Genomic DNA, 69,667 nt, shown 5'->3' with positions numbered 1-69,667 from the left:
GGGAGAACATATATTTTCAGATGAACATGGGAGGGCAGAAGGCTGCCTAATACTGAAGCACCCCCAAACAACAAACCAAATGCAACAACTAGTGCAAGCATTCCTGGGGGAAGGCCTGCCGCAGATGGATTTGCATATGGTGATGTCATCCAAGCAGTGGGTCAAAGTTGGCTTCAACCCTCGTCTGCATATGAAAAGAGAAAAGGGGCGTGCAGGGCATGGTGGCCTTTTGCGGCGCTTGGCTGACCCCTAGTTTGCATTAAACACCTCCACCCTCCTTTGGTGTGGGGCTCATGTTGGCTATGCCCCAGCCCCTGAAGCATTCAAGCTGATTTCTTGCAGCAGCTGGGCACTGTAACAGCTCCAGAGCTGCTCTGTAAGGCAAGTAAAAGGGTGTGGGCCCTGCAGCACTACCTGTAGTTTGCATTGTGCATTGGAAGGCACAAAGTAAGCAGACGGGAGGAGAAGTCAGGATAGTGCACAAGGGTATAGAAGGGAGCGGCTGAAGAAAAGAGAAGTGGAAACAGACAGCAAACTAGGCTGGAGAGAGACCTGAGACAAAGAGATCTGAATTATACGAGAGCCGACGAGGGGAAACACAAATTATGCAGTCAAGTTTCCCACATTTGGGGAAATCGCAGGAGCAGCACACCCAGAGTGCAATGGTTGAGCCTTGCCCTGGGAGAAGCACCTTCATGATCATAGTATCTCACCTGGCAGGTAAGTAGGAGTTGGGCTAGAGCTGGGGAGGGTCGCTGCTCGGGTTCCCCCCTGTGAAGTGAAGGAGATCCAACTGAGGCAGCACCAGGGAACTCTCGAAAGAAGAACAAGGCTAGAGGAAGATCTGAGACAAAGAAATCTGACTTTTACCAGAGCTGACCAGAGGAAAGCACAAACACAGTCCCCCACTACCACAAATAATGCAGTCGAGTTTCCCACATTTGGGAAAATCACAGGGGTCAGCATACCCAGAATGCAATGAATGAACCTCACCCTGGGAGAACAATCTTCATGACCATGGTATCTCCTATGCAAAATAAGTATGATTTGGGATAGGGCTGGTGAGGGCAGCTGCTCAGGCACATCTCTGTCAAGTAAAGGAGATTCAACTGAGGCAGCACAAGTGAACTCTCATCTGGGGACAACAACTGCAGGGAGACCACATCTTTTCAGATGAACATGGGAGGGCGGAAGGCTGCCTAATACTGAAGCACCATCAAATATCAAACCATATGCAACAACTAGTACAAGCACTCCTGGGGGAAGGTCTGCAGCAGACGGATTTGCATACGGTGATGTTATCCAAGCAGTGGGCCAAAGTTGACTGGAACCCTCATCTGCATATGAAAAGAGAAAAGGGGCATGCAGGGCATGGCGGCCTTTTGCAGTGCTTGGATGACCCCTAGTTCGCATTAAACACCTCCCCCCTCCTTTGGTGTGGGGCTCATGTTGGCCATGCCCCATCCCCTGAAGCATTCAAGCTGATTTCTTGCAGCAGCTGGGCACTGTAACAGCTCCAGAGCTGCTCTGTAAGGCAAGTAAAAGGGTGTGGGCCCTGCAGCACTACCTGTAGTTTGCATTGTGCATTGGAAGGCACAAAGTAAGCAGACGGGAGGAGAAGTCAGGATAGTGCACAAGGGTATAGAAGGGAGCGGCTGAAGAAAAGAGAAGTGGAAACAGACAGCAAACTAGGCTGGAGAGAGACCTGAGACAAATAGATCTGAATTATACGAGAGCCGACCAGGGGAAACACAAATTATGCAGTCAAGTTTCCCACATTTGGGGAAATCGCAGGGGCAGCACACCCAGAGTGCAATGGGTGAGCCTTGCCCTGGGAGAAGCACCTTCATGATCATAGTATCTCACCTGGCAGGTAAGTAGGAGTTGGGCTAGAGCTGGGGAGGGTCGCTGCTCGGGTACCCCCCTGTCAAGTGAAGGAGATCCAACTGAGGCAGCACAATGGAACTCTCGAAAGAAGAACAAGGCTAGAGGAAAATCTGAGACAAAGAAATCTGACTTTTACCAGAGCTGACCAGAGGAAAGCACAAACACAGTCCCCCACTACCACAAATAATGCAGTCAAGTTTCCCACATTTGGGGAAATCACAGGGGTCAGCATACCCAAAATGCAATGAATGAACCTCACCCTGGGAGAACAATCTTCATGACCATGGTATCTCCTATGCAAAATAAGTATGATTTGGAATAGGGCTGGGGAGGGCCGCTGCTCATGCACATCTCTGTCAAGTAAAGGAGATTCAACTGAGGCAGCACAAGGGAACTCTCATCTGGGGACAACAACTGCAGGGAGAACACATATTTTCAGATGAACATGGGAGGGCAGAAGGCTGCCTAATACTGAAGCACCCCCAAACAACAAACCAAATGCAACAACTAGTGCAAGCATTCCTGGGGGAAGTTCTGCAGAAGACGGATTTGCATATGGTGATGTCATCCAAGCAGTGGGTCAAAGTTGGCTTCAACCCTCATCTGCATATGAAAAGAGAAAAGGGGCGTGCAGGGCATGGCGGCCTTTTGCAGTGCTTGGATGACCCCTAGTTCGCATTAAACACCCCCACCCTCCTTTGGTGTGGGGCTCATGTTGGCCATGCCCCATCCCCTGAAGCATTCAAGATGATTTCTTGCAGCAGCTGGGCACTGTAACAGCTCCAGAGCTGTTCTGTAAGGCAAGTAAAAGGGTGTGGGCCCTGCAGCACCACCTGTTGTTCGCATTGTGCGTTGGAAGGCACAAATTAAGCAGACGGGAGGAGAAGTCAGGATAGTGCGCAAGGGCATACTTTTCGCTTAGTCCGGGGGCAAGGCTTCAAAATGGGGTCTGCAACGGAGGAGACACAGGGGGCGTGGTCACAGCAGCTTTTCTCTACAGCCTGCACCAGCAGGAGCCTACACCATTTTTTATGATCACGCTGAACTGCAGTGCGACTGCAATTACAGCATGGTCAAGAAGGGAGGCGTCATGCTGGGTGGCCATGCCCTGTCACTGTGCAGGAGCCAGCACAGCTCACACACTAGTCCCCGGGTGCAGCCCCCAACCCCCGGGACACCCGGAGCAACAAAATGTAGATTCAGGCCACCAGGCCACGCCCCTACCTATGAAACCATGCCTCCTTTTTACCATTGCGCTGTTTATCTGCGCGCACTGCATTACAATCTCCCTCGCCACCTTTCTGGGTGTCACCAGTGATAGTGACACCTCTGCCATGCTTGTAGCAGCTGGTCCTAAGATCTACGCCTCAAGCCCTGAGTGTTTGCCCTTGTGACTTGTTGATCATCATAGCGAAGCAGATGCTTACAGAAAACTGCAGGGGCTTAGATTGAAAATAAAAAAATTGATGGGTATAAGGTAGAGAGGAGCGGGTTCGGTTCTCCGAGAACCGAATTCCCCACGAACTCCACGTGGTTTACACTGGTCCGAGGCAGGCTCGGTTGTTCCCGCCTGACTCGGAAAACCTGAACAAGGGAAAATGTCATCATCCCGCTGTCGGATTCTTGCGAGATTCGGATTCCATATAAAGAGCTGCGCGTTGCTGCCATTTTTACTCGTGCATTGAAGAGAGAGCGGAGAGGACGTGGCTATGTTCTCTCAGTGGAAATCTCAATATCAGTGCTCAGTATCAGTGGTTACTTATTGCTGCTCAGTAATACTAGTAGTGTGTCTCTCCTGCTCAGTGTCAGTTCTCAGTAGTATCCTCATCAGTGCTCAGTATCACTGCTCATTGTCTTGTGCTGCATTGTGGTGCTCAGCATACTACAGTACATTACTAATAGTCCAGTGCTGCATCTTGCTGCTCAGTGTCAGTTCTAGTATCCTCATCAGTGCTCACTATCACTGCTCATTGCATTGTGGTGTTCTGTATACTACAGTAACATAGTAATATAGTATATATAGAGGAGCGGGTTCGGTTCTCCGAGAACCGAATTCCCGACGAACTCCACGTGGTTTACACTGGTCCGTGGCAGGCTCGGTTGTTCCCGCCTGACTCGGAAAACCTGAACAAGGGAAAATGTCATCATCCCGCTGTCGGATTCTCGCGAGATTCGGATTCCATATAAAGAGCTGCGCGTTGCCGCCATTTTTACTCGTGCATTGAAGAGAGAGCGGAGAGGACGTGGCTATGTTCTCTCAGTGGAAATCTCAATATCAGTGCCCAGTATCAGTGGTTACTTATTGCTGCTCAGTAATACTAGTAGTGTGTCTCTCCTGCTCAGTGTCAGTTCTCAGTAGTATCCTCATCAGTGCTCAGTATCACTGCTCATTGTCTTGTGCTGCATTGTGGTGCTCAGCATACAACAGTACATTACTAATAGTCCAGTGCTGCATCTTGCTGCTCATGTTGGCTATGCCCCAGCCCCTGAAGCATTCAAGCTGATTTCTTGCAGCAGCTGGGCACTGTAACAGCTCCAGAGCTGCTCTGTAAGGCAAGTAAAAGGGTGTTGGCCCTGCAGCACTACCTGTAGTTTGCATTGTGCGTTGGAAGGCACAAAGTAAGCAGACAGGAGAAGTCAGGAGAGTGCACAAGGGCATAGAAGGCAGGGGCTCAAGAAAAGAGAAGTGGAAACAGACAGCAAACTAGGCTGGAGAGAGACCTGAGACAAAGAGATCTGAATTATAAGAGTAGCCGACCAGAGGAAACACAAATTATGCAGTCAAGTGTCCCACATTTGGGGAAATCGTAGGAGCAGCACACCCAGAGTGCAATGGGTGAGCCTTGCCCTGGTAGAAGCACCTTCCTGATCATAGTATCTCACTTGGCAGGTAAGTAGGAGTTGGGCTTGAGCTGGGGAGGGTCGCTGCTCGGGCACCCCCCTGTCAAGTGAAGGAGATCCAACTGAGGCAGCACAAGGAAACTCTCAAAAAAAGAACAAGGCTAGAGGAAGATCTGAGACAAAGAAATCTGACTTTTACCAGAGCTGACCAGAGGAAAGCACAAACACAGTCCCCCACTACCACAAATAATGCAGTCGAGTTTCCCACATTTGGGGAAATCACAGGGGTCAGCATACCCAGAATGCAATGAATGAACCTCACCCTGGGAGAACAATCTTCATGACCATGGTATCTCCTATGCAAAATAAGTATGATTTGGGATAGGGCTGGGGAGGGCCGCTGCTCAGGCACATCTCTTTCAAGTAAAGGAGATTCAACTGAGGCAGCACAAGGGAACTCTCATCTGGGGACAACAACTGCAGGGAGAACACATATTTTCAGATGAACATGGGAGAGCTGAAGGCTGCCTAATACTGAAGCACCCCAAACAACAAACCAAATGCAACAACTAGTACAAGCATTCCTGGGGGAAGGTCTGCAGAAGACGGATTTGCATACGGTGATGTCATCCAAGCAGTGGGCCAAAGTTGGCTGGAACCCTCATCTGCATATGAAAAGAGAAAAGGGGTATGCAGGGCATGGCGGCCTTTTGCGGCGCTTGGATGACCCTTAGTTCGCATTAAACACCTCCACCCTCCATCGGTGTGGGGCTCATGTTGGCTATGCCCCAGCCCCTGAAGCATTCAAGCTGATTTCTTGCAGCAGCTGGGCACTGTAACAGCTCCAGAGCTGCTCTGAAAGGCAAGTAAAAGGGTGTGGGCCCTGCAGCACTACCTGTAGTTTGCATTGTGCGTTGGAAGGCACAAAGTAAGCAGACAGGAGAAGTCAGGAGAGTGCACAAGGGCATAGAAGGCAGCGGCTCAAGAAAAGAGAAGTGGAAACAGACAGCAAACTAGGCTGGAGAGAGACCTGAGACAAAGAGATCTGAATTATACGAGTAGCCGACTAGAGGAAACACAAATTATGCAGTCAAGTGTCCCACATTTGGGGAAATCGTAGGAGCAGCACACCCAGAGTGCAATGGGTGAGCCTTGCCCTGGGAGAAGCACCTTCCTGATCATAGTATCTCACCTGGCAGGTAAGTAGGAGTTGGGCTAGAGATGGGGAGGGTCGCTGCTCGGGCACCCCCCTGTCAAGTGAAGTTCTGCAGAAGACGGATTTGCATACGGTGATGTCATCCAAGCAGTGGGTCAAAGTTGGCTTCAACCCTCATCTGCATATGAAAAGAGAAAAGGGGCGTGCAGGGCATGGCGGCCTTTTGCGGTGCTTGGATGACCCCTAGTTCGCATTAAACACCTCCACCCTCCTTTGGTGTGGGGCTCATGTTGGCCATGCCCCATCCCCTGAAGATGAACATGGGAGGGCAGAAGGCTGCCTAATACTGAAGCACCCCCAAACAACAAACCAAATGCAACAACTAGTGCAAGCATTCCTGGGGGAAGGCCTGCCGCAGATGGATTTGCATATGGTGATGTCATCCAAGCAGTGGGTCAAAGTTGGCTTCAACCCTCGTCTGCATATGAAAAGAGAAAAGGGGCGTGCAGGGCATGGTGGCCTTTTGCGGCGCTTGGCTGACCCCTAGTTTGCATTAAACACCTCCACCCTCCTTTGGTGTGGGGCTCATGTTGGCTATGCCCCAGCCCCTGAAGCATTCAACCTGATTTCTTGCAGCAGCTGGGCACTGTAACAGCTCCAGAGCTGCTCTGTAAGGCAAGTAAAAGGGTGTGGGCCCTGCAGCACTACCTGTAGTTTGCATTGTGCATTGGAATGCACAAAGTAAGCAGACGGGAGGAGAAGTCAGGATAGTGCACAAGGGTATAGAAGGGAGCGGCTGAAGAAAAGAGAAGTGGAAACAGACAGCAAACTAGGCTGGAGAGAGACCTGAGACAAAGAGATCTGAATTATACGAGAGCCGACGAGGGGAAACACAAATTATGCAGTCAAGTTTCCCACATTTGGGGAAATCGCAGGAGCAGCACACCCAGAGTGCAATGGTTGAGCCTTGCCCTGGGAGAAGCACCTTCATGATCATAGTATCTCACCTGGCAGGTAAGTAGGAGTTGGGCTAGAGCTGGGGAGGGTCGCTGCTCGGGTTCCCCCCTGTGAAGTGAAGGAGATCCAACTGAGGCAGCACCAGGGAACTCTCGAAAGAAGAACAAGGCTAGAGGAAGATCTGAGACAAAGAAATCTGACTTTTACCAGAGCTGACCAGAGGAAAGCACAAACACAGTCCCCCACTACCACAAATAATGCAGTCGAGTTTCCCACATTTGGGAAAATCACAGGGGTCAGCATACCCAGAATGCAATGAATGAACCTCACCCTGGGAGAACAATCTTCATGACCATGGTATCTCCTATGCAAAATAAGTATGATTTGGGATAGGGCTGGTGAGGGCAGCTGCTCAGGCACATCTCTGTCAAGTAAAGGAGATTCAACTGAGGCAGCACAAGTGAACTCTCATCTGGGGACAACAACTGCAGGGAGACCACATCTTTTCAGATGAACATGGGAGGGCGGAAGGCTGCCTAATACTGAAGCACCATCAAATATCAAACCATATGCAACAACTAGTACAAGCACTCCTGGGGGAAGGTCTGCAGCAGACGGATTTGCATACGGTGATGTTATCCAAGCAGTGGGCCAAAGTTGACTGGAACCCTCATCTGCATATGAAAAGAGAAAAGGGGCATGCAGGGCATGGCGGCCTTTTGCAGTGCTTGGATGACCCCTAGTTCGCATTAAACACCTCCCCCCTCCTTTGGTGTGGGGCTCATGTTGGCCATGCCCCATCCCCTGAAGCATTCAAGCTGATTTCTTGCAGCAGCTGGGCACTGTAACAGCTCCAGAGCTGCTCTGTAAGGCAAGTAAAAGGGTGTGGGCCCTGCAGCACTACATGTAGTTTGCATTCTAGTGTCTTTCGTTTGGGAGAAAAATGCAAAGGTACAATACAGCTTTTCCTTGCCGATATCTCTCTTTTGCAAAGAGCTAGGCATTGGAAAATTCAGGGCTATACCGTGTAGATGAAGCACTAACAGGAGGCTTTTAAATTTTCATTCTAGTGTCTTTCGTTTGGGAGAAAAATGCAAAGGTACAATACAGCTTTTCCTTGCCAATATCTCTCTTTTGCAAAGAGCTAGGCATTGGAAAATTCAGGGCTATAACGTGTAGATGAAGCACTAACAGGAGGCTTTAAAATTTTCATTCTAGTGTCTTTCGTTTGGGAGAAAAATGCAAAAGTACAATGCAGCTTTTCCTTGCCGATATCTCTCTTTTGCAAAGAGATAGGCATTGGAAAATTCAGGGCTATAACGTGTAGATGAAGCACTAATAGGAGGCTTTAAAATTTTCATTCTAGTGTCTTTCGTTTGGGAGAAAAAAGCAAAGGTACAATACAGCTTTTCCTTGCCGATATCTCTCTTTTGCAAAGAGATAGGCATTGGAAAATTCAGGGCTATAACGTGTAGATGAAGCACTAACAGGAGGCTTTAAAATTTTCATTCTAGTGTCTTTCGTTTGGGAGAAAAATGCAAAGGTACAATACAGCTTTTCCTTGCCGATATCTCTCTTTTGCAAAGAGCTAGGCATTGGAAAATTCAGGGCTATAACGTGTAGATGAAGCACTAACAGTAGGCTTTAAAATTTTCATTCTAGTGTCTTTCGTTTGGGAGAAAAATGCAAAGGTACAATACAGCTTTTCCTTGCCAATATCTCTCTTTTGCAAAGAGCTAGGCATTGGAAAATTCAGGGCTATAACGTGTAGATGAAGCACTAACAGGAGGCTTTAAAATTTTCATTCTAGTGTCTTTCGTTTGGGAGAAAAATGCAAAAGTACAATGCAGCTTTTCCTTGCCGATATCTCTCTTTTGCAAAGAGATAGGCATTGGAAAATGCAGGGCTATAACGTGTAGATGAAGCACTAACAGGAGGCTTTAAAATTTTCATTCTAGTGTCTTTCGTTTGGGAGAAAAATGCAAAGGTACAATACAGCATTTCCTTGCCGATATCTCTCTTTTGCAAAGAGATAGGCATTGGAAAATTCAGGGCTATAACGTGTAGATGAAGCACTAACAGGAGGCTTTAAAATTTTCATTCTAGTGTCTTTCGTTTGGGAGAAAAATGCAAAGGTACAATACAGCTTTTCCTTGCCGATATCTCTCTTTTGCAAAGAGATAGGCATTGGAAAATTCAGGGCTATAACGTGTAGATGAAGCACTAACAGGAGGCTTTAACATTTTCATTCTAGTGTACTTCGTTTGGGAGAAAAATGCAAAGGTACAATACAGCTTTTCCTTACCGATATCTCTCTTTTGCAAAGAGATAGGCATTGGAAAATTCAGGGCTATAACGTGTAGATGAAGCACTAATAGGAGGCTTTAAAATTTTCATTCTAGTGTCCTTCGTTTGGGAGAAAAATGCAAAGGTACAATACAGCTTTTCCTTGCCGATATCTCTCTTTTGCAAAGAGATAGGCATTGGAAAATTCAGGGCTATAACGTGTAGATGAAGCACTAACAGGAGGCTTTAAAATTTTCATTCTAGTGTCTTTCGTTTGGGAGAAAAATGCAAAAGTACAATGCAGCTTTTCCTTGCCGATATCTCTCTTTTGCAAAGAGATAGGCATTGGAAAATGCAGGGCTATAACGTGTAGATGAAGCACTAACAGGAGGCTTTAAAATTTTCATTCTAGTGTCTTTCGTTTGGGAGAAAAATGCAAAGGTACAATACAGCATTTCCTTGCCGATATCTCTCTTTTGCAAAGAGATAGGCATTGGAAAATTCAGGGCTATAACGTGTAGATGAAGCACTAACAGGAGGCTTTAAAATTTTCATTCTAGTGTCTTTCGTTTGGGAGAAAAATGCAAAGGTACAATACAGCTTTTCCTTGCCGATATCTCTCTTTTGCAAAGAGCTAGGCATTGGAAAATTCAGGGCTATACCGCGTACATGAAGCACTAACAGGAGGCTTTTAAATTTTCATTCTAGTGTCTTTCGTTTGGGAGAAAAATGCAAAGGTACAATACAGCTTTTCCTTGCCAATATCTCTCTTTTGCAAAGAGCTAGGCATTGGAAAATTCAGGGCTATAACGTGTAGATGAAGCACTAACAGGAGGCTTTAAAATTTTCATTCTAGTGTCTTTCGTTTGGGAGAAAAATGCAAAAGTACAATGCAGCTTTTCCTTGCCGATATCTCTCTTTTGCAAAGAGATAGGCATTGGAAAATTCAGGGCTATAACGTGTAGATGAAGCACTAATAGGAGGCTTTAAAATTTTCATTCTAGTGTCTTTCGTTTGGGAGAAAAAAGCAAAGGTACAATACAGCTTTTCCTTGCCGATATCTCTCTTTTGCAAAGAGATAGGCATTGGAAAATTCAGGGCTATAACGTGTAGATGAAGCACTAACAGGAGGCTTTAAAATTTTCATTCTAGTGTCTTTCGTTTGGGAGAAAAATGCAAAGGTACAATACAGCTTTTCCTTGCCGATATCTCTCTTTTGCAAAGAGCTAGGCATTGGAAAATTCAGGGCTATAACGTGTAGATGAAGCACTAACAGTAGGCTTTAAAATTTTCATTCTAGTGTCTTTCGTTTGGGAGAAAAATGCAAAGGTACAATACAGCTTTTCCTTGCCGATATCTCTCTTTTGCAAAGAAATAGGCATTGGAAAATTCAGGGCTATAACGTGTAGATGAAGCACTAACAGGAGGCTTTAAAATTTTCATTCTAGTGTCCTTCGTTTGGGAGAAAAATGCAAAGGTACAATACAGCTTTTCCTTGCCGATATCTCTCTTTTGCAAAGAGATAGGCATTGGAAAATTCAGGGCTATATCGTGTAGATGAAGCACTAACAGGAGGCTTTAAAATTTTCATTCTAGTGTCTTTCGTTTGGGAGAAAAATGCAAAGGTACAATACAGCTTTTCCTTGCCAATATCTCTCTTTTGCAAAGAGCTAGGCATTGGAAAACTCAGGGCTATAACGTGTAGATGAAGCACTAACAGGAGGCTTTAAAATTTTCATTCTAGTGTCTTTCGTTTGGGAGAAAAATGCAAAAGTACAATGCAGCTTTTCCTTGCCGATATCTCTCTTTTGCAAAGAGATAGGCATTGGAAAATGCAGGGCTATAACGTGTAGATGAAGCACTAACAGGAGGCTTTAAAATTTTCATTCTAGTGTCTTTCGTTTGGGAGAAAAATGCAAAGGTACAATACAGCATTTCCTTGCCGATATCTCTCTTTTGCAAAGAGATAGGCATTGGAAAATTCAGGGCTATAACGTGTAGATGAAGCACTAACAGGAGGCTTTAAAATTTTCATTCTAGTGTACTTCGTTTGGGAGAAAAATGCAAAGGTACAATACAGCTTTTCCTTGCCGATATCTCTCTTTTGCAAAGAGATAGGCATTGGAAAATTCAGGGCTATAACGTGTAGATGAAGCACTAACAGGAGGCTTTAAAATTTTCATTCTAGTGTCTTTCGTTTGGGAGAAAAATGCAAAGGTACAATACAGCTTTTCCTTGTCGATATCTCTCTTTTGCAAAGAGCTAGGCATTGGAAAATTCAGGGCTATAACGTGTAGATGAAGCACTAACAGTAGGATTTAAAATTTTCATTCTAGTGTCTTTCGTTTGGGAGAAAAATGCAAAGGTACAATACAGCTTTTCCTTGCCGATATCTCTCTTTTGCAAAGAGATAGGCATTGGAAAATTCAGGGCTATAACGTGTAGATGAAGCACTAACAGGAGGCTTTAAAATTTTCATTCTAGTGTCTTTCGTTTGGGAGAAAAATGCAAAGGTACAATACAGTTTTTCCTTGCCGATATCTCTCTTTTGCAAAGAGATAGGCATTGGAAAATTCAGGGCTATAACGTGTAGATGAAGCACTAATAGGAGGCTTTAACATTTTCATTCTAGTGTCCTTCGTTTGGGAGAAAAATGCAAAGGTACAATACAGCTTTTCCTTGCCGATATCTCTCTTTTGCAAAGAGATAGGCATTGGAAAATTCAGGGCTATAACGTGTAGATGAAGCACTAACAGGAGGCTTTAAAATTTTCATTCTAGTGTCTTTCGTTTGGGAGAAAAATGCAAAGGTACAATACAGCTTTTCCTTGCCGATATCTCTCTTTTGCAAAGAGCTAGGCATTGGAAAATTCAGGGCTATAACGTGTAGTTGAAGCACTAACAGTAGGCTTTAACATTTTCATTCTAGTGTCTTTCGTTTGGGAGAAAAATGCAAAGGCACAATACAGCTTTTCCTTGCCGATATCTCTCTTTTGCAAAGAGATAGGCATTGGAAAATTCAGGGCTATAACGTGTAGATGAAGCACTAACAGGAGGCTTTAAAATTTTCATTCTAGTGTCTTTCGTTTGGGAGAAAAATGCAAAAGTACAATGCAGCTTTTCCTTGCCGATATCTCTCTTTTGCAAAGAGATAGGCATTGGAAAATGCAGGGCTATAACGTGTAGATGAAGCACTAACAGGAGGCTTTAAAATTATCATTCTAGTGTCTTTCGTTTGGGAGAAAAATGCAAAGGTACAATACAGCTTTTCCTTGCCGATATCTCTCTTTTGCAAAGAGCTAGGCATTGGAAAATTCAGGGCTATAACGTGTAGATGAAGCACTAACAGTAGGCTTTAAAATTTTCATTCTAGTGTCTTTCGTTTGGGAGAAAAATGCAAAGGTACAATACAGCTTTTCCTTGCCGATATCTCTCTTTTGCAAAGAGCTAGGCATTGGAAAATTCAGGGCTATAACGTGCAGATGAAGCACTAACAGTAGGATTTAAAATTTTCATTCTAGTATCTTTCGTTTGGGAGAAAAATGCAAAGGTACAATACAGCTTTTCCTTGCCGATATCTCTCTTTTGCAAAGAGATAGGCATTGGAAAATTCAGGGCTATAACGTGTAGATGAAGCACTAACAGGAGGCTTTAAAATTTTCATTTTAGTGTCTTTCGTTTGGGAGAAAAATGCAAAGGTACAATACAGTTTTTCCTTGCCGATATCTCTCTTTTGCAAAGAGATAGGCATTGGAAAATTCAGGGCTATAACGTGTAGATGAAGCACTAATAGGAGGCTTTAAAATTTTCATTCTAGTGTCCTTCGTTTGGGAGAAAAATGCAAAGGTACAATACAGCTTTTCCTTGCTGATATCTCTCTTTTGCAAAGAGATAGGCATTGGAAAATTCAGGGCTATAACGTGTAGATGAAGCACTAACAGGAGGCTTTAAAATTTTCATTCTAGTGTCTTTCGTTTGGGAGAAAAATGCAAAGGTACAATACAGCTTTTCCTTGCCGATATCTCTCTTTTGCAAAGAGCTAGGCATTGGAAAATTCAGGGCTATAACGTGTAGATGAAGCACTAACAGTAGGCTTTAACATTTTCATTCTAGTGTCTTTCGTTTGGGAGAAAAATGCAAAGGTACAATACAGCATTTCCTTGCCGATATCTCTCTTTTGCAAAGAGCTAGGCATTGGAAAATTCAGGGCTATAACGTGTAGATGAAGCACTAACAGTAGGCTTTAAAATTTTCATTCTAGTGTCTTTCGTTTGGGAGAAAAATGCAAAGGTACAATACAGCTTTTCCTTGCCGATATCTCTCTTTTGCAAAGAGATAGGCATTGGAAAATTCAGGGCTATAACGTGTAGATGAAGCACTAACAGGAGGCTTTAAATTTTTCATTCTAGTGTCCTTCGTTTGGGAGAAAAATGCAAAGGTACAATACAGCTTTTCCTTGCCGATATCTCTCTTTTGCAAAGAGATAGGCATTGGAAAATTCAGGGCTATAACGTATAGATGAAGCACTAACAGGAGGCTTTAAAATTTTCATTCTAGTGTCTTTCGTTTGGGAGAAAAATGCAAAAGTACAATGCAGCTTTTCCTTGCCGATATCTCTCTTTTGCAAAGAGATAGGCATTGGAAAATGCAGGGCTATAACGTGTAGATGAAGCACTAACAGGAGGCTTTAAAATTTTCATTCTAGTGTCTTTCGTTTGGGAGAAAAATGCAAAGGTACAATACAGCTTTTCCTTGCCGATATCTCTCTTTTGCAAAGAGATAGGCATTGGAAAATTCAGGGCTATAACGTGTAGATGAAGCACTAACAGGAGGCTTTAACATTTTCATTCTAGTGTACTTCGTTTGGGAGAAAAATGCAAAGGTACAATACAGCTTTTCCTTGCCGATATCTCTCTTTTGCATAGAGATAGGCATTGGAAAATTCAGGGCTATAACGTGTAGATGAAGCACTAATAGGAGGTTTTAAAATTTTCATTCTAGTGTCCTTCGTTTGGGAGAAAAATGCAAAGGTACAATACAGCTTTTCCTTGCCGATATCTCTCTTTTGCAAAGAGATAGGCATTGGAAAATTCAGGGCTATAACGTGTAGATGAAGCACTAACAGGAGGCTTTAAAATTTTCATTCTAGTGTCTTTCGTTTGGGAGAAAAATGCAAAGGTACAATACAGCTTTTCCTTGCCGATATCTCTCTTTTGCAAAGAGCTAGGCATTGGAAAATTCAGGGCTATAACGTGTAGATGAAGCACTAACAGGAGGCTTTAAAATTTTCATTCTAGTGTCTTTCGTTTGGGAGAAAAATGCAAAGGTACAATACAGCTTTTCCTTGCCAATATCTCTCTTTTGCAAAGAGCTAGGCATTGGAAAATTCAGGGCTATAACGTGTAGATGAAGCACTAACAGGAGGCTTTAAAATTTTCATTCTAGTGTCTTTCGTTCGGGAGAAAAATGCAAAGGTACAATACAGTTTTTCCTTGCCGATATCTCTCTTTTGCAAAGAGATAGGCATTGGAAAATTCAGGGCTATAACGTGTAGATGAAGCACTAACAGGAGGCTTTAAAATTTTCATTCTAGTGTCCTTCGTTTGGGAGAAAAATGCAAAGGTACAATACAGCTTTTCCTTGCCAATATCTCTCTTTTGCAAAGAGCTAGGCATTGGAAAATTCAGGGCTATAACGTGTAGATGAAGCACTAAAAGGAGGCTTTAAAATTTTCATTCTAGTGTCTTTCGTTATGGAGAAAAATGTAAAAGTACAATGCAGCTTTTCCTTGCCGATATCTCTCTTTTGCAAAGAGATAGGCATTGGAAAATTCAGGGCTATAACGTGTAGATGAAGCACTAACAGGAGGCTTTAAAATTTTCATTCTAGTGTCTTTCGTTTGGGAGAAAAATGTAAAAGTACAATGCAGCTTTTCCTTGCCGATATCTCTCTTTTGCAAAGAGATAGGCATTGGAAAATTCAGGGCTATAACGTGTATATGAAGCACTAACAGGAGGCTTTAAAATTTTCATTCTAGTGTCTTTCGTTTGGGAGAAAAATGCAAAGGTACAATACAGCTTTTCCTTGCCGATATCTCTCTTTTGCTAAGAGATAGGCATTGGAAAATTCAGGGCTATAACGTGTAGATGAAGCACTAAAAGGAGGCTTTAAAATTTTCATTCTAGTGTCCTTCGTTTGGGAGAAAAATGCAAAGGTACAATACAGCTTTTCCTTGCCGATATCTCTCTTTTGCAAAGAGATAGGCATTGGAAAATTCAGGGCTATAACGTGTAGATGAAGCACTAATAGGAGGCTTTAAAATTTTCATTCTAGTGTCCTTCGTTTGGGAGAAAAATGCAAAGGTACAATACAGCTTTTCCTTGCCGATATCTCTCTTTTGCAAAGAGATAGGCATTGGAAAATTCAGGGCTATAACTTGTAGATGAAGCACTAACAGGAGGCTTTAAAATTTTCATTCTAGTGTCCTTCGTTTGGGAGAAAAATGCAAAGGTACAATACAGCTTTTCCTTGCCGATATCTCTCTTTTGCAAAGAGATAGGCATTGGAAAATTCAGGGCTATAACGTGTAGATGAAGCACTAACAGGAGGCTTTAAAATTTTCATTCTAGTGTCTTTCGTTTGGGAGAAAAATGCAAAAGTACAATGCAGCTTTTCCTTGCCGATATCTCTCTTTTGCAAAGAGATAGGCATTGGAAAATGCAGGGCTATAACGTGTAGATGAAGCACTAACAGGAGGCTTTAAAATTTTCATTCTAGTGTCTTTCGTTTGGGAGAAAAATGCAAAGGTACAATACAGCATTTCCTTGCCGATATCTCTCTTTTGCAAAGAGATAGGCATTGGAAAATTCAGGGCTATAACGTGTAGATGAAGCACTAACAGGAGGCTTTAAAATTTTCATTCTAGTGTCTTTCGTTTGGGAGAAAAATGCAAAGGTACAATACAGCTTTTCCTTGCCGATATCTCTCTTTTGCAAAGAGCTAGGCATTGGAAAATTCAGGGCTATACCGCGTACATGAAGCACTAACAGGAGGCTTTTAAATTTTCATTCTAGTGTCTTTCGTTTGGGAGAAAAATGCAAAGGTACAATACAGCTTTTCCTTGCCAATATCTCTCTTTTGCAAAGAGCTAGGCATTGGAAAATTCAGGGCTATAACGTGTAGATGAAGCACTAACAGGAGGCTTTAAAATTTTCATTCTAGTGTCTTTCGTTTGGGAGAAAAATGCAAAAGTACAATGCAGCTTTTCCTTGCCGATATCTCTCTTTTGCAAAGAGATAGGCATTGGAAAATTCAGGGCTATAACGTGTAGATGAAGCACTAATAGGAGGCTTTAAAATTTTCATTCTAGTGTCTTTCGTTTGGGAGAAAAAAGCAAAGGTACAATACAGCTTTTCCTTGCCGATATCTCTCTTTTGCAAAGAGATAGGCATTGGAAAATTCAGGGCTATAACGTGTAGATGAAGCACTAACAGGAGGCTTTAAAATTTTCATTCTAGTGTCTTTCGTTTGGGAGAAAAATGCAAAGGTACAATACAGCTTTTCCTTGCCGATATCTCTCTTTTGCAAAGAGCTAGGCATTGGAAAATTCAGGGCTATAACGTGTAGATGAAGCACTAACAGTAGGCTTTAAAATTTTCATTCTAGTGTCTTTCGTTTGGGAGAAAAATGCAAAGGTACAATACAGCTTTTCCTTGCCGATATCTCTCTTTTGCAAAGAAATAGGCATTGGAAAATTCAGGGCTATAACGTGTAGATGAAGCACTAACAGGAGGCTTTAAAATTTTCATTCTAGTGTCCTTCGTTTGGGAGAAAAATGCAAAGGTACAATACAGCTTTTCCTTGCCGATATCTCTCTTTTGCAAAGAGATAGGCATTGGAAAATTCAGGGCTATATCGTGTAGATGAAGCACTAACAGGAGGCTTTAAAATTTTCATTCTAGTGTCTTTCGTTTGGGAGAAAAATGCAAAGGTACAATACAGCTTTTCCTTGCCAATATCTCTCTTTTGCAAAGAGCTAGGCATTGGAAAATTCAGGGCTATAACGTGTAGATGAAGCACTAACAGGAGGCTTTAAAATTTTCATTCTAGTGTCTTTCGTTTGGGAGAAAAATGCAAAAGTACAATGCAGCTTTTCCTTGCCGATATCTCTCTTTTGCAAAGAGATAGGCATTGGAAAATGCAGGGCTATAACGTGTAGATGAAGCACTAACAGGAGGCTTTAAAATTTTCATTCTAGTGTCTTTCGTTTGGGAGAAAAATGCAAAGGTACAATACAGCATTTCCTTGCCGATATCTCTCTTTTGCAAAGAGATAGGCATTGGAAAATTCAGGGCTATAACGTGTAGATGAAGCACTAACAGGAGGCTTTAAAATTTTCATTCTAGTGTACTTCGTTTGGGAGAAAAATGCAAAGGTACAATACTGCTTTTCCTTGCCGATATCTCTCTTTTGCAAAGAGATAGGCATTGGAAAATTCAGGGCTATAACGTGTAGATGAAGCACTAACAGGAGGCTTTAAAATTTTCATTCTAGTGTCTTTCGTTTGGGAGAAAAATGCAAAGGTACAATACAGCTTTTCCTTGTCGATATCTCTCTTTTGCAAAGAGCTAGGCATTGGAAAATTCAGGGCTATAACGTGTAGATGAAGCACTAACAGTAGGATTTAAAATTTTCATTCTAGTGTCTTTCGTTTGGGAGAAAAATGCAAAGGTACAATACAGCTTTTCCTTGCCGATATCTCTCTTTTGCAAAGAGATAGGCATTGGAAAATTCAGGGCTATAACGTGTAGATGAAGCACTAACAGGAGGCTTTAAAATTTTCATTCTAGTGTCTTTCGTTTGGGAGAAAAATGCAAAGGTACAATACAGTTTTTCCTTGCCGATATCTCTCTTTTGCAAAGAGATAGGCATTGGAAAATTCAGGGCTATAACGTGTAGATGAAGCACTAATAGGAGGCTTTAACATTTTCATTCTAGTGTCCTTCGTTTGGGAGAAAAATGCAAAGGTACAATACAGCTTTTCCTTGCCGATATCTCTCTTTTGCAAAGAGATAGGCATTGGAAAATTCAGGGCTATAACGTGTAGATGAAGCACTAACAGGAGGCTTTAAAATTTTCATTCTAGTGTCTTTCGTTTGGGAGAAAAATGCAAAGGTACAATACAGCTTTTCCTTGCCGATATCTCTCTTTTGCAAAGAGCTAGGCATTGGAAAATTCAGGGCTATAACGTGTAGTTGAAGCACTAACAGTAGGCTTTAACATTTTCATTCTAGTGTCTTTCGTTTGGGAGAAAAATGCAAAGGCACAATACAGCTTTTCCTTGCCGATATCTCTCTTTTGCAAAGAGATAGGCATTGGAAAATTCAGGGCTATAACGTGTAGATGAAGCACTAACAGGAGGCTTTAAAATTTTCATTCTAGTGTCTTTCGTTTGGGAGAAAAATGCAAAAGTACAATGCAGCTTTTCCTTGCCGATATCTCTCTTTTGCAAAGAGATAGGCATTGGAAAATGCAGGGCTATAACGTGTAGATGAAGCACTAACAGGAGGCTTTAAAATTATCATTCTAGTGTCTTTCGTTTGGGAGAAAAATGCAAAGGTACAATACAGCTTTTCCTTGCCGATATCTCTCTTTTGCAAAGAGCTAGGCATTGGAAAATTCAGGGCTATAACGTGTAGATGAAGCACTAACAGTAGGCTTTAAAATTTTCATTCTAGTGTCTTTCGTTTGGGAGAAAAATGCAAAGGTACAATACAGCTTTTCCTTGCCGATATCTCTCTTTTGCAAAGAGCTAGGCATTGGAAAATTCAGGGCTATAACGTGCAGATGAAGCACTAACAGTAGGATTTAAAATTTTCATTCTAGTATCTTTCGTTTGGGAGAAAAATGCAAAGGTACAATACAGCTTTTCCTTGCCGATATCTCTCTTTTGCAAAGAGATAGGCATTGGAAAATTCAGGGCTATAACGTGTAGATGAAGCACTAACAGGAGGCTTTAAAATTTTCATTTTAGTGTCTTTCGTTTGGGAGAAAAATGCAAAGGTACAATACAGTTTTTCCTTGCCGATATCTCTCTTTTGCAAAGAGATAGGCATTGGAAAATTCAGGGCTATAACGTGTAGATGAAGCACTAATAGGAGGCTTTAAAATTTTCATTCTAGTGTCCTTCGTTTGGGAGAAAAATGCAAAGGTACAATACAGCTTTTCCTTGCTGATATCTCTCTTTTGCAAAGAGATAGGCATTGGAAAATTCAGGGCTATAACGTGTAGATGAAGCACTAACAGGAGGCTTTAAAATTTTCATTCTAGTGTCTTTCGTTTGGGAGAAAAATGCAAAGGTACAATACAGCTTTTCCTTGCCGATATCTCTCTTTTGCAAAGAGCTAGGCATTGGAAGATTCAGGGCTATAACGTGTAGATGAAGCACTAACAGTAGGCTTTAACATTTTCATTCTAGTGTCTTTCGTTTGGGAGAAAAATGCAAAGGTACAATACAGCATTTCCTTGCCGATATCTCTCTTTTGCAAAGAGCTAGGCATTGGAAAATTCAGGGCTATAACGTGTAGATGAAGCACTAACAGTAGGCTTTAAAATTTTCATTCTAGTGTCTTTCGTTTGGGAGAAAAATGCAAAGGTACAATACAGCTTTTCCTTGCCGATATCTCTCTTTTGCAAAGAGATAGGCATTGGAAAATTCAGGGCTATAACGTGTAGATGAAGCACTAACAGGAGGCTTTAAATTTTTCATTCTAGTGTCCTTCGTTTGGGAGAAAAATGCAAAGGTACAATACAGCTTTTCCTTGCCGATATCTCTCTTTTGCAAAGAGATAGGCATTGGAAAATTCAGGGCTATAACGTATAGATGAAGCACTAACAGGAGGCTTTAAAATTTTCATTCTAGTGTCTTTCGTTTGGGAGAAAAATGCAAAAGTACAATGCAGCTTTTCCTTGCCGATATCTCTCTTTTGCAAAGAGATAGGCATTGGAAAATGCAGGGCTATAACGTGTAGATGAAGCACTAACAGGAGGCTTTAAAATTTTCATTCTAGTGTCTTTCGTTTGGGAGAAAAATGCAAAGGTACAATACAGCTTTTCCTTGCCGATATCTCTCTTTTGCAAAGAGATAGGCATTGGAAAATTCAGGGCTATAACGTGTAGATGAAGCACTAACAGGAGGCTTTAACATTTTCATTCTAGTGTACTTCGTTTGGGAGAAAAATGCAAAGGTACAATACAGCTTTTCCTTGCCGATATCTCTCTTTTGCATAGAGATAGGCATTGGAAAATTCAGGGCTATAACGTGTAGATGAAGCACTAATAGGAGGTTTTAAAATTTTCATTCTAGTGTCCTTCGTTTGGGAGAAAAATGCAAAGGTACAATACAGCTTTTCCTTGCCGATATCTCTCTTTTGCAAAGAGATAGGCATTGGAAAATTCAGGGCTATAACGTGTAGATGAAGCACTAACAGGAGGCTTTAAAATTTTCATTCTAGTGTCTTTCGTTTGGGAGAAAAATGCAAAGGTACAATACAGCTTTTCCTTGCCGATATCTCTCTTTTGCAAAGAGCTAGGCATTGGAAAATTCAGGGCTATAACGTGTAGATGAAGCACTAACAGGAGGCTTTAAAATTTTCATTCTAGTGTCTTTCGTTTGGGAGAAAAATGCAAAGGTACAATACAGCTTTTCCTTGCCAATATCTCTCTTTTGCAAAGAGCTAGGCATTGGAAAATTCAGGGCTATAACGTGTAGATGAAGCACTAACAGGAGGCTTTAAAATTTTCATTCTAGTGTCTTTCGTTCGGGAGAAAAATGCAAAGGTACAATACAGTTTTTCCTTGCCGATATCTCTCTTTTGCAAAGAGATAGGCATTGGAAAATTCAGGGCTATAACGTGTAGATGAAGCACTAACAGGAGGCTTTAAAATTTTCATTCTAGTGTCCTTCGTTTGGGAGAAAAATGCAAAGGTACAATACAGCTTTTCCTTGCCAATATCTCTCTTTTGCAAAGAGCTAGGCATTGGAAAATTCAGGGCTATAACGTGTAGATGAAGCACTAAAAGGAGGCTTTAAAATTTTCATTCTAGTGTCTTTCGTTTGGGAGAAAAATGTAAAAGTACAATGCAGCTTTTCCTTGCCGATATCTCTCTTTTGCAAAGAGATAGGCATTGGAAAATTCAGGGCTATAACGTGTAGATGAAGCACTAACAGGAGGCTTTAAAATTTTCATTCTAGTGTCTTTCGTTTGGGAGAAAAATGTAAAAGTACAATGCAGCTTTTCCTTGCCGATATCTCTCTTTTGCAAAGAGATGGGCATTGGAAAATTCAGGACTATAACGTGTATATGAAGCACTAACAGGAGGCTTTAAAATTTTCATTCTAGTGTCTTTCGTTTGGGAGAAAAATGCAAAGGTACAATACAGCTTTTCCTTGCCGATATCTCTCTTTTGCTAAGAGATAGGCATTGGAAAATTCAGGGCTATAACGTGTAGATGAAGCACTAAAAGGAGGCTTTAAAATTTTCATTCTAGTGTCCTTCGTTTGGGAGAAAAATGCAAAGGTACAATACAGCTTTTCCTTGCCGATATCTCTCTTTTGCAAAGAGATAGGCATTGGAAAATTCAGGGCTATAACGTGTAGATGAAGCACTAATAGGAGGCTTTAAAATTTTCATTCTAGTGTCCTTCGTTTGGGAGAAAAATGCAAAGGTACAATACAGCTTTTCCTTGCCGATATCTCTCTTTTGCAAAGAGATAGGCATTGGAAAATTCAGGGCTATAACGTGTAGATGAAGCACTAACAGGAGGCTTTAAAATTTTCATTCTAGTGTCTTTCGTTTGGGAGAAAAATGCAAAGGTACAATACAGCTTTTCCTTGCCGATATCTCTCTTTTGCAAAGAGCTAGGCATTGGAAAATTCAGGGCTATAACGTGTAGATGAAGCACTAACAGGAGGCTTTAAAATTTTCATTCTAGTGTCTTTCGTTTGGGAGAAAAATGCAAAGGTACAATACAGCTTTTCCTTGCCGATATCTCTCTTTTGCAAAGAGCTAGGCATTGGAAAATTCAGGGCTATAACGTGTAGATGAAGCACTAACAGTAGGCTTTAACATTTTCATTCTAGTGTCTTTCGTTTGGGAGAAAAATGCAAAGGTACAATACAGCATTTCCTTGCCGATATCTCTCTTTTGCAAAGAGCTAGGCATTGGAAAATTCAGGGCTATAACGTGTAGATGAAGCACTAACAGTAGGCTTTAAAATTTTCATTCTAGTGTCTTTCGTTTGGGAGAAAAATGCAAAGGTACAATACAGCTTTTCCTTGCCGATATCTCTCTTTTGCAAAGAGATAGGCATTGGAAAATTCAGGGCTATAACGTGTAGATGAAGCACTAACAGGAGGCTTTAAATTTTTCATTCTAGTGTCCTTCGTTTGGGAGAAAAATGCAAAGGTACAATACAGCTTTTCCTTGCCGATATCTCTCTTTTGCAAAGAGATAGGCATTGGAAAATTCAGGGCTATAACGTATAGATGAAGCACTAACAGGAGGCTTTAAAATTTTCATTCTAGTGTCTTTCGTTTGGGAGAAAAATGCAAAAGTACAATGCAGCTTTTCCTTGCCGATATCTCTCTTTTGCAAAGAGATAGGCATTGGAAAATGCAGGGCTATAACGTGTAGATGAAGCACTAACAGGAGGCTTTAAAATTTTCATTCTAGTGTCTTTCGTTTGGGAGAAAAATGCAAAGGTACAATACAGCTTTTCCTTGCCGATATCTCTCTTTTGCAAAGAGATAGGCATTGGAAAATTCAGGGCTATAACGTGTAGATGAAGCACTAACAGGAGGCTTTAACATTTTCATTCTAGTGTACTTCGTTTGGGAGAAAAATGCAAAGGTACAATACAGCTTTTCCTTGCCGATATCTCTCTTTTGCATAGAGATAGGCATTGGAAAATTCAGGGCTATAACGTGTAGATGAAGCACTAATAGGAGGTTTTAAAATTTTCATTCTAGTGTCCTTCGTTTGGGAGAAAAATGCAAAGGTACAATACAGCTTTTCCTTGCCGATATCTCTCTTTTGCAAAGAGATAGGCATTGGAAAATTCAGGGCTATAACGTGTAGATGAAGCACTAACAGGAGGCTTTAAAATTTTCATTCTAGTGTCTTTCGTTTGGGAGAAAAATGCAAAGGTACAATACAGCTTTTCCTTGCCGATATCTCTCTTTTGCAAAGAGCTAGGCATTGGAAAATTCAGGGCTATAACGTGTAGATGAAGCACTAACAGGAGGCTTTAAAATTTTCATTCTAGTGTCTTTCGTTTGGGAGAAAAATGCAAAGGTACAATACAGCTTTTCCTTGCCAATATCTCTCTTTTGCAAAGAGCTAGGCATTGGAAAATTCAGGGCTATAACGTGTAGATGAAGCACTAACAGGAGGCTTTAAAATTTTCATTCTAGTGTCTTTCGTTCGGGAGAAAAATGCAAAGGTACAATACAGTTTTTCCTTGCCGATATCTCTCTTTTGCAAAGAGATAGGCATTGGAAAATTCAGGGCTATAACGTGTAGATGAAGCACTAACAGGAGGCTTTAAAATTTTCATTCTAGTGTCCTTCGTTTGGGAGAAAAATGCAAAGGTACAATACAGCTTTTCCTTGCCAATATCTCTCTTTTGCAAAGAGCTAGGCATTGGAAAATTCAGGGCTATAACGTGTAGATGAAGCACTAAAAGGAGGCTTTAAAATTTTCATTCTAGTGTCTTTCGTTTGGGAGAAAAATGTAAAAGTACAATGCAGCTTTTCCTTGCCGATATCTCTCTTTTGCAAAGAGATAGGCATTGGAAAATTCAGGGCTATAACGTGTAGATGAAGCACTAACAGGAGGCTTTAAAATTTTCATTCTAGTGTCTTTCGTTTGGGAGAAAAATGTAAAAGTACAATGCAGCTTTTCCTTGCCGATATCTCTCTTTTGCAAAGAGATAGGCATTGGAAAATTCAGGGCTATAACGTGTATATGAAGCACTAACAGGAGGCTTTAAAATTTTCATTCTAGTGTCTTTCGTTTGGGAGAAAAATGCAAAGGTACAATACAGCTTTTCCTTGCCGATATCTCTCTTTTGCTAAGAGATAGGCATTGGAAAATTCAGGGCTATAACGTGTAGATGAAGCACTAAAAGGAGGCTTTAAAATTTTCATTCTAGTGTCCTTCGTTTGGGAGAAAAATGCAAAGGTACAATACAGCTTTTCCTTGCCGATATCTCTCTTTTGCAAAGAGATAGGCATTGGAAAATTCAGGGCTATAACGTGTAGATGAAGCACTAATAGGAGGCTTTAAAATTTTCATTCTAGTGTCCTTCGTTTGGGAGAAAAATGCAAAGGTACAATACAGCTTTTCCTTGCCGATATCTCTCTTTTGCAAAGAGATAGGCATTGGAAAATTCAGGGCTATAACGTGTAGATGAAGCACTAACAGGAGGCTTTAAAATTTTCATTCTAGTGTCTTTCGTTTGGGAGAAAAATGCAAAGGTACAATACAGCTTTTCCTTGCCGATATCTCTCTTTTGCAAAGAGCTAGGCATTGGAAAATTCAGGGCTATAACGTGTAGATGAAGCACTAACAGTAGACTTTAAAATTTTCATTCTAGTGTCTTTCGTTTGGGAGAAAAATGCAAAGGTACAATACAGCTTTTCCTTGCCAATATCTCTCTTTTGCAAAGAGCTAGGCATTGGAAAATTCAGGGCTATAACGTGTAGATGAAGCACTAACAGGAGGCTTTAAAATTTTCATTCTAGTGTCTTTCGTTTGGGAGAAAAATGCAAAGGTACAATACAGTTTTTCCTTGCCGATATCTCTCTTTTGCAAAGAGATAGGCATTGGAAAATTCAGGGCTATAACGTGTAGATGAAGCACTAACAGGAGGCTTTAAAATTTTCATTCTAGTGTCTTTCGTTTGGGAGAAAAATGCAAAGGTACAATACAGCTTTTCCTTGCCGATATCTCTCTTTTGCAAAGAGATAGGCATTTGAAAATTCAGGGCTATAACGTGTAGATGAAGCACTAACAGGAGGCTTTAAAATTTTCATTCTAGTGTCCTTCGTTTGGGAGAAAAATGCAAAGGTACAATACAGCTTTTCCTTGCCGATATCTCTCTTTTGCAAAGAGATAGGCATTGGAAAATTCAGGGCTATAACGTGTAGATGAAGCACTAATAGGAGGCTTTAAAATTTTCATTCTAGTGTCCTTCGTTTGGGAGAAACATGCAAAGGTACAATACAGCTTTTCCTTGCCGATATCTCTCTTTTGCAAAGAGATAGGCATTGGAAAATTCAGGGCTATAACGTGTAGATGAAGCACTAACAGGAGGCTTTAAAATTTTCATTCTAGTGTCTTTCGTTTGGGAGAAAAATGCAAAGGTACAATACAGCTTTTCCTTGCCGATATCTCTCTTTTGCAAAGAGCTAGGCATTGGAAAATTCAGGGCTATAACGTGTAGATGAAGCACTAACAGGAGGCTTTAAAATTTTCATTCTAGTGTCCTTCGTTTGGGAGAAAAATGCAAAGGTACAATACAGCTTTTCCTTGCCGATATCTCTCTTTTGCAAAGAGATAGGCATTGGAAAATTCAGGGCTATAACGTGTAGATGAAGCACTAACAGGAGGCTTTAAAATTTTCATTCTAGTGTCTTTCGTTTGGGAGAAAAATGCAAAGGTACAATACAGCTTTTCCTTGCCGATATCTCTCTTTTGCATAGAGCTAGGCATTGGAAAATTCAGGGCTATTACGTGTAGATGAAGCACTAACAGTAGACTTTAAAATTTTCATTCTAGTGTCTTTCGTTTGGGAGAAAAATGCAAAGGTACAATACAGCTTTTCCTTGCCAATATCTCTCTTTTGCAAAGAGCTAGGCATTGGAAAATTCAGGGCTATAACGTGTAGATGAAGCACTAACAGGAGGCTTTAAAATTTTCATTCTAGTGTCTTTCGTTTGGGAGAAAAATGCAAAGGTACAATACAGTTTTTCCTTGCCGATATCTCTCTTTTGCAAAGAGATAGGCATTGGAAAATTCAGGGCTATAACGTGTAGATGAAGCACTAACAGGAGGCTTTAAAATTTTCATTCTAGTGTCTTTCGTTTGGGAGAAAAATGCAAAGGTACAATACAGCTTTTCCTTGCCGATATCTCTCTTTTGCAAAGAGATAGGCATTTGAAAATTCAGGGCTATAACGTGTAGATGAAGCACTAACAGGAGGCTTTAAAATTTTCATTCTAGTGTCCTTCGTTTGGGAGAAAAATGCAAAGGTACAATACAGCTTTTCCTTGCCGATATCTCTCTTTTGCAAAGAGATAGGCATTGGAAAATTCAGGGCTATAACGTGTAGATGAAGCACTAATAGGAGGCTTTAAAATTTTCATTCTAGTGTCCTTCGTTTGGGAGAAACATGCAAAGGTACAATACAGCTTTTCCTTGCCGATATCTCTCTTTTGCAAAGAGATAGGCATTGGAAAATTCAGGGCTATAACGTGTAGATGAAGCACTAACAGGAGGCTTTAAAATTTTCATTCTAGTGTCTTTCGTTTGGGAGAAAAATGCAAAGGTACAATACAGCTTTTCCTTGCCGATATCTCTCTTTTGCAAAGAGCTAGGCATTGGAAAATTCAGGGCTATAACGTGTAGATGAAGCACTAATAGGAGGCTTTAAAATTTTCATTCTAGTGTCTTTCGTTTGGGAGAAAAATGCAAAAGTACAATGCTGCTTTTCCTTGCCGATATCTCTCTTTTGCAAAGAGATAGGCATTGGAAAATTCAGGGCTATAACGTGTAGATGAAGCACTAACAGGAGGCTTTAAAATTTTCATTCTAGTGTCCTTCGTTTGGGAGAAAAATGCAAAGGTACATTACAGCTTTTCCTTGCCAATATCTCTCTTTTGCAAAGAGCTAGGCATTGGAAAATTCAGGGCTATAACGTGTAGATGAAGCACTAACAGGAGGCTTTAAAATTTTCATTCTAGTGTCTTTCGTTTGGGAGAAAAATGCAAAGGTACAATACAGCATTTCCTTGCCGATATCTCTCTTTTGCAAAGAGATAGGCATTGGAAAATTCAGGGCTATTACGTGTAGATGAAGCACTAAAAGGAAGCTTTAAAATTTTCATTCTAGTGTCCTTCGTTTGGGAGAAACATGCAAAGGTACAATACAGCTTTTCCTTGCCAATATCTCTCTTTTGCAAAGAGCTAGGCATTGGAAAATTCAGGGCTATAACGTGTAGATGAAGCACTAACAGGAGGCTTTAAAATTTTCATTCTAGTGTCTTTCGTTTGGGAGAAAAATGCAAAGGTACAATACAGTTTTTCCTTGCCGATATCTCTCTTTTGCAAAGAGATAGGCATTGGAAAATTCAGGGCTATAACGTGTAGATGAAGCACTAACAGGAGGCTTTAAAATTTTCATTCTAGTGTCTTTCGTTTGGGAGAAAAATGCAAAGGTACAATACAGCTTTTCCTTGCCGATATCTCTCTTTTGCAAAGAGATAGGCATTTGAAAATTCAGGGCTATAACGTGTAGATGAAGCACTAACAGAAGGCTTTAAAATTTTCATTCTAGTGTCCTTCGTTTGGGAGAAAAATGCAAAGGTACAATACAGCTTTTCCTTGCCGATATCTCTCTTTTGCAAAGAGATAGGCATTGGAAAATTCAGGGCTATAACGTGTAGATGAAGCACTAATAGGAGGCTTTAAAATTTTCATTCTAGTGTCCTTCGTTTGGGAGAAACATGCAAAGGTACAATACAGCTTTTCCTTGCCGATATCTCTCTTTTGCAAAGAGATAGGCATTGGAAAATTCAGGGCTATAACGTGTAGATGAAGCACTAACAGGAGGCTTTAACATTTTCATTCTAGTGTCTTTCGTTTGGGAGAAAAATGCAAAGGTACAATACAGCTTTTCCTTGCCGATATCTCTCTTTTGCAAAGATCTAGGCATTGGAAAATTCAGGGCTATAACGTGTAGATGAAGCACTAATAGGAGGCTTTAAAATTTTCATTCTAGTGTCTTTCGTTTGGGAGAAAAATGCAAAAGTACAATGCTGCTTTTCCTTGCCGATATCTCTCTTTTGCAAAGAGATAGGCATTGGAAAATTCAGGGCTATTACGTGTAGATGAAGCACTAACAGGAGGCTTTAAAATTTTCATTCTAGTGTCCTTCGTTTGGGAGAAAAATGCAAAGGTACAATACAGCTTTTCCTTGCCAATATCTCTCTTTTGCAAAGAGCTAGGCATTGGAAAATTCAGGGCTATTACGTGTAGATGAAGCACTAACAGGAGGCTTTAAAATTTTCATTCTAGTGTCTTTCGTTTGGGAGAAAAATGCAAAGGTACAATACAGCATTTCCTTGCCGATATCTCTCTTTTGCAAAGAGATAGGCATTGGAAAATTCAGGGCTATTACGTGTAGATGAAGCACTAAAAGGAGGCTTTAAAATTTTCATTCTAGTGTCTTTCGTTTGGGAGAAAAATGTAAAAGTACAATGCAGCTTTTCCTTGCCGATATCTCTCTTTTGCAAAGAGATAGGCATGAGAAAATTCAGGGCTATAACGTGTATATGAAGCACTAACAGGAGGCTTTAAAATTTTCATTCTAGTGTCTTTCGTTTGGGAGAAAAATGCAAAGGTACAATACAGCTTTTCCTTGCCGATATCTCTCTTTTGCTAAGAGATAGGCATTGGAAAATTCAGGGCTATAACGTGTAGATGAAGCACTAACAGGAGGCTTTAAAATTTTCATTCTAGTGTCCTTCGTTTGGGAGAAAAATGCAAAGGTACAATACAGCTTTTCCTTGCCGATATCTCTCTTTTGCAAAGAGATAGGCATTGGAAAATTCAGGGCTATAACGTGTAGATGAAGCACTAATAGGAGGCTTTAAAATTTTCATTCTAGTGTCCTTCGTTTGGGAGAAAAATGCAAAGGTACAATACAGCTTTTCCTTGCCGATATCTCTCTTTTGCAAAGAGATAGGCATTGGAAAATTCAGGGCTATAACGTGTAGATGAAGCACTAACAGGAGGCTTTAAAATTTTCATTCTAGTGTCTTTCGTTTGGGAGAAAAATGCAAAGGTACAATACAGCTTTTCCTTGCCGATATCTCTCTTTTGCAAAGAGCTAGGCATTGGAAAATTCAGGGCTATAACGTGTAGATGAAGCACTAACAGTAGACTTTAAAATTTTCATTCTAGTGTCTTTCGTTTGGGAGAAAAATGCAAAGGTACAATACAGCTTTTCCTTGCCAATATCTCTCTTTTGCAAAGAGCTAGGCATTGGAAAATTCAGGGCTATAACGTGTAGATGAAGCACTAACAGGAGGCTTTAAAATTTTCATTCTAGTGTCCTTCGTTTGGGAGAAACATGCAAAGGTACAATACAGCTTTTCCTTGCCGATATCTCTCTTTTGCAAAGAGATAGGCATTGGAAAATTCAGGGCTATAACGTGTAGATGAAGCACTAACAGGAGGCTTTAACATTTTCATTCTAGTGTCTTTCGTTTGGGAGAAAAATGCAAAGGTACAATACAGCTTTTCCTTGCCGATATCTCTCTTTTGCAAAGAGCTAGGCATTGGACAATTCAGGGCAATAACGTGTAGATGAAGCACTAATAGGAGGCTTTAAAATTTTCATTCTAGTGTCTTTCGTTTGGGAGAAAAATGCAAAAGTACAATGCTGCTTTTCCTTGCCGATATCTCTCTTTTGCAAAGAGATAGGCATTGGAAAATTCAGGGCTATTACGTGTAGATGAAGCACTAACAGGAGGCTTTAAAATTTTCATTCTAGTGTCTTTCGTTTGGGAGAAAAATGCAAAGGTACAATACAGCATTTCCTTGCCGATATCTCTCTTTTGCAAAGAGATAGGCATTGGAAAATTCAGGGCTATTACGTGTAGATGAAGCACTAAAAGGAGGCTTTAAAATTTTCATTCTAGTGTCTTTCGTTTGGGAGAAAAATGTAAAAGTACAATGCAGCTTTTCCTTGCCGATATCTCTCTTTTGCAAAGAGATAGGCATGAGAAAATTCAGGGCTATAACGTGTATATGAAGCACTAACAGGAGGCTTTAAAATTTTCATTCTAGTGTCTTTCGTTTGGGAGAAAAATGCAAAGGTACAATACAGCTTTTCCTTGCCGATATCTCTCTTTTGCTAAGAGATAGGCATTGGAAAATTCAGGGCTATAACGTGTAGATGAAGCACTAACAGGAGGCTTTAAAATTTTCATTCTAGTGTCCTTCGTTTGGGAGAAAAATGCAAAGGTACAATACAGCTTTTCCTTGCCGATATCTCTCTTTTGCAAAGAGATAGGCATTGGAAAATTCAGGGCTATAACGTGTAGATGAAGCACTAATAGGAGGCTTTAAAATTTTCATTCTAGTGTCCTTCGTTTGGGAGAAAAATGCAAAGGTACAATACAGCTTTTCCTTGCCGATATCTCTCTTTTGCAAAGAGATAGGCATTGGAAAATTCAGGGCTATAACGTGTAGATGAAGCACTAACAGGAGGCTTTAAAATTTTCATTCTAGTGTCTTTCGTTTGGGAGAAAAATGCAAAGGTACAATACAGCTTTTCCTTGCCGATATCTCTCTTTTGCAAAGAGCTAGGCATTGGAAAATTCAGGGCTATAACGTGTAGATGAAGCACTAACAGTAGACTTTAAAATTTTCATTCTAGTGTCTTTCGTTTGGGAGAAAAATGCAAAGGTACAATACAGCTTTTCCTTGCCAATATCTCTCTTTTGCAAAGAGCTAGGCATTGGAAAATTCAGGGCTATAACGTGTAGATGAAGCACTAACAGGAGGCTTTAAAATTTTCATTCTAGTGTCCTTCGTTTGGGAGAAACATGCAAAGGTACAATACAGCTTTTCCTTGCCGATATCTCTCTTTTGCAAAGAGATAGGCATTGGAAAATTCAGGGCTATAACGTGTAGATGAAGCACTAACAGGAGGCTTTAACATTTTCATTCTAGTGTCTTTCGTTTGGGAGAAAAATGCAAAGGTACAATACAGCTTTTCCTTGCCGATATCTCTCTTTTGCAAAGAGCTAGGCATTGGACAATTCAGGGCAATAACGTGTAGATGAAGCACTAATAGGAGGCTTTAAAATTTTCATTCTAGTGTCTTTCGTTTGGGAGAAAAATGCAAAAGTACAATGCTGCTTTTCCTTGCCGATATCTCTCTTTTGCAAAGAGATAGGCATTGGAAAATTCAGGGCTATTACGTGTAGATGAAGCACTAACAGGAGGCTTTAAAATTTTCATTCTAGTGTCTTTCGTTTGGGAGAAAAATGCAAAGGTACAATACAGTTTTTCCTTGCCGATATCTCTCTTTTGCAAAGAGATAGGCATTGGAAAATTCAGGGCTATAACGTTTAGATGAAGCACTAACAGGATGCTTTAAAATTTTCATTCTAGTGTCTTTCGTTTGGGAGAAAAATGCAAAGGTACAATACAGCTTTTCCTTGCCGATATCTCTCTTTTGCAAAGAGATAGGCATTTGAAAATTCAGGGCTATAACGTGTAGATGAAGCACTAACAGGAGGCTTTAAAATTTTCATTCTAGTGTCCTTCGTTTGGGAGAAAAATGCAAAGGTACATTACAGCTTTTCCTTGCCGATATCTCTCTTTTGCAAAGAGCTAGGCATTGGAAAATTCAGGGCTATAACGTGTAGATGAAGCACTAACAGGAGGCTTTAAAATTTTCATTCTAGTGTCTTTCGTTTGGGAGAAAAATGCAAAGGTACAATACAGTTTTTCCTTGCCGATATCTCTCTTTTGCAAAGAGATAGGCATTGGAAAATTCAGGGCTATTACGTGTAGATGAAGCACTAAAAGGAGGCTTTAAAATTTTCATTCTAGTGTCTTTCGTTTGGGAGAAAAATGTAAAAGTACAATGCAGCTTTTCCTTGCCGATATCTCTCTTTTGCAAAGAGATAGGCATTGGAAAATTCAGGGCTATAACGTGTAGATGAAGCACTAACAGGAGGCTTTAAAATTTTCATTCTAGTGTCTTTCGTTTGGGAGAAAAATGCAAAGGTACAATACAATTTTTCCTTGCCGATATCTCTCTTTTGCAAAGAGATAGGCATTGGAAAATTCAGGGCTATAACGTGTAGATGAAGCACTAACAGGAGGCTTTAAAATTTTCATTCTAGTGTCTTTCGTTTGGGAGAAAAATGTAAAAGTACAATGCAGCTTTTCCTTGCCGATATCTCTCTTTTGCAAAGAGATAGGCATGAGAAAATTCAGGGCTATAACGTGTATATGAAGCACTAACAGGAGGCTTTAAAATTTTCATTCTAGTGTCTTTCGTTTGGGAGAAAAATGCAAAGGTACAATACAGCTTTTCCTTGCCGATATCTCTCTTTTGCTAAGAGATAGGCATTGGAAAATTCAGGGCTATAACGTGTAGATGAAGCACTAACAGGAGGCTTTAAAATTTTCATTCTAGTGTCCTTCGTTTGGGAGAAAAATGCAAAGGTACAATACAGCTTTTCCTTGCCGATATCTCTCTTTTGCAAAGAGATAGGCATTGGAAAATTCAGGGCTATAACGTGTAGATGAAGCACTAATAGGAGGCTTTAAAATTTTCATTCTAGTGTCCTTCGTTTGGGAGAAAAATGCAAAGGTACAATACAGCTTTTCCTTGCCGATATCTCTCTTTTGCAAAGAGATAGGCATTGGAAAATTCAGGGCTATAACGTGTAGATGAAGCACTAACAGGAGGCTTTAAAATTTTCATTCTAGTGTCTTTCGTTTGGGAGAAAAATGCAAAGGTACAATACAGCTTTTCCTTGCCGATATCTCTCTTTTGCAAAGAGCTAGGCATTGGAAAATTCAGGGCTATAACGTGTAGATGAAGCACTAACAGTAGACTTTAAAATTTTCATTCTAGTGTCTTTCGTTTGGGAGAAAAATGCAAAGGTACAATACAGTTTTTCCTTGCCGATATCTCTCTTTTGCAAAGAGATAGGCATTGGAAAATTCAGGGCTATAACGTGTAGATGAAGCACTAACAGGAGGCTTTAACATTTTCATTCTAGTGTCTTTCGTTTGGGAGAAAAATGCAAAGGTACAATACAGCTTTTCCTTGCCGATATCTCTCTTTTGCAAAGATCTAGGCATTGGAAAATTCAGGGCTATAACGTGTAGATGAAGCACTAATAGGAGGCTTTAAAATTTTCATTCTAGTGTCTTTCGTTTGGGAGAAAAATGCAAAAGTACAATGCTGCTTTTCCTTGCCGATATCTCTCTTTTGCAAAGAGATAGGCATTGGAAAATTCAGGGCTATTACGTGTAGATGAAGCACTAACAGGAGGCTTTAAAATTTTCATTCTAGTGTCCTTCGTTTGGGAGAAAAATGCAAAGGTACAATACAGCTTTTCCTTGCCAATATCTCTCTTTTGCAAAGAGCTAGGCATTGGAAAATTCAGGGCTATTACGTGTAGATGAAGCACTAACAGGAGGCTTTAAAATTTTCATTCTAGTGTCTTTCGTTTGGGAGAAAAATGCAAAGGTACAATACAGCATTTCCTTGCCGATATCTCTCTTTTGCAAAGAGATAGGCATTGGAAAATTCAGGGCTATTACGTGTAGATGAAGCACTAAAAGGAGGCTTTAAAATTTTCATTCTAGTGTCTTTCGTTTGGGAGAAAAATGTAAAAGTACAATGCAGCTTTTCCTTGCCGATATCTCTCTTTTGCAAAGAGATAGGCATGAGAAAATTCAGGGCTATAACGTGTATATGAAGCACTAACAGGAGGCTTTAAAATTTTCATTCTAGTGTCTTTCGTTTGGGAGAAAAATGCAAAGGTACAATACAGCTTTTCCTTGCCGATATCTCTCTTTTGCTAAGAGATAGGCATTGGAAAATTCAGGGCTATAACGTGTAGATGAAGCACTAACAGGAGGCTTTAAAATTTTCATTCTAGTGTCCTTCGTTTGGGAGAAAAATGCAAAGGTACAATACAGCTTTTCCTTGCCGATATCTCTCTTTTGCAAAGAGATAGGCATTGGAAAATTCAGGGCTATAACGTGTAGATGAAGCACTAATAGGAGGCTTTAAAATTTTCATTCTAGTGTCCTTCGTTTGGGAGAAAAATGCAAAGGTACAATACAGCTTTTCCTTGCCGATATCTCTCTTTTGCAAAGAGATAGGCATTGGAAAATTCAGGGCTATAACGTGTAGATGAAGCACTAACAGGAGGCTTTAAAATTTTCATTCTAGTGTCTTTCGTTTGGGAGAAAAATGCAAAGGTACAATACAGCTTTTCCTTGCCGATATCTCTCTTTTGCAAAGAGCTAGGCATTGGAAAATTCAGGGCTATAACGTGTAGATGAAGCACTAACAGTAGACTTTAAAATTTTCATTCTAGTGTCTTTCGTTTGGGAGAAAAATGCAAAGGTACAATACAGCTTTTCCTTGCCAATATCTCTCTTTTGCAAAGAGCTAGGCATTGGAAAATTCAGGGCTATAACGTGTAGATGAAGCACTAACAGGAGGCTTTAAAATTTTCATTCTAGTGTCTTTCGTTTGGGAGAAAAATGCAAAGGTACAATACAGTTTTTCCTTGCCGATATCTCTCTTTTGCAAAGAGATAGGCATTGGAAAATTCAGGGCTATAACGTGTAGATGAAGCACTAACAGGAGGCTTTAACATTTTCATTCTAGTGTCTTTCGTTTGGGAGAAAAATGCAAAGGTACAATACAGCTTTTCCTTGCCGATATCTCTCTTTTGCAAAGAGATAGGCATTGGAAAATTCAGGGCTATAACGTGTAGATGAAGCACTAATAGGAGGCTTTAAAATTTTCATTCTAGTGTCCTTCGTTTGGGAGAAACATGCAAAGGTACAATACAGCTTTTCCTTGCCGATATCTCTCTTTTGCAAAGAGATAGGCATTGGAAAATTCAGGGCTATAACGTGTAGATGAAGCACTAACAGGAGGCTTTAACATTTTCATTCTAGTGTCTTTCGTTTGGGAGAAAAATGCAAAGGTACAATACAGCTTTTCCTTGCCGATATCTCTCTTTTGCAAAGAGCTAGGCATTGGACAATTCAGGACAATAACGTGTAGATGAAGCACTAATAGGAGGCTTTAAAATTTTCATTCTAGTGTCTTTCGTTTGGGAGAAAAATGCAAAAGTACAATGCTGCTTTTCCTTGCCGATATCTCTCTTTTGCAAAGAGATAGGCATTGGAAAATTCAGGGCTATTACGTGTAGATGAAGCACTAACAGGAGGCTTTAAAATTTTCATTCTAGTGTCTTTCGTTTGGGAGAAAAATGCAAAGGTACAATACAGTTTTTCCTTGCCGATATCTCTCTTTTGCAAAGAGATAGGCATTGGAAAATTCAGGGCTATAACGTTTAGATGAAGCACTAACAGGATGCTTTAAAATTTTCATTCTAGTGTCTTTCGTTTGGGAGAAAAATGCAAAGGTACAATACAGCTTTTCCTTGCCGATATCTCTCTTTTGCAAAGAGATAGGCATTTGAAAATTCAGGGCTATAACGTGTAGATGAAGCACTAACAGGAGGCTTTAAAATTTTCATTCTAGTGTCCTTCGTTTGGGAGAAAAATGCAAAGGTACATTACAGCTTTTCCTTGCCGATATCTCTCTTTTGCAAAGAGCTAGGCATTGGAAAATTCAGGGCTATAACGTGTAGATGAAGCACTAACAGGAGGCTTTAAAATTTTCATTCTAGTGTCTTTCGTTTGGGAGAAAAATGCAAAGGTACAATACAGTTTTTCCTTGCCGATATCTCTCTTTTGCAAAGAGATAGGCATTGGAAAATTCAGGGCTATTACGTGTAGATGAAGCACTAAAAGGAGGCTTTAAAATTTTCATTCTAGTGTCTTTCGTTTGGGAGAAAAATGTAAAAGTACAATGCAGCTTTTCCTTGCCGATATCTCTCTTTTGCAAAGAGATAGGCATTGGAAAATTCAGGGCTATAACGTGTAGATGAAGCACTAACAGGAGGCTTTAAAATTTTCATTCTAGTGTCTTTCGTTTGGGAGAAAAATGCAAAGGTACAATACAGTTTTTCCTTGCCGATATCTCTCTTTTGCAAAGAGATAGGCATTGGAAAATTCAGGGCTATAACGTGTAGATGAAGCACTAACAGGAGGCTTTAAAATTTTCATTCTAGTGTCTTTCGTTTGGGAGAAAAATGTAAAAGTACAATGCAGCTTTTCCTTGCCGATATCTCTCTTTTGCAAAGAGATAGGCATGAGAAAATTCAGGGCTATAACGTGTATATGAAGCACTAACAGGAGGCTTTAAAATTTTCATTCTAGTGTCTTTCGTTTGGGAGAAAAATGCAAAGGTACAATACAGCTTTTCCTTGCCGATATCTCTCTTTTGCTAAGAGATAGGCATTGGAAAATTCAGGGCTATAACGTGTAGATGAAGCACTAACAGGAGGCTTTAAAATTTTCATTCTAGTGTCCTTCGTTTGGGAGAAAAATGCAAAGGTACAATACAGCTTTTCCTTGCCGATATCTCTCTTTTGCAAAGAGATAGGCATTGGAAAATTCAGGGCTATAACGTGTAGATGAAGCACTAATAGGAGGCTTTAAAATTTTCATTCTAGTGTCCTTCGTTTGGGAGAAAAATGCAAAGGTACAATACAGCTTTTCCTTGCCGATATCTCTCTTTTGCAAAGAGATAGGCATTGGAAAATTCAGGGCTATAACGTGTAGATGAAGCACTAACAGGAGGCTTTAAAATTTTCATTCTAGTGTCTTTCGTTTGGGAGAAAAATGCAAAGGTACAATACAGCTTTTCCTTGCCGATATCTCTCTTTTGCAAAGAGCTAGGCATTGGAAAATTCAGGGCTATAACGTGTAGATGAAGCACTAACAGTAGACTTTAAAATTTTCATTCTAGTGTCTTTCGTTTGGGAGAAAAATGCAAAGGTACAATACAGTTTTTCCTTGCCGATATCTCTCTTTTGCAAAGAGATAGGCATTGGAAAATTCAGGGCTATAACGTTTAGATCAAGCACTAACAGGAGGCTTTAAAATTTTCATTCTAGTGTCTTTCGTTTGGGAGAAAAATGCAAAGGTACAATACAGCTTTTCCTTGCCGATATCTCTCTTTTGCAAAGAGATAGGCATTTGAAAATTCAGGGCTATAACGTGTAGATGAAGCACTAACAGGAGGCTTTAAAATTTTCATTCTAGTGTCCTTCGTTTGGGAGAAAAATGCAAAGGTACATTACAGCTTTTCCTTGCCGATATCTCTCTTTTGCAAAGAGATAGGCATTGGAAAATTCAGGGCTATAACGTGTAGATGAAGCACTAACAGGAGGCTTTAAAATTTTCATTCTAGTGTCTTTCGTTTGGGAGAAAAATGCAAAGGTACAATACAGCTTTTCCTTGCCAATATCTCTCTTTTGCAAAGAGCTAGGCATTGGAAAATTCAGGGCTATAACGTGTAGATGAAGCACTAACAGGAGGCTTTAAAATTTTCATTCTAGTGTCTTTCGTTTGGGAGAAAAATGCAAAGGTACAATACAGCATTTCCTTGCCGATATCTCTCTTTTGCAAAGAGATAGGCATTGGAAAATTCAGGGCTATTACGTGTAGATGAAGCACTAAAAGGAGGCTTTAAAATTTTCATTCTAGTGTCTTTCGTTTGGGAGAAAAATGTAAAAGTACAATGCAGCTTTTCCTTGCCGATATCTCTCTTTTGCAAAGAGATAGGCATTGGAAAATTCAGGGCTATAACGTGTAGATGAAGCACTAACAGGAGGCTTTAAAATTTTCATTCTAGTGTCTTTCGTTTGGGAGAAAAATGCAAAGGTACAATACAGTTTTTCCTTGCCGATATCTCTCTTTTGCAAAGAGATAGGCATTGGAAAATTCAGGGCTATAACGTGTAGATGAAGCACTAATAGGAGGCTTTAAAATTTTCATTCTAGTGTCCTTCGTTTGGGAGAAAAATGCAAAGGTACAATACAGCTTTTCCTTGCCGATATCTCTCTTTTGCAAAAAGATAGGCATTGGAAAATTCAGGGCTATAACGTGTAGATGAAGCACTAACAGGAGGCTTTAAAATTTTCATTCTAGTGTCTTTCGTTTGGGAGAAAAATGCAAAGGTACAATACAGCTTTTCCTTGCCGATATCTCTCTTTTGCAAAGAGATAGGCATTGGAAAATTCAGGGCTATAACGTGTAGATGAAGCACTAACAGGAGGCTTTAAAATTTTCATTCTAGTGTCTTTCGTTTGGGAGAAAAATGCAAAGGTACAATACAGCATTTCCTTGCCGATATCTCTCTTTTGCAAAGAGATAGGCATTGGAAAATTCAGGGCTATTACGTGTAGATGAAGCACTAAAAGGAGGCTTTAAAATTTTCATTCTAGTGTCTTTCGTTTGGGAGAAAAATTTAAAAGTACAATGCAGCTTTTCCTTGCCGATATCTCTCTTTTGCAAAGAGATAGGCATTGGAAAATTCAGGGCTATAACGTGTAGATGAAGCACTAACAGGAGGCTTTAAAATTTTCATTCTAGTGTCTTTCGTTTGGGAGAAAAATGCAAAGGTACAATACAATTTTTCCTTGCCGATATCTCTCTTTTGCAAAGAGATAGGCATTGGAAAATTCAGGGCTATAACGTGTAGATGAAGCACTAACAGGAGGCTTTAAAATTTTCATTCTAGTGTCTTTCGTTTGGGAGAAAAATGCAAAGGTACAATACAGCTTTTCCTTGCCGATATCTCTCTTTTGCAAAGAGATAGGCATGAGAAAATTCAGGGCTATAACGTGTATATGAAGCACTAACAGGAGGCTTTAAAATTTTCATTCTAGTGTCTTTCGTTTGGGAGAAAAATGCAAAGGTACAATACAGCTTTTCCTTGCCGATATCTCTCTTTTGCTAAGAGAGGCATTGGAAAATTCAGGGCTATAACGTGTAGATGAAGCACTAACAGGAGGCTTTAAAATTTTCATTCTAGTGTCCTTCGTTTGTGAGAGATTAATGCAAAGGTACAATACAGCTTTTCCTTGCCGATATCTCTCTTTTGCAAAGAGATAGGCATTGGAAAATTCAGGGCTATAACGTGTAGATGAAGCACTAATAGGAGGCTTTAAAATTTTCATTCTAGTGTCCTTCGTTTGGGAGAAAAATGCAAAGGTACAATACAGCTTTTCCTTGCCGATATCTCTCTTTTGCAAAGAGATAGGCATTGGAAAATTCAGGGCTATAACGTGTAGATGAAGCACTAACAGGAGGCTTTAAAATTTTCATTCTAGTGTCTTTCGTTTGGGAGAAAAATGCAAAGGTACAATACAGCTTTTCCTTGCCGATATCTCTCTTTTGCAAAGAGCTAGGCATTGGAAAATTCAGGGCTATAACGTGTAGATGAAGCACTAACAGTAGACTTTAAAATTTTCATTCTAGTGTCTTTCGTTTGGGAGAAAAATGCAAAGGTACAATACAGCTTTTCCTTGCCAATATCTCTCTTTTGCAAAGAGCTAGGCATTGGAAAATTCAGGGCTATAACGTGTAGATGAAGCACTAACAGGAGGCTTTAAAATTTTCATTCTAGTGTCTTTCGTTTGGGAGAAAAATGCAAAGGTACAATACAGTTTTTCCTTGCCGATATCTCTCTTTTGCAAAGAGATAGGCATTGGAAAATTCAGGGCTATAACGTTTAGATGAAGCACTAACAGGAGGCTTTAAAATTTTCATTCTAGTGTCTTTCGTTTGGGAGAAAAATGCAAAGGTACAATACAGCTTTTCCTTGCCGATATCTCTCTTTTGCAAAGAGATAGGCATTTGAAAATTCAGGGCTATAACGTGTAGATGAAGCACTAACAGGAGGCTTTAAAATTTTCATTCTAGTGTCCTTCGTTTGGGAGAAAAATGCAAAGGTACATTACAGCTTTTCCTTGCCGATATCTCTCTTTTGCAAAGAGATAGGCATTGGAAAATTCAGGGCTATAACGTGTAGATGAAGCACTAACAGGAGGCTTTAAAATTTTCATTCTAGTGTCTTTCGTTTGGGAGAAAAATGCAAAGGTACAATACAGCTTTTCCTTGCCAATATCTCTCTTTTGCAAAGAGCTAGGCATTGGAAAATTCAGGGCTATAACGTGTAGATGAAGCACTAACAGGAGGCTTTAAAATTTTCATTCTAGTGTCTTTCGTTTGGGAGAAAAATGCAAAGGTACAACACAGCATTTCCTTGCCGATATCTCTCTTTTGCAAAGAGATAGGCATTGGAAAATTCAGGGCTATTACGTGTAGATGAAGCACTAAAAGGAGGCTTTAAAATTTTCATTCTAGTGTCTTTCGTTTGGGAGAAAAATGTAAAAGTACAATGCAGCTTTTCCTTGCCGATATCTCTCTTTTGCAAAGAGATAGGCATTGGAAAATTCAGGGCTATAACGTGTAGATGAAGCACTAACAGGAGGCTTTAACATTTTCATTCTAGTGTCTTTCGTTTGGGAGAAAAATGCAAAGGTACAATACAGTTTTTCCTTGCCGATATCTCTCTTTTGCAAAGAGATAGGCATTGGAAAATTCAGGGCTATAACGTGTAGATGAAGCACTAATAGGAGGCTTTAAAATTTTCATTCTAGTGTCCTTCGTTTGGGAGAAAAATGCAAAGGTACAATACAGCTTTTCCTTGCCGATATCTCTCTTTTGCAAAAAGATAGGCATTGGAAAATTCAGGGCTATAACGTGTAGATGAAGCACTAACAGGAGGCTTTAAAATTTTCATTCTAGTGTCTTTCGTTTGGGAGAAAAATGCAAAGGTACAATACAGCTTTTCCTTGCCGATATCTCTCTTTTGCAAAGAGATAGGCATTGGAAAATTCAGGGCTATAACGTGTAGATGAAGCACTAACAGGAGGCTTTAAAATTTTCATTCTAGTGTCTTTCGTTTGGGAGAAAAATGCAAAGGTACAATACAGCTTTTCCTTGCCGATATCTCTCTTTTGCAAAGAGATAGGCATTGGAAAATTCAGGGCTATAACGTGTAGATGAAGCACTAACAGGAGGCTTTAAAATTTTCATTCTAGTGTCTTTCGTTTGGGAGAAAAATGCAAAAGTACAATGCTGCTTTTCCTTGCCGATATCTCTCTTTTGCAAAGAGATAGGCATTGGAAAATGCAGGGCTATAACATGTAGATGAAGCACTAACAGGAGGCTTTAAAATTTTCATTCTAGTGTCTTTCGTTTGGGAGAAAAATGCAAAAGTACAATGCTGCTTTTCCTTGCCGATATCTCTCTTTTGCAAAGAGATAGGCATTGGAAAATGCAGGGCTATAACGTGCAGATGAAGCACTAACAGGAGGCTTTAAAATTTTCATTCTAGTGTCTTTCGTTTGGGAGAAAAATGCAAAGGTACAATACAGCTTTTCCTTGCCAATATCTCTCTTTTGCAAAGAGCTAGGCATTGGAAAATGCAGGGCTATAACGTGTAGATGAAGCACTAACAGGAGGCTTTACAATTTTCATTCTAGTGTCTTTCGTTTGGAAGAAAAATGCAAAGGTACAATGCTGCTTTTCCTTGCCGATATCTCTCTTTTGCAAAGAGATAGGCATTGGAAAATGCAGGGCTATAACGTGTAGATGAAGCACTAACAGGAGGCTTTTAAATTTTCATTCTAGTGTCCTTCGTTTGGGAGAAAAATGCAAAGGTACAATACAGTTTTTCCTTGCCGATATCTCTCTTTTGAAAAGAGATAGGCATTGGAAAATTCAGGGCTATAACGTGTAGATGAAGCACTAACAGGAGGCTTTAAAATTTTCATTCTAGTGTCTTTCGTTTGGGAGAAAAATGCAAAGGTACAATACAGCTTTTCCTTGCCAATATCTCTCTTTTGCAAAGAGCTAGGCATTGGAAAATTCAGGGCTATAACGTGTAGATGAAGCACTAACAGGAGGCTTTAAAATTTTCATTCTAGTGTCTTTCGTTTGGGAGAAAAATGCAAAAGTACAATGCAGCTTTTCCTTGCCGATATCTCTCTTTTGCAAAGAGATAGGCATTGGAAAATGCAGGGCTATAACGTGTAGATGAAGCACTAACAGTAGGCTTTAAAAATTTCATTCTAGTGTCTTTCGTTTGGGAGAAAAATGCAAAGGTACAATACAGCTTTTCCTTGCCGATATCTCTCTTGCAAAGAGATAGGCATTGGAAAATTCAGGGCTATAACGAGTAGATGAAGCACTAACAGGAGGCTTTAAAATTTTCATTCTAGTGTCTTTCGTTTGGGAGAAAAATGCAAAGGTACAATACAGTTTTTCCTTGCCGATATCTCTCTTTTGCAAAGAGATAGGCATTGGAAAATTCAGGGCTATAACGTGTAGATGAAGCACTAATAGGAGGCTTTAAAAATTTCATTCTAGTGTCCTTCGTTTGGGAGAAAAATGCAAAGGTACAATACAGCTTTTCCTTGCCGATATCTCTCTTTTGCAAAGAGATTGGCATTGGAAAATTCAGGGCTATAACGTGTAGATGAAGCACTAACAGGAGGCTTTAAAATTTTCATTCTAGTGTCTTTCGTTTGGGAGAAAAATGCAAAGGTACAATACAGCTTTTCCTTGCCGATATCTCTCTTTTGCAAAGAGATAGGCATTGGAAAATTCAGGGCTATAACGTGTAGATGAAGCACTAACAGGAGGCTTTAAAATTTTCATTCTAGTGTCTTTCGTTTGGGAGAAAAATGCAAAGGTACAATACAGCTTTTCCTTGCCGATATCTCTCTTTTGCAAAGAGATAGGCATTGGAAAATTCATGGCTATAACGTGTAGATGAAGCACTAACAGGAGGCTTTAAAATTTTCATTCTAGTGTCTTTCGTTTGGGAGAAAAATGCAAAGGTACAATACAGCATTTCCTTGCCGATATCTCTCTTTTACAAAGAGATAGGCATTGGAAAATTCAGGGCTATTACGTGTAGATGAAGCACTAAAAGGAGGCTTTAAAATTTTCATTCTAGTGTCTTTCGTTTGGGAGAAAAATGTAAAAGTACAATGCAGCTTTTCCTTGCCGATATCTCTCTTTTGCAAAGAGATAGGCATTGGAAAATTCAGGGCTATAACGTGTAGATGAAGCACTAACAGGAGGCTTTAAAATTTTCATTCTAGTGTCTTTCGTTTGGGAGAAAAATGTAAAAGTACAATGCAGCTTTTCCTTGCCGATATCTCTCTTTTGCAAAGAGATAGGCATTGGAAAATTCAGGGCTATAACGTGTATATGAAGCACTAACAGGAAGCTTTAAAATTTTCATTCTAGTGTCTTTCGTTTGGGAGAAAAATGCAAAGGTACAATACAGCTTTTCCTTGCCGATATCTCTCTTTTGATAAGAGATAGGCATTGGAAAATTCAGGGCTATAACGTGTAGATGAAGCACTAAAAGGAGGCTTTAAAATTTTCATTCTAGTGTCCTTCGTTTGGGAGAAAAATGCAAAGGTACAATACAGCTTTTCCTTGCCGATATCTCTCTTTTGCAAAGAGATAGGCATTGGAAAATTCAGGGCTATAACGTGTAGATGAAGCACTAACAGGAGGCTTTAAAATTTTCATTCTAGTGTCTTTCGTTTGGGAGAAAAATGCAAAGGTACAATACAGCATTTCCTTGCCGATATCTCTCTTTTGCAAAGAGATAGGCATTGGAAAATTCAGGGGTATTACGTGTAGATGAAGCACTAAAAGGAGGCTTTAAAATTTTCATTCTAGTGTCTTTCGTTTGGGAGAAAAATGTAAAAGTACAATGCAGCTTTTCCTTGCCGATATCTCTCTTTTGCAAAGAGATAGGCATTGGAAAATTCAGGGCTATAACGTGTAGATGCAGCACTAACAGGAGGCTTTAAAATTTTCATTCTAGTGTCTTTCGTTTGGGAGAAAAATGTAAAAGTACAATGCAGCTTTTCCTTGCCGATATCTCTCTTTTGCAAAGAGATAGGCATTGGAAAATTCAGGGCTATAACGTGTATATGAAGCACTAACAGGAGGCTTTAAAATTTTCATTCTAGTGTCTTTCGTTTGGGAGAAAAATGCAAAGGTACAATACAGCTTTTCCTTGCCGATATCTCTCTTTTGCAAAGAGATAGGCATTGGAAAATTCAGGGCTATAACGTGTAGATGAAGCACTAACAGGAGGCTTTAAAATTTTCATTCTAGTGTCTTTCGTTTGGGAGAAAAATGCAAAGGTACAATACAGCTTTTCCTTGCCGATATCTCTCTTTTGCAAAGAGCTAGGCATTTGAAAATTCAGGGCTATAACGTGTAGATGAAGCACTAACAGTAGACTTTAAAATTTTCATTCTAGTGTCTTTCGTTTGGGAGAAAAATGCAAAGGTACAATACAGCTTTTCCTTGCCGATATCTCTCTTTTGCTAAGAGATAGGCATTGGAAAATTCAGGGCTATAACGTGTAGATGAAGCACTAAAAGGAGGCTTTAACATTTTTATTCTAGTGTCCTTCGTTTGGGAGAAAAATGCAAAGGTACAATACAGCTTTTCCTTGCCGATATCTCTCTTTTGCAAAGAGATAGGCATTGGAAAATTCAGGGCTATAACGTGTAGATGAAGCACTAACAGGAGGCTTTAAAATTTTCATTCTAGTGTCTTTCGTTTGGGAGAAAAATGCAAAGGTACAATACAGCATTTCCTTGCCGATATCTCTCTTTTGCTAAGAGATAGGCATTGGAAAATTCAGGGCTATAACGTGTAGATGAAGCACTAACAGGAGGCTTTAAAATTTTCATTCTAGTGTCCTTCGTTTGGGAGAAAAATGCAAAGGTACAATACAGCTTTTCCTTGCCAATATCTCTCTGTTGCAAAGAGCTAGGCATTGGAAAATTCAGGGCTATAACGTGTAGATGAAGCACTAACAGGAGGCTTTAAAATTTTCATTCTAGTGTCTTTCGTTTGGGAGAAAAATGCAAAGGTACAATACAGCATTTCCTTGCCGATATCTCTCTTTTGCAAAGAGATAGGCATTGGAAAATTCAGGGCTATTACGTGTAGATGAAGCACTAAAAGGAGGCTTTAAAATTTTCATTCTAGTGTCTTTCGTTTGGGAGAAAAATGTAAAAGTACAATGCAGCTTTTCCTTGCCGATATCTCTATTTTGCAAAGAGATAGGCATTGGAAAATTCAGGGCTATAACGTGTAGATGAAGCACTAACAGGAGGCTTTAAAATTTTCATTCTAGTGTCTTTCGTTTGGGAGAAAAATGTAAAAGTACAATGCAGCTTTTCCTTGCCGATATCTCTCTTTTGCAAAGAGATAGGCATTGGAAAATTCAGGGCTATAACGTGTATATGAAGCACTAACAGGAGGCTTTAAAATTTTCATTCTAGTGTCTTTCGTTTGGGAGAAAAATGCAAAGGTACAATACAGCTTTTCCTTGCCGATATCTCTCTTTTGCTAAGAGATAGGCATTGGAAAATTCAGGGCTATAACGTGTAGATGAAGCACTAAAAGGAGGCTTTAAAATTTTCATTCTAGTGTCCTTCGTTTGGGAGAAAAATGCAAAGGTACAATACAGCTTTTCCTTGCCGATATCTCTCTTTTGCAAAGAGATAGGCATTGGAAAATTCAGGGCTATAACGTGTAGATGAAGCACTAACAGGAGGCTTTAAAATTTTCATTCTAGTGTCTTTCGTTTGGGAGAAAAATGCAAAGGTACAATACAGCTTTTCCTTGCCGATATCTCTCTTTTGCAAAGAGCTAGGCATTGGAAAATTCAGGGCTATAACGTGTAGATGAAGCACTAACAGTAGACTTTAAAATTTTCATTCTAGTGTCTTTCGTTTGGGAGAAAAATGCAAAGGTACAATACAGCTTTTCCTTGCCAATATCTCTCTTTTGCAAAGAGCTAGGCATTGGAAAATTCAGGGCTATAACGTGTAGATGAAGCACTAACAGGAGGCTTTAAAATTTTCATTCTAGTGTCTTTCGTTTGGGAGAAAAATGCAAAGGTACAATACAGTTTTTCCTTGCCGATATCTCTCTTTTGCAAAGAGATAGGCATTGGAAAATTCAGGGCTATAACGTGTAGATGAAGCACTAACAGGAGGCTTTAAAATTTTCATTCTAGTGTCTTTCGTTTGGGAGAAAAATGCAAAAGTACAATGCTGCTTTTCCTTGCCGATATCTCTCTTTTGCAAAGAGATAGGCATTGGAAAATGCAGGGCTATAACGTGTATATGAAGCACTAACAGGAGGCTTTAAAATTTTCATTCTAGTGTCTTTCGTTTGGGAGAAAAATGCAAAGGTACAATACAGCTTTTCCTTGCCGATATCTCTCTTTTGCTAAGAGATAGGCATTGGAAAATTCAGGGCTATAACGTGTAGATGAAGCACTAAAAGGAGGCTTTAAAATTTTCATTCTAGTGTCCTTCGTTTGGGAGAAAAATGCAAAGGTACAATACAGCTTTTCCTTGCCGATATCTCTCTTTTGCAAAGAGATAGGCATTGGAAAATTCAGGGCTATAACGTGTAGATGAAGCACTAACAGGAGGCTTTAAAATTTTCATTCTAGTGTCTTTCGTTTGGGAGAAAAATGCAAAGGTACAATACAGCATTTCCTTGCCGATATCTCTCTTTTGCAAAGAGATAGGCATTGGAAAATTCAGGGGTATTACGTGTAGATGAAGCACTAAAAGGAGGCTTTAAAATTTTCATTCTAGTGTCTTTCGTTTGGGAGAAAAATGTAAAAGTACAATGCAGCTTTTCCTTGCCGATATCTCTCTTTTGCAAAGAGATAGGCATTGGAAAATTCAGGGCTATAACGTGTAGATGAAGCACTAACAGGAGGCTTTAAAATTTTCATTCTAGTGTCTTTCGTTTGGGAGAAAAATGTAAAAGTACAATGCAGCTTTTCCTTGCCGATATCTCTCTTTTGCAAAGAGATAGGCATTGGAAAATTCAGGGCTATAACGTGTAGATGAAGCACTAACAGGAGGCTTTAAAATTTTCATTCTAGTGTCTTTCGTTTGGGAGAAAAATGCAAAGGTACAATACAGCTTTTCCTTGCCGATATCTCTCTTTTGCAAAGAGCTAGGCATTTGAAAATTCAGGGCTATAACGTGTAGATGAAGCACTAACAGTAGACTTTAAAATTTTCATTCTAGTGTCTTTCGTTTGGGAGAAAAATGCAAAGGTACAATACAGCTTTTCCTTGCCGATATCTCTCTTTTGCTAAGAGATAGGCATTGGAAAATTCAGGGCTATAACGTGTAGATGAAGCACTAAAAGGAGGCTTTAAAATTTTCATTCTAGTGTCCTTCGTTTGGGAGAAAAATGCAAAGGTACAATACAGCTTTTCCTTGCCGATATCTCTCTTTTGCAAAGAGATAGGCATTGGAAAATTCAGGGCTATAACGTGTAGATGAAGCACTAACAGGAGGCTTTAAAATTTTCATTCTAGTGTCTTTCGTTTGGGAGAAAAATGCAAAGGTACAATACAGCATTTCCTTGCCGATATCTCTCTTTTGCAAAGAGATAGGCATTGGAAAATTCAGGGCTATTACGTGTAGATGAAGCACTAAAAGGAGGCTTTAAAATTTTCATTCTAGTGTCTTTCGTTTGGGAGAAAAATGTAAAAGTACAATGCAGCTTTTCCTTGCCGATATCTCTCTTTTGCAAAGAGATAGGCATTGGAAAATTCAGGGCTATAACGTGTAGATGAAGCACTAACAGGAGGCTTTAAAATTTTCATTCTAGTGTCTTTCGTTTGGGAGAAAAATGTAAAAGTACAATGCAGCTTTTCCTTGCCGATATCTCTCTTTTGCAAAGAGATAGGCATTGGAAAATTCAGGGCTATAACGTGTATATGAAGCACTAACAGGAGGCTTTAAAATTTTCATTCTAGTGTCTTTCGTTTGGGAGAAAAATGCAAAGGTACAATACAGCTTTTCCTTGCCGATATCTCTCTTTTGCTAAGAGATAGGCATTGGAAAATTCAGGGCTATAACGTGTAGATGAAGCACTAAAAGGAGGCTTTAAAATTTTCATTCTAGTGTCCTTCGTTTGGGAGAAAAATGCAAAGGTACAATACAGCTTTTCCTTGCCGATATCTCTCTTTTGCAAAGAGATAGGCATTGGAAAATTCAGGGCTATAACGTGTAGATGAAGCACTAATAGGAGGCTTTAAAATTTTCATTCTAGTGTCCTTCGTTTGGGAGAAAAATGCAAAGGTACAATACAGCTTTTCCTTGCCGATATCTCTCTTTTGCAAAGAGATAGGCATTGGAAAATTCAGGGCTATAACGTGTAGATGAAGCACTAACAGGAGGCTTTAAAATTTTCATTCTAGTGTCTTTCGTTTGGGAGAAAAATGCAAAGGTACAATACAGCTTTTCCTTGCCGATATCTCTCTTTTGCAAAGAGATAGGCATTTGAAAATTCAGGGCTATAACGTGTAGATGAAGCACTAACAGGAGGCTTTAAAATTTTCATTCTAGTGTCTTTCGTTTGGGAGAAAAATGCAAAAGTACAATGCTGCTTTTCCTTGCCGATATCTCTCTTTTGCAAAGAGATAGGCATTGGAAAATTCAGGGCTATAACGTGTAGATGAAGCACTAACAGGAGGCTTTAAAATTTTCATTCTAGTGTCCTTCGTTTGGGAGAAAAATGCAAAGGTACAATACAGCTTTTCCTTGCCAATATCTCTCTTTTGCAAAGAGCTAGGCATTGGAAAATTCAGGGCTATAACGTGTAGATGAAGCACTAACAGGAGGCTTTAAAATTTTCATTCTAGTGTCTTTCGTTTGGGAGAAAAATGCAAAGGTACAATACAGCATTTCCTTGCCGATATCTCTCTTTTGCAAAGAGATAGGCATTGGAAAATTCAGGGCTATTACGTGTAGATGAAGCACTAAAAGGAGGCTTTAAAATTTTCATTCTAGTGTCTTTCGTTTGGGAGAAAAATGTAAAAGTACAATGCAGCTTTTCCTTGCCGATATCTCTCTTTTGCAAAGAGATAGGCATTGGAAAATTCAGGGCTATAACGTGTAGATGAAGCACTAACAGGAGGCTTTAAAATTTTCATTCTAGTGTCTTTCGTTTGGGAGAAAAATGTAAAAGTACAATGCAGCTTTTCCTTGCCGATATCTCTCTTTGCAAAGAGATAGGCATTGGAAAATTCAGGGCTATAACGTGTAGATGAAGCACTAAAAGGAGGCTTTAAAATTTTCATTCTAGTGTCCTTCGTTTGGGAGAAAAATGCAAAGGTACAATACAGCTTTTCCTTGCCGATATCTCTCTTTTGCAAAGAGATAGGCATTGGAAAATTCAGGGCTATAACGTGTAGATGAAGCACTAATAGGAGGCTTTAAAATTTTCATTCTAGTGTCCTTCGTTTGGGAGAAAAATGCAAAGGTACAATACAGCTTTTCCTTGCCGATATCTCTCTTTTGCAAAGAGATAGGCATTGGAAAATTCAGGGCTATAACGTGTAGATGAAGCACTAACAGGAGGCTTTAAAATTTTCATTCTAGTGTCTTTCGTTTGGGAGAAAAATGCAAAGGTACAATACAGCTTTTCCTTGCCGATATCTCTCTTTTGCAAAGAGATAGGCATTTGAAAATTCAGGGCTATAACGTGTAGATGAAGCACTAACAGGAGGCTTTAAAATTTTCATTCTAGTGTCTTTCGTTTGGGAGAAAAATGCAAAAGTACAATGCTGCTTTTCCTTGCCGATATCTCTCTTTTGCAAAGAGATAGGCATTGGAAAATTCAGGGCTATAACGTGTAGATGAAGCACTAACAGGAGGCTTTAAAATTTTCATTCTAGTGTCCTTCGTTTGGGAGAAAAATGCAAAGGTACAATACAGCTTTTCCTTGCCAATATCTCTCTTTTGCAAAGAGCTAGGCATTGGAAAATTCAGGGCTATAACGTGTAGATGAAGCACTAACAGGAGGCTTTAAAATTTTCATTCTAGTGTCTTTCGTTTGGGAGAAAAATGCAAAGGTACAATACAGCTTTTCCTTGCCGATATCTCTCTTTTGCAAAGAGATAGGCATTTGAAAATTCAGGGCTATAACGTGTAGATGAAGCACTAACAGAAGGCTTTAAAATTTTCATTCTAGTGTCCTTCGTTTGGGAGAAAAATGCAAAGGTACAATACAGCTTTTCCTTGCCGATATCTCTCTTTTGCAAAGAGATAGGCATTGGAAAATTCAGGGCTATAACGTGTAGATGAAGCACTAATAGGAGGCTTTAAAATTTTCATTCTAGTGTCCTTCGTTTGGGAGAAACATGCAAAGGTACAATACAGCTTTTCCTTGCCGATATCTCTCTTTTGCAAAGAGATAGGCATTGGAAAATTCAGGGCTATAACGTGTAGATGAAGCACTAACAGGAGGCTTTAAAATTTTCATTCTAGTGTCTTTCGTTTGGGAGAAAAATGCAAAGGTACAATACAGCTTTTCCTTGCCAATATCTCTCTTTTGCAAAGAGCTAGGCATTGGAAAATTCAGGGCTATAACGTGTAGATGAAGCACTAACAGGAGGCTTTAAAATTTTCATTCTAGTGTCTTTCGTTTGGGAGAAAAATGCAAAGGTACAATACAGCATTTCCTTGCCGATATCTCTCTTTTGCAAAGAGATAGGCTTTGGAAAATTCAGGGCTATTACGTGTAGATGAAGCACTAAAAGGAGGCTTTAAAATTTTCATTCTAGTGTCTTTCGTTTGGGAGAAAAATGTAAAAGTACAATGCAGCTTTTCCTTGCCGATATCTCTCTTTTGCAAAGAGATAGGCATTGGAAAATTCAGGGCTATAACGTGTAGATGAAGCACTAACAGGAGGCTTTAAAATTTTCATTCTAGTGTCTTTCGTTTGGGAGAAAAATGTAAAAGTACAATGCAGCATTTCCTTGCCGATATCTCTCTTTTGCAAAGAGATAGGCATGAGAAAATTCAGGGCTATAACGTGTATATGAAGCACTAACAGGAGGCTTTAAAATTTTCATTCTAGTGTCTTTCGTTTGGGAGAAAAATGCAAAGGTACAATACAGCTTTTCCTTGCCGATATCTCTCTTTTGCTAAGAGATAGGCATTGGAAAATTCAGGGCTATAACGTGTAGATGAAGCACTAACAGGAGGCTTTAAAATTTTCATTCTAGTGTCCTTCGTTTGGGAGAAAAATGCAAAGGTACAATACAGCTTTTCCTTGCCGATATCTCTCTTTTGCAAAGAGATAGGCATTGGAAAATTCAGGGCTATAACGTGTAGATGAAGCACTAATAGGAGGCTTTAAAATTTTCATTCTAGTGTCCTTCGTTTGGGAGAAAAATGCAAAGGTACAATACAGCTTTTCTTAGCCGATATCTCTCTTTTGCAAAGAGATAGGCATTGGAAAATTCAGGGCTATAACGTGTAGATGAAGCACTAACAGGAGGCTTTAAAATTTTCATTCTAGTGTCTTTCGTTTGGGAGAAAAATGCAAAGGTACAATACAGCTTTTCCTTGCCGATATCTCTCTTTTGCAAAGAGCTAGGCATTGGAAAATTCAGGGCTATAACGTGTAGATGAAGCACTAACAGTAGACTTTAAAATTTTCATTCTAGTGTCTTTCGTTTGGGAGAAAACTGCAAAGGTACAATACAGCTTTTCCTTGCCAATATCTCTCTTTTGCAAAGAGCTAGGCATTGGAAAATTCAGGGCTATAACGTGTAGATGAAGCACTAACAGGAGGCTTTAAAATTTTCATTCTAGTGTCTTTCGTTTGGGAGAAAAATGCAAAGGTACAATACAGTTTTTCCTTGCCGATATCTATCTTTTGCAAAGAGATAGGCATTGGAAAATTCAGGGCTATAACGCTTAGATGAAGCACTAACAGGAGGCTTTAAAATTTTCATTCTAGTGTCTTTCGTTTGGGAGAAAAATGCAAAGGTACAATACAGCTTTTCCTTGCCGATATCTCTCTTTTGCAAAGAGATAGGCATTTGAAAATTCAGGGCTATAACGTGTAGATGAAGCACTAACAGGAGGCTTTAAAATTTTCATTCTAGTGTCCTTCGTTTGGGAGAAAAATGCAAAGGTACATTACAGCTTTTCCTTGCCGATATCTCTCTTTTGCAAAGAGATAGGCATTGGAAAATTCAGGGCTATAACGTGTAGATGAAGCACTAACAGGAGGCTTTAAAATTTTCATTCTAGTGTCTTTCGTTTGGGAGAAAAATGCAAAGGTACAATACAGCTTTTCCTTGCCAATATCTCTCTTTTGCAAAGAGCTAGGCATTGGAAAATTCAGGGCTATAACGTGTAGATGAAGCACTAACAGGAGGCTTTAAAATTTTCATTCTAGTGTCTTTCGTTTGGGAGAAAAATGCAAAAGTACAATGCTGCTTTTCCTTGCCGATATCTCTCTTTTGCAAAGAGATAGGCATTGGAAAATTCAGGGCTATAACGTGTAGATGAAGCACTAACAGGAGGCTTTAAAATTTTCATTCTAGTGTCTTTCGTTTGGGAGAAAAATGCAAAAGTACAATGCTGCTTTTCCTTGCCGATATCTCTCTTTTGCAAAGAGATAGGCATTGGAAAATGCAGGGCTATAACGTGCAGATGAAGCACTAACAGGAGGCTTTAAAATTTTCATTCTAGTGTCTTTCGTTTGGGAGAAAAATGCAAAGGTACAATACAGCTTTTCCTTGCCAATATCTCTCTTTTGCAAAGAGCTAGGCATTGGAAAATGCAGGGCTATAACGTGTAGATGAAGCACTAACAGGAGGCTTTACAATTTTCATTCTAGTGTCTTTCGTTTGGGAGAAAAATGCAAAGGTACAATGCTGCTTTTCCTTGCCGTTATCTCTCTTTTGCAAAGAGATAGGCATTGGAAAATGCAGGGCTATAACGTGTAGATGAAGCACTAACAGGAGGCTTTTAAATTTTCATTCTAGTGTCCTTCGTTTGGGAGAAAAATGCAAAGGTACAATACAGTTTTTCCTTGCCGATATCTCTCTTTTGAAAAGAGATAGGCATTGGAAAATTCAGGGCTATAACGTGTAGATGAAGCACTAACAGGAGGCTTTAAAATTTTCATTCTAGTGTCTTTCGTTTGGGAGAAAAATGCAAAGGTACAATACAGCTTTTCCTTACCAATATCTCTCTTTTGCAAAGAGCTAGGCATTGGAAAATTCAGGGCTATAACGTGTAGATGAAGCACTAACAGGAGGCTTTAAAATTTTCATTCTAGTGTCTTTCGTTTGGGAGAAAAATGCAAAAGTACAATGCAGCTTTTCCTTGCCGATATCTCTCTTTTGCAAAGAGATAGGCATTGGAAAATGCAGGGCTATTACGTGTAGATGAAGCACTAACAGTAGGCTTTAAAAATTTCATTCTAGTGTCTTTCGTTTGGGAGAAAAATGCAAAGGTACAATACAGCTTTTCCTTGCCGATATCTCTCTTTTGCAAAGAGATAGGCATTGGAAAATGCAGGGCTATAACGTGTAGATGAAGCACTAACAGTAGGCTTTAAAAATTTCATTCTAGTGTCTTTCGTTTGGGAGAAAAATGCAAAGGTACAATACAGCTTTTCCTTGCCGATATCTCTCTTTTGCAAAGAGATAGGCATTGGAAAATTCAGGGCTATAACGTGTAGATGAAGCACTAACAGGAGGCTTTAAATTTTTCATTCTAGTGTCTTTCGTTTGGGAGAAAAATGCAAAGGTACAATACAGTTTTTCCTTGCCGATATCTCTCTTTTGCAAAGAGATAGGCATTGGAAAATTCAGGGCTATAACGTGTAGATGAAGCACTAACAGGAGGCTTTAAAATTTTCATTCTAGTGTCTTTCGTTTGGGAGAAAAATGCAAAGGTACAATACAGCATTTCCTTGCCGATATCTCTCTTTTGCAAAGAGATAGGCATTGGAAAATTCAGGGCTATTACGTGTAGATGAAGCACTAAAAGGAGGCTTTAAAATTTTCATTCTAGTGTCTTTCGTTTGGGAGAAAAATGTAAAAGTACAATGCAGCTTTTCCTTGCCGATATCTCTCTTTTGCAAAGAGATAGGCATTGGAAAATTCAGGGCTATAACGTGTAGATGAAGCACAAACAGGAGGCTTTAAAATTTTCATTCTAGTGTCTTTCGTTTGGGAGAAAAATGCAAAAGTACAATGCAGCTTTTCCTTGCCGATATCTCTCTTTTGCAAAGAGATAGGCATTGGAAAATTCAGGGCTATAACGTGTATATGAAGCACTAACAGGAGGCTTTAAAATTTTCATTCTAGTGTCTTTCGTTTGGGAGAAAAATGCAAAGGTACAATACAGCTTTTCCTTGCCGATATCTCTCTTTTGCTAAGAGATAGGCATTGGAAAATTCAGGGCTATAACGTGTAGATGAAGCACTAAAAGGAGGCTTTAAAATTTTCATTCTAGTGTCCTTCGTTTGGGAGAAAAATGCAAAGGTACAATACAGCTTTTCCTTGCCGATATCTCTCTTTTGCAAAGAGATAGGCATTGGAAAATTCAGGGCTATAACGTGTAGATGAAGCACTAACAGGAGGCTTTAAAATTTTCATTCTAGTGTCTTTCGTTTGGGAGAAAAATGCAAAGGTACAATACAGCATTTCCTTGCCGATATCTCTCTTTTGCAAAGAGATAGGCATTGGAAAATTCAGGGGTATTACGTGTAGATGAAGCACTAAAAGGAGGCTTTAAAATTTTCATTCTAGTGTCTTTCGTTTGGGAGAAAAATGTAAAAGTACAATGCAGCTTTTCCTTGCCGATATCTCTCTTTTGCAAAGAGATATGCATTGGAAAATTCAGGGCTATAACGTGTAGATGAAGCACTAACAGGAGGCTTTAAAATTTTCATTCTAGTGTCTTTCGTTTGGGAGAAAAATGTAAAAGTACAATGCAGCTTTTCCTTGCCGATATCTCTCTTTTGCAAAGAGATAGGCATTGGAAAATTCAGGGCTATAACGTGTATATGAAGCACTAACAGGAGGCTTTAAAATTTTCATTCTAGTGTCTTTCGTTTGGGAGAAAAATGCAAAGGTACAATACAGCTTTTCCTTGCCGATATCTCTCTTTTGCAAAGAGATAGGCATTGGAAAATTCAGGGCTATAACGTGTAGATGAAGCACTAACAGGAGGCTTTAAAATTTTCATTCTAGTGTCTTTCGTTTGGGAGAAAAATGCAAAGGTACAATACAGCTTTTCCTTGCCGATATCTCTCTTTTGCAAAGAGCTAGGCATTTGAAAATTCAGGGCTATAACGTGTAGATGAAGCACTAACAGTAGACTTTAAAATTTTCATTCTAGTGTCTTTCGTTTGGGAGAAAAATGCAAAGGTACAATACAGCTTTTCCTTGCCGATATCTCTCTTTTGCAAAGAGCTAGGCATTGGAAAATTCAGGGCTATAACGTGTAGATGAAGCACTAACAGTAGACTTTAAAATTTTCATTCTAGTGTCTTTCGTTTGGGAGAAAAATGCAAAGGTACAATACAGCTTTTCCTTGCCAATATCTCTCTTTTGCAAAGAGCTAGGCATTGGAAAATTCAGGGCTATAACGTGTAGATAAAGCACTAACAGGAGGCTTTAAAATTTTCATTCTAGTGTCTTTCGTTTGGGAGAAAAATGCAAAAGTACAATGCTGCTTTTCCTTGCCGATATCTCTCTTTTGCAAAGAGATAGGAATTGGAAAATTCAGGGCTATAACGTGTAGATGAAGCACTAACAGGAGGCTTTAAAATTTTCATTCTAGTGTCCTTCGTTTGGGAGAAAAATGCAAAGGTACAATACAGCTTTTCCTTGCCAATATCTCTCTTTTGCAAAGAGCTAGGCATTGGAAAATTCAGGGCTATAACGTGTAGATGAAGCACTAACAGGAGGCTTTAAAATTTTCATTCTAGTGTCTTTCGTTTGGGAGAAAAATGCAAAGGTACAATACAGCATTTCCTTGCCGATATCTCTCTTTTGCAAAGAGATAGGCATTGGAAAATTCAGGGCTATTACGTGTAGATGAAGCACTAAAAGGAGGCTTTAAAATTTTCATTCTAGTGTCTTTCGTTTGGGAGAAAAATGTAAAAGTACAATGCAGCTTTTCCTTGCCGATATCTCTCTTTTGCAAAGAGATAGGCATTGGAAAATTTAGGGCTATAACGTGTAGATGAAGCACTAACAGGAGGCTTTAAAATTTTCATTCTAGTGTCTTTCGTTTGGGAGAAAAATGTAAAAGTACAATGCAGCTTTTCCTTGCCGATATCTCTCTTTTGCAAAGAGATAGGCATTGGAAAATTCAGGGCTATAACGTGTATATGAAGCACTAACAGGAGGCTTTAAAATTTTCATTCTACTGTCTTTCGTTTGGGAGAAAAATGCAAAGGTACAATACAGCTTTTCCTTGCCGATATCTCTCTTTTGCTAAGAGATAGGCATTGGAAAATTCAGGGCTATAACGTGTAGATGAAGCACTAAAAGGAGGCTTTAAAATTTTCATTCTAGTGTCCTTCGTTTGGGAGAAAAATGCAAAGGTACATTACAGCTTTTCCTTGCCGATATCTCTCTTTTGCAAAGAGATAGGCATTGGAAAATTCAGGGCTATAACGTGTAGATGAAGCACTAATAGGAGGCTTTAAAATTTTCATTCTAGTGTCCTTCGTTTGGGAGAAACATGCAAAGGTACAATACAGCTTTTCCTTGCCGATATCTCTCTTTTGCAAAGAGATAGGCATTGGAAAATTCAGGGCTATAACGTGTAGATGAAGCACTAACAGGAGGCTTTAAAATTTTCATTCTAGTGTCTTTCGTTTGGGAGAAAAATGCAAAGGTACAATACAGCTTTTCCTTGCCGATATCTCTCTTTTGCAAAGAGCTAGGCATTGGAAAATGCAGGGCTATAACGTGTAGATGAAGCACTAACAGGAGGCTTTACAATTTTCATTCTAGTGTCTTTCGTTTGGGAGAAAAATGCAAAAGTACAATGCAGCTTTTCCTTGCCGATATCTCTCTTTTGCAAAGAGATAGGCATTGGAAAATGCAGGGCTATAACGTGTAGATGAAGCACTAACAGTAGGCTTTAAAAATTTCATTCTAGTGTCTTTCGTTTGGGAGAAAAATGCAAAAGTACAATGCAGCTTTTCCTTGCCGATATCTCTCTTTTGCAAAGAGATAGGCATTGGAAAATTCAGGGCTATAACGTGTAGATGAAGCACTAATAGGAGGCTTTAAAATTTTCATTCTAATGTCCTTCGTTTGGGAGAAAAATGCAAAGGTACAATACAGCTTTTCCTTGCCGATATCTCTCTTTTGCAAAGAGATAGGCATTGGAAAATTCAGGGCTATAACATGTAGATGAAGCACTAACAGGAGGCTTTAAAATTTTCATTCTAGTGTCTTTCGTTTGGGAGAAAAATGCAAAGGTACAATACAGCTTTTCCTTGCCGATATCTCTCTTTTGCAAAGAGATAGGCATTGGAAAATTCAGGGCTATAACGTGTAGATGAAGCACTAACAGGAGGCTTTAAAATTTTCATTCTAGTGTCCTTCGTTTGGGAGAAAAATGCAAAGGTACAATACAGCTTTTCCTTGCCGATATCTCTCTTTTGCAAAGAGATAGGCATTGGACAAATTCAGGGCTATAACGTGTAGATGAAGCACTAACAGGAGGCTTTAAAATTTTCATTCTAGTGTCTTTCGTTTGGGAGAAAAATGCAAAGGTACAATACAGCTTTTCCTTGCCGATATCTCTCTTTTGCAAAGAGCTAGGCATTGGAAAATTCAGGGCTATAACGTGTAGATGAAGCACTAACAGGAGGCTTTAAAATTTTCATTCTAGTGTCTTTCGTTTGGGAGAAAAATGCAAAGGTACAATACAGCTTTTCCTTGCCAATATCTCTCTTTTGCAAAGAGCTAGGCATTGGAAAATTCAGGGCTATAACGTGTAGATGAAGCACTAACAGGAGGCTTTAAAATTTTCATTCTAGTGTCTTTCGTTTGGGAGAAAAATGCAAAGGTACAATACAGTTTTTCCTTGCCGATATCTCTCTTTTGCAAAGAGATAGGCATTGGAAAATTCAGGGCTATAACGTGTAGATGAAGCACTAACAGGAGGCTTTAAAATTTTCATTCTAGTGTCCTTCGTTTGGGAGAAAAATGCAAAGGTACAATACAGCTTTTCCTTGCCAATATCTCTCTTTTGCAAAGAGCTAGGCATTGGAAAATTCAGGGCTATACCGTGTAGATGAAGCACTAACAGGAGGCTTTTACATTTTCATTCTAGTGTCCTTCGTTTGGGAGAAAAATGCAAAGGTACAATACAGCTTTTCCTTGCCGATATCTCTCTTTTGCAAAGAGCTAGGCATTGGAAAATTCAGGGCTATAACGTGTAGATGAAGCACTAACAGGAGGCTTTAAAATTTTCATTCTAGTGTCTTTCGTTTGGGAGAAAAATGCAAAGGTACAATACAGTTTTTCCTTGCCGATATCTCTCTTTTGCAAAGAGATAGGCATTGGGAAATTCAGGGCTATAACGTGTAGATGAAGCACTAACAGGAGGCTTTAAAATTTTCATTCTAGTGTCCTTCGTTTGGGAGAAAAATGCAAAGGTACAATACAGCTTTTCCTTGCCAATATCTCTCTTTTGCAAAGAGCTAGGCATTGGAAAATTCAGGGCTATACCGTGTAGATGAAGCACTAACAGGAGGCTTTTACATTTTCATTCTAGTGTCCTTCGTTTGGGAGAAAAATGCAAAGGTACAATACAGCTTTTCCTTGCCGATATCTCTCTTTTGCAAAGAGATAGGCATTGGAAAATTCAGGGCTATAACGTGTAGATGAAGCACTAACAGGAGGCTTTAAAATTTTCATTCTAGTATCTTTCGTTTGGGAGAAAAATGCAAAGGTACAATACAGCTTTTCCTTGCCGATATCTCTCTTTTGCAAAGAGATAGGCATTTGAAAATTCAGGGCTATAACGTATAGATGAAGCACTAACACAGGAGGCTTTAAAATTTTCATTCTAGTGTCCTTCGTTTGGGAGAAAAATGCAAAGGTACAATACAGCTTTTCCTTGCCGATATCTCTCTTTTGCAAAGAGATAGGCATTGGAAAATTCAGGGCTATAACGTGTAGGTGAAGCACTAATAGGAGGCTTTAAAATTTTCATTCTAGTGTCCTTCGTTTGGGAGAAAAATGCAAAGGTACAATACAGCTTTTCCTTGCCGATATCTCTCTTTTGCAAAGAGATAGGCATTGGAAAATTCAGGGCTATAACGTGTATATGAAGCACTAACAGGAGGCTTTAAAATTTTCATTCTAGTGTCTTTCGTTTGGGAGAAAAATGCAAAGGTACAATACAGCTTTTCCTTGCCGATATCTCTCTTTTGCAAAGAGCTAGGCATTGGAAAATTCAGGGCTATAACGTGTAGATGAAGCTCTAACAGTAGACTTTAAAATTTTCATTCTAGTGTCTTTCGTTTGGGAGAAAAATGCAAAGGTACAATACAGCTTTTCCTTGCCAATATCTCTCTTTTGCAAAGAGCTAGGCATTGGAAAATTCAGGGCTATAACGTGTAGATGAAGCACTAACAGGAGGCTTTAAAATTTTCATTCTAGTGTCTTTCGTTTGGGAGAAAAATGCAAAGGTACAATACAGCTTTTCCTTGCCGATATCTCTCTTTTGCAAAGAGATAGGCATTGGAAAATTCAGGGCTATAACGTGTAGATGAAGCACTAACAGGAGGCTTTAAAATTTTCATTCTAGTGTCTTTCGTTTGGGAGAAAAATCAGCTTGAATGCTTCAGGGGCTGGGGCATAGCCAACATGAGCCCCACACCGAAGGAGGGTGGAGGTGTTTAATGCAAACTAGGGGTCAGACAAGCGCCGCAAAAGGCCACCATGCCCTGCACGCCCCTTTTCTGTTTTCATATGCAGACGAGGGTTGAAGCCAACTTTGACCCACTGCTTGGATGACATCACCATATGCAAATCCATCTGCGGCAGGCCTTCCCCCAGGAATGCTTGCACTAGTTGTTGCATTTGGTTTGTTGTTTGGGGGTGCTTCAGTATTAGGCAGCCTTCTGCCCTCCCATGTTCATCTGAAAATATGTGTTCTCCCTGCAGTTGTTGTCCCCAGATGAGAGTTCCCTTGTGCTGCCTCAGTTGAATCTCCTTAACTTGACAGAGATGTGCCTGAGCAGCGGCCCTCCCCAGCTCTATCCCAAATCATACTTATTTTGCATAGGAGATACCATGGTCATGAAGATTATTCTCCCAGGGTGAGGTTCATTCATTGCATTCTGGGTATGCTGACCCCTGTGATTTCCCCAAATGTGGGAAACTCGACTGCTTTATTTGTGGTAGTGGGGGACTGTGTTTGTGTTTTCCTCTGGTCAGCTCTGGTAAAAGTCAGATTTCTTTGTTTCAGAGCCTTGTTCTTCTTTTGAGAGTTCCCTTGTGCTAGTTCTTCAGAACGAACAAATCTTTTGCCTTTTACTAAAGATTTCCGTGGAGAGGAGCAAAACTGAGTTTTATCTCAATTTTTGCATGCCCCGTCTTATTGGGGTTTCTTTTATCAGTTTAAAGATAGAACGAGTGTGCTTTAATGTAAGCTCATTTGCGTAGAAATGACAGTAAATGTTTGTTTCTTTTCAAACAGAACTTTCTTGACTATACTAATTGCTTGAAAGATCTGGGAGCACATGGAAAAGAGTACAAACCATGTTTATAGCAAGGGGAAGCCTGGTGAGAAATCTGCTTTCTTTCTTTCAAATTGGGTGCTCACTTTGAGCTGAATGAGGACTGCTGGCATGGCACTCAGGCGACAGGTAGAATCTTGGTCATGCTGTGGTTTCTCTTCAGAACGAACAAATCTTTCGCCTTTTACTAAAGATTTCCGTGGAGAGGAGCAAAACTGAGTTTTATCTCAATTTTTGCATGCCCCATCTTATTGGGGTTTTATTTTATTGGTTTAAAGATAGAACGAGTGTGCTTTAATGTAAGCTCATTTGCATAGAAATGACAGTAAATGTTTGTTTCTTTTCAAACAGAACTTTCTTGACCACACTAATTGTTTGAAAGATCTGGGAGCACATGGAAAAGAGTACAAACCATGTTTATAGCAAGGGGAAGCCTGGTGAGAAATCTGCTTTCTTTCATTCAAATTGGGTGCTCACTTTGAGCTGAATGAGAACTGCTGGCATGGCACTCAGGCGACAGGTGGAATCTTGGTCATGCTCTGGTTTCTCTTCAGAACTAACAAATATTTCGCCTTTTATTAAAGATTTCCGTGGAGAGGAGCAAAACTGAGTTTTATCTCAATTTTTGCATGCCCCATATTATTGGGGTTTCTTTTATCAGTTTAAAGACAGAACGAGTGTGCTTTCTTGTTAGCTTTAATGTAAGTTTATTTGCATAACAATGACAGTAAATGTTTGTTTCTTTTCAAACAGAACTTTCTTGACCATGCTACTTGCTTGAAAGATCTGGGAGCACATGGAAAACAGTACAAACCATGCAGTATCACAAGAGCCTTTATTTGATCTTTCATGAAGATAGAGCAGAATTGAGGACACGTCAACAATTTCTGCCGAAGGTGGTTCATCTTTCCACATGGTGCCTTTGGCCACTGACACCTTCGTTGAGTCAAAGTCTCTGGCTGTGGTCAGAACTTTGAAAATTTATGTCACCAGAACGGTTCAGATTAGGAAAACAGAGGCTCTGTTTGTCCTGTATGCTCCCAACATGATTGGGTGTCCTGCTTCCATGCAGACCATTATGCGCTGGATCTGTGGTAAAATTCAGCATGCTCATTCCACGGCAGGATTGCCGTTACTGAATTAGGTGAAGACCCATTCTACTAGAAAGGTGGGTTCATCCTGGGCAGCTGGTCGGGGAGTCTCGGCATTGCAACTTTGCCGAGCAGCTATTTAGTAAACACTTTTGCTAAGTTTTACAAGTTTGATACCTTGGCTGATGATAACCTCAAGTTGGGTCATTCGGTGCTGCAGAGTCGTACGCACTCTCCCACCCGTTCAAGAGCTTTGGTATAACCCCATGGTTCTTAATGTGACCCCAGCATCCTCTAGGTCGTATGAGAAAATAGGATTTTAATACCTACCGGTAAATCCTTTTCTCTTAGTACGTAGAGGATGCTGGGCACCCGTCCCAGTCCATACTGTGTCTGCAGTTATTACTTGTGGTTATACACATGTTGTGTTACGGTTCTGGTCAGCTTTTTGCTGCAATTGTTCATGCCGTTGGCTTGTGTTCTGTTGAATGCCACGTTCTGCGGCATGCTTAAGGTGTGAGCTGGTAAGATGCTCACCTTAGTTTAACAATAAATCCTTTCCTCGAAATGTCCGTCTCCCTGGGCACAGTTCCTATAACTGGAGTCTGGAGGAGGGGCATAGAGGGAGGAGCCAGTTCACACCCTTTGAAAGTCTTAAAGTGCCCATGTCTCTTGCGGATCCCGTCTATACCCCATGGTTCTTAATGTGACCCCAGCATCCTCTACGGACTAAGAGAAAAGGATGCCCTTGTGTACTATCCTGACTTCTCCTCCCGTCTGCTTACTTTGTGCCTTCCAACGCACAATGCGAACTACAGGTGGTGCTGCAGGGCCCACACCCTTTTACTTGCCTTACAGAGCAGCTCTGGAGCTGTTACAGTGCCCAGCTGCTGCAAGAAATCAGCATGAATGCTTCAGGGGATGGGGCATGGCCAACATGAGCCCCACACCAAAGGAGGGTGGGGGTGTTTAATGCGAACTAGGGGTCATCCAAGCACTGCAAAAGGCCGCCATGCCCTGCATGCCCCTTTTCTCTTTTTATATGCAGATGAGGGTTCCAGCCAACTTTGGCCCACTGCTTGGATGACATCACCGTATGCAAATCCGTCTGCTGCAGACCTTCCCCCAGGAATGCTGTTACTAGTTGTTGGATATGGTTTGATATTTGATGGTGCTTCAGTATTAGGCAGCCTTCCGCCATCCCATGTTCATCTGAAAAGATGTGGTCTCCCTGCAGTTGTTGTCCCCAGACGAGAGTTCCCTTGTGCTTCCTCAGTTGAATCTCCTTAACTTGACGGGGGAGGGGCTGCCCGAGCTGCCACCCTCCCCAGCCCTATCCCAGCTCATACTTATTTTACATATTAGATCTCTTGATCATGAAGATTGTTCTCACAGGGTGAGGTTCATCCATTATATTTTAAAATAGGAAGGTACAAATTACATATTTGAATTGCATCTATGTGCTGGATTCAAATGTCCCCCCCCTTCCTTTCTCAATTGTGCCCGTCAGCAGCTATTCTAAGGTTGCTGCCAATGGGTGTGACACATTAATTTCTTCTGTGGGGTACACTGGACTCCACAAGGATTCACATTGGGGTGTAGAGTAGGATCTTGATCTGAGGCACCAACCGGCTCAAAGCTTTTGACTGTTCCCAAGAAGCTCAGTGCATTCTCCTCTATAACCCCGCTTCCATGAACAGGGAGCTCAGTTTGTAGTTGGTGCCTTCAGTAGTAGGCCAATTAACAGGGGCCTGCCTCAGGCAGCCTATTCTTAGCTATTAATTTTGACAAGAAAAGAAGAACTTGTTTTATGAGAATCTACAAGGGCTGCAGCAGGCTAGGTCTAATAGACATCTTTACTGCAGCTTCATCACTCCCAGCGGCGCTATATACTCCCGTGCCCTGGTTGCTGGGTCACTGCAGCGGAGGCTCCGGTTTCATCCTAAGGTCAGTCACACACACACCACCCTTCCGGATCACGAGGCCGCTGATGAAGGGGAGCGAGGCCGTAGGGGGTGGGCCGTGTGCGCACTGCGGTGGACACTGATTACTGGGCAGCCGCTCCACTAGCCACCAGGTACAGTTAAGGAGCACAGGTCTGGGGGTTTTTCTCCTATATTAACCCAATTTTGTACTGCCCGCAGCGCATTGTGATAGGTAATAGGGCCTGATTCAGGTTGGATTGCAATCACAATAAGCGATCCAACTGCAAAAATTGCTAAGAGCATACGCATGTGCCTGCATTTTCTGCGGCACCCCGCAGAGAATGTGATCGCCTCTGCCTGTCAATCGGGGTGGGGAAGGGGGGGAGAGGTGGGTCAGCAACACTCCATTTCCAAGTCAGGGATGGAGCTGTGCGGGGGCAAGGCTTCAAAATGGGGTCTGCAACGGAGGAGACACAGGGGGCGTGGTCACAGCGGCTGTATGACATCACATTCAGCCGCTGTGATCACAAAAATGGTGGCGGCTTCCTGCGCGCACATACAGTCTGCACCAGCAGGAGCCTACACCATTTTTTATGATCACGCTGAACTGCAGTGCGACTGCAATTACAGCATGGTCAAGAAGGGAGGCGTCATGCTGGGTGGCCATGCCCTGTCACTGTGCAGGAGCCAGCACCGCTCACACACTAGTCCCCGGGTGCAGCCCCCAACCCCCGGGACACCCGGAGCAACAAAATGTAGATTCAGGCCACCAGGCCACGCCCCTACCTATGAAACCATGCCTCCTTTTTACCATTGCGCTGCTTATCTGCGCGCACTGCATTACAATCTCCCTCGCCACCTCTCTGTGTGTCACCAGTGATAGTGACACCTCTGCCATGCTTGTAGCAGCTGGTCCTAAGATCTACGCCTCAAACCCTGAGTGTTTGCCCTTGTGACTTGTTGATCATCATAGCGAAGCAGATGCTTACAGAAAACTGCAGGGGCTTAGATTGAAAATAAAAAAATTGATGGGTATAAGGTAGAGAGGAGCGGGTTCGGTTCTCCGAGAACCGAATTCCCCACGAACTCCACGTGGTTTACACTGGTCCGAGGCAGGCTCGGTTGTTCCCGCCTGACTCGGAAAACCTGAACAAGGGAAAATGTCATCATCCCGCTGTCGGATTCTCGCGAGATTCGGATTCCATATAAAGAGCTGCGCGTTGCTGCCATTTTTACTCGTGCATTGAAGAGAGAGCGGAGAGGACGTGGCTATGTTCTCTCAGTGGAAATCTCAATATCAGTGCTCAGTATCAGTGGTTACTTATTGCTGCTCAGTAATACTAGTAGTGTGTCTCTCCTGCTCAGTGTCAGTTCTCAGTAGTATCCTCATCAGTGCTCAGTATCACTGCTCATTGTCTTGTGCTGCATTGTGGTGCTCAGCATACTACAGTACATTACTAATAGTCCAGTGCTGCATCTTGCTGCTCAGTGTCAGTTCTAGTATCCTCATCAGTGCTCACTATCACTGCTCATTGCATTGTGGTGTTCTGTATACTACAATAACATAGTAATATAGTAACATAGTTTTTGAGGTTGAATAGAGGCAAATTGCCCATCGTGTTCAACCTGTTTTAAGTTGTGATGATTCTACATACTTGCTGAATAATGTTTTATGACTAGTTAGCTACTATAACTCATGTTACCCCCGGATTAACCATGTTGATATTTTAAGTATTATAACCTTGGATAGCTTTTTCATTCAGAAATGTATCCATTCCTTTTTTAAATCCAATTACAGAGTCCGCCATTACCACCTTCCCTGGCAGGGAATTCCACATCCTGATTGCCCTAACAGTGAAGAAACCTTTCCTCCATTGCGTTCTGAACTTTCCTCCAGTCGCAGCGAGTGACCACGTGTTCTTTTAATAAATAATTCCTCTGATAACTCTTTATGTATCTTTACATATTTGAAGATATTAATAATATCTCCTCTTAGGCACCTCTTTTCTAGTGTATAAATATTCAGCCTAGTAAGTCTTTCCTTATAGTCCAGTACTTTTAGGCCTTTAATCAATTTAGTCTTCAGGATCTCTTACACTTCCATGAGCAGCAGAGTAGTGCAATGGAAGCATGCTGGGCCCATAACCCAGAGGTCGATTGATCGAAACTATCCTCTGCTATGTGCATTTTTTTTTTTATAATTAAAGTAATCAAAAACTGGGATTGATATTTTGGCTCTTTTATTTTTACTTAAAGTACAATAACTTTTATCATTTTAATTTGTTTTAATAGTATATTGACAGCATTGTTTTCTTTAAAAAATCCACTTAATTTTCTTTACCCTATTACTGAAATGGTAATTGACAAAAACAAACTACATTGTCACCAGAAGAGCAATGCAAAATGTACAAGTGATATATGAAAATCATCTTCCATCTTGAATTTCAATGATGCATTGGGACAACAATTTGTGAGAAACATCTTCACCCACAAAGAAAGATTTTCTTAATTCCTTACCTGTGTGCTGATTAGATATCACCTTGTTTTCACATTAAACAGACTTCCCCGTGAGGAAGCAGCAAGGATGCAGTGACGTTTCCTGGTGTCAACCTGTATTATTTCAGTAGACATTGAAATGAGGATGCATCTTTGATGCCTTTCCAATGAAGCAAGTTTATTTCAGTAATAGGTGAAAAACCATTCCTACAAAGGTGTTAATCAGAGACTTGGCTTTGTGGACACTTTTCAGAGAGCAAATTTGTTAGCATAAACATAAAATCAGAAAATGAAGAGCTGTTTAATCACTCAATTGGACTTTTCTGCCAGCATATTTTTTTTCTCTGCAACCCACTGCTAAATTGTGCTTCCTAGCTGTTTTTTTATAAAATCACTTAATCAAATCTAACTCTGATTACATCAGAGAAGGCCAGGTACCCTACACCATAAGGGGGGTTTTTGAAATTTTGACTTGTCTACTTAAAGATCACCAAAATCTGATTACAAGGTCAATTACATCCCTGGGTGGGATTGAACCACCAACCTTTTGGTTAATAGCCAAACATGCTAACCGATTGCGCCACAGAGACACCTTGCAAAAGTCAATACTGACAAAGGCTAATAATCATTCATCTAGAACGTTTCCTAGAAAAACTTTAAAAAGTCAATAATCTGGAGAATTTTTGTAAGAAACACATTGGTACTTTCCCATGATGAGTGAGTGCTTCAGGATTTCTTGCACTTACATGGGCTATTAACCAAAAGGTTGGTGGTTCAATCCCACCCAGGGATGTAATTGACCTTGTCATCAGATTTTGGTGATCTTTAAGTAGACAAGTCAAAATTTCAAACCCCCTCTTATGGTGTAGGGTACCTGGCCTTCTCTGACGTAATCAGAGTTAGATTTAATTAAGTGATTTTATAAAAAACAGCTAGGAAGCACAATTTAGCAGTGGGTTGCAGAGAAAAAAATAACATTTTAAACCTACCGGTAATTTTTTTTTCTCGTAGTCCGTAGAGGATGATGGGGACTCCGTAAGGACCATGGGGGATAGACGGGCTCCGCAGCAGACATGGGCACTTTAAGAAAGACTTTAGATCTGGGTGTGCACTGGCTCCTCCCTCTATGCCCCTCCTCCATACCTCAGTTAGAGAAACTGTGCCCAGAGGAGACAGACAGTTCGAGGAAAGGATTTTTGTTAATCCAAGGTCAAGATTCATACCAGCCACACCAATCACACCGTATAACTTGTGATATACTACCCAGTTAACAGTATGAATCAAATCTAACTCTGATTACATCAGAGAAGGCCAGGTACCCTACACCATAACAGGGGTTTTCGAAATTTTGACTTGTCTACTTAAAGATCAACAAAATCTGATTACAAGTTCAATTACGTCCCTGGGTGGGATTGAACCACCAACCTTTTGGTTAATAGCCGTACACACTAACTGATTGCGCCACAGCGAAACTTTGCAAAAGTACATACTGACAAAGGCTAATAAGCATTCATCTAGAACGATTCCTAGAAAAACTTTAAAAAGTCAATAATCTGGAGAGTTTTTGTAAGATGTTTCTTCCAGCAACCAATGAAGAAACACATTGGTACTTTCGCATGATGAGTGAGTGCTTCAGGATCTCTTGCACTTACATGTGCAGCAGAGTACTGTAATGGAAGCATGCTGGGTCCATAACCCAGAGGTAGGCAGATTGAAACTATCCTCTGCTAAATGACTTGTCTACTTAAATATTACCAAAATTTGATGACAAGGTCAATTACGTCCCTGGATGGGATTGAACCACCAACCTTTTGATTAATAGTTGAACACACTAACCGATTGCGCCACAGAGACACTTTGCAAAAAGTACATACTGACAAAGACTAATAAGCATTCATCTAGAACGTTTCCTAGAAAAACTTTAAAAAGTCAATAATCTGGAGAGTTTTTGTAAGATGTTTCTTCCAGCAACCAATGAAGAAACACATTGGTACTTTCCCATGATGAGTGAGTGCTTCAGGATCTCTTGCACTTACATGTGCAGCAGAGTACTGCAATGGAAGCATGCTGGGCCCATAACCCAGAGGTAGGCAGATTGAAACTATCCTTTGCTATATGCATTTTTTTTTTGTTCATTAAAGTAATCCAAAACTGGGATTGATATTTTAGCTTTTATTTTTACTTAAAGTACAATAACTTTTACCATTTTAATTTGTTTTAATAGTATATTGACAGTGTTGTTTTCTTTCAAAAATCCAATTAATTTTCTTTACCCGATTATTAAAATGGTAATTGACAAAAACAAACTACATTGTCACCAGAAGAGCAATACAAAATGTACAAGTGATATATTAAAATCATCTTTCCAGCTTGAATTTCAATGATGCATTGGGGCAACGATTTTGTGAGAAACATCTTCACCCTTAAATAAAGATTTTCTTAATTCCTTACCTGTGTGCTAATTAGATATCACCTTGTTTTCACATTAAACAGACTTCCACATGAGAAAGCAGCAAGGATGCAGTGGCGTTAATGTTTCCTGGTGTCAACCTGTATTATTTCAGTAGATATTGAAATGAGGATGCATCTTGCTGCCTTTCCAATGAAGCAAGTTTAATTTAGTAATAGGTGAAAAACCATCCCTACAAATATGTTAATCAGATACTTGGCTTTGTGGACACTTTTCAGAGAACAAATTAGTTAGCATAAAAATAAAGCCAGAAAATGAAGAGCTGTTTAATCACTCAATTGGATTTTTCTGCCAGCATATTTCTTTTTCTCTGCAACCCACTGCTAAATTGTGCTTCCTAGCTGTTTTTTTATAAAATCACTGATTCAAATCTAACTCTGATTACATCAGAGTAGGCCAGGTACCCTACACCATAAGAAGGGGGTTTGAAATTTTGACTTGTCTACTTAAAGATCACCAAAATCTGATAACAAGGTCAATTACATCGTTGGGTGGGATTGAACCACCAACCCTTTGATTAATAACCAAACACACTAACCGATTGCGCCACAGAGACACTTTACAAACATACATACTGACAAAGGCTAATAAGCATTCATCTAGAACGTTTCCTAGAAAAACTTTAAAAAGTCAATAATCTGGAGAGTTTTTGTAAGATGTTTCTTCCATCAACCAACGAAGAAACACATTGGTACTTTCCCATGATGAGTGAGTGCTTCAGGATCTCTTGCACTTACATGTGCAGCAGAGTACTGCAATGGAAACATGCTGGGCCCATAACCCAGAGGTAGGCAGATTGAAACTATCCTCTGCTTTATGCATTTTTTTTTGTTAAAGTAATCCAAAACTGGGATTGATATTTTTGCTCTTTTATTTTTACTTAAAGTACAAT

General features: G+C 39.8%; 11 non-coding genes and 2 pseudogenes across 11 annotated transcripts; 4 read left to right on the top strand and 9 right to left on the bottom strand.

Annotated features, from left to right (window-relative positions):
• Window positions 1-592: 592 nt before the first annotated feature.
• On the bottom strand, window positions 593-728 carry LOC135043098 (U1 spliceosomal RNA; annotated as a pseudogene).
• A 152-nt stretch (window positions 729-880) lies between these two features.
• LOC135043147 (U1 spliceosomal RNA) lies at window positions 881-1,044 on the bottom strand. The gene has a single exon (XR_010236150.1). It is a non-coding gene; the product is annotated as a U1 spliceosomal RNA (small nuclear RNA).
• A 674-nt stretch (window positions 1,045-1,718) lies between these two features.
• LOC135043061 (U1 spliceosomal RNA) lies at window positions 1,719-1,881 on the bottom strand. The gene has a single exon (XR_010236086.1). It is a non-coding gene; the product is annotated as a U1 spliceosomal RNA (small nuclear RNA).
• Window positions 1,882-2,033: 152 nt separating this feature from the next.
• Window positions 2,034-2,197, bottom strand: LOC135043158 (U1 spliceosomal RNA). The gene has a single exon (XR_010236161.1). It is a non-coding gene; the product is annotated as a U1 spliceosomal RNA (small nuclear RNA).
• Window positions 2,198-4,621: 2,424 nt separating this feature from the next.
• On the bottom strand, window positions 4,622-4,785 carry LOC135043123 (U1 spliceosomal RNA). Its single transcript, XR_010236127.1, has one exon. It is a non-coding gene; the product is annotated as a U1 spliceosomal RNA (small nuclear RNA).
• Window positions 4,786-4,937: 152 nt separating this feature from the next.
• LOC135043097 (U1 spliceosomal RNA) lies at window positions 4,938-5,101 on the bottom strand. The gene has a single exon (XR_010236115.1). It is a non-coding gene; the product is annotated as a U1 spliceosomal RNA (small nuclear RNA).
• A 670-nt stretch (window positions 5,102-5,771) lies between these two features.
• Window positions 5,772-5,935, bottom strand: LOC135043090 (U1 spliceosomal RNA). Its single transcript, XR_010236113.1, has one exon. It is a non-coding gene; the product is annotated as a U1 spliceosomal RNA (small nuclear RNA).
• Window positions 5,936-6,770: 835 nt separating this feature from the next.
• Window positions 6,771-6,906, bottom strand: LOC135043096 (U1 spliceosomal RNA; annotated as a pseudogene).
• A 152-nt stretch (window positions 6,907-7,058) lies between these two features.
• Window positions 7,059-7,222, bottom strand: LOC135043146 (U1 spliceosomal RNA). The gene has a single exon (XR_010236149.1). It is a non-coding gene; the product is annotated as a U1 spliceosomal RNA (small nuclear RNA).
• Window positions 7,223-60,322: 53,100 nt separating this feature from the next.
• Window positions 60,323-60,486, top strand: LOC135043175 (U1 spliceosomal RNA). The gene has a single exon (XR_010236177.1). It is a non-coding gene; the product is annotated as a U1 spliceosomal RNA (small nuclear RNA).
• A 59-nt stretch (window positions 60,487-60,545) lies between these two features.
• LOC135043141 (U5 spliceosomal RNA) lies at window positions 60,546-60,662 on the top strand. Its single transcript, XR_010236144.1, has one exon. It is a non-coding gene; the product is annotated as a U5 spliceosomal RNA (small nuclear RNA).
• Window positions 60,663-60,936: 274 nt separating this feature from the next.
• On the top strand, window positions 60,937-61,052 carry LOC135043133 (U5 spliceosomal RNA). Its single transcript, XR_010236136.1, has one exon. It is a non-coding gene; the product is annotated as a U5 spliceosomal RNA (small nuclear RNA).
• Window positions 61,053-61,327: 275 nt separating this feature from the next.
• LOC135043138 (U5 spliceosomal RNA) lies at window positions 61,328-61,443 on the top strand. The gene has a single exon (XR_010236141.1). It is a non-coding gene; the product is annotated as a U5 spliceosomal RNA (small nuclear RNA).
• The last annotated feature ends 8,224 nt before the right edge of the window (window positions 61,444-69,667 follow it).

Source organism: Pseudophryne corroboree, unplaced genomic scaffold (genome assembly GCF_028390025.1).
Source record: "Pseudophryne corroboree isolate aPseCor3 unplaced genomic scaffold, aPseCor3.hap2 scaffold_851, whole genome shotgun sequence".
In the NCBI taxonomy this organism is placed as follows: Eukaryota; Metazoa; Chordata; class Amphibia; order Anura; family Myobatrachidae; genus Pseudophryne; species Pseudophryne corroboree.
Note: the sequence above shows the minus strand (reverse complement) of the source record. Positions and strands in the feature narration are given on the sequence as shown.